Source organism: Pithys albifrons, chromosome 2 (genome assembly GCF_047495875.1).
Source record: "Pithys albifrons albifrons isolate INPA30051 chromosome 2, PitAlb_v1, whole genome shotgun sequence".
NCBI lineage: Eukaryota > Metazoa > Chordata > Aves > Passeriformes > Thamnophilidae > Pithys > Pithys albifrons.
This window is the reverse complement of record NC_092459.1, coordinates 89,235,344-89,306,826: the sequence shown is the minus strand read 5'-3', so window position 1 is coordinate 89,306,826 and position 71,483 is coordinate 89,235,344. Positions and strand designations below refer to the sequence as shown.

General features: G+C 40.6%; 3 protein-coding genes and 1 non-coding gene across 5 annotated transcripts; 2 read left to right on the top strand and 2 right to left on the bottom strand.

Moving 5' to 3' along the window:
- The first annotated feature begins 18,177 nt into the window (after nucleotides 1–18,177).
- RHOQ (ras homolog family member Q) lies at nucleotides 18,178–40,559 on the top strand. Of its 2 annotated transcripts, none has more exons than XM_071577180.1 (5): nucleotides 18,178–18,593; nucleotides 18,731–18,789; nucleotides 33,966–34,063; nucleotides 34,813–34,908; nucleotides 35,627–40,559. In XM_071577180.1, the coding sequence occupies exons 1-5, from the start codon at nucleotides 18,433–18,435 to the stop codon at nucleotides 35,780–35,782; spliced, it is 570 nt and encodes a 189-aa protein (XP_071433281.1). In that variant the 5' UTR covers nucleotides 18,178–18,432; the 3' UTR covers nucleotides 35,783–40,559. The 2 variants fall into 2 exon arrangements, with proteins under 2 accessions (XP_071433281.1, XP_071433272.1); XM_071577171.1 differs by having other exon boundaries at nucleotides 33,899–34,063.
- PIGF (phosphatidylinositol glycan anchor biosynthesis class F) lies at nucleotides 35,964–57,525 on the bottom strand. The gene is made up of 5 exons (XM_071577157.1): nucleotides 57,065–57,525; nucleotides 55,014–55,105; nucleotides 54,053–54,169; nucleotides 47,214–47,322; nucleotides 35,964–36,340 (listed from the first exon to the last, which is right to left on the bottom strand). The coding sequence occupies exons 1-5, from the start codon at nucleotides 57,290–57,292 to the stop codon at nucleotides 36,227–36,229; spliced, it is 660 nt and encodes a 219-aa protein (XP_071433258.1). The 5' UTR covers nucleotides 57,293–57,525; the 3' UTR covers nucleotides 35,964–36,226.
- TRNAQ-CUG (transfer RNA glutamine (anticodon CUG)) lies at nucleotides 56,933–57,005 on the bottom strand. Its single transcript has one exon. It is a non-coding gene; the product is annotated as a tRNA-Gln (tRNA).
- CRIPT (CXXC repeat containing interactor of PDZ3 domain) lies at nucleotides 57,340–63,448 on the top strand. The gene is made up of 5 exons (XM_071577193.1): nucleotides 57,340–57,583; nucleotides 58,602–58,667; nucleotides 59,041–59,095; nucleotides 59,761–59,864; nucleotides 62,974–63,448. Exons 1-5 carry the CDS (start codon nucleotides 57,568–57,570, stop codon nucleotides 63,036–63,038), a joined length of 306 nt encoding a protein of 101 aa, XP_071433294.1. The 5' UTR covers nucleotides 57,340–57,567; the 3' UTR covers nucleotides 63,039–63,448.
- Nucleotides 63,449–71,483: the final 8,035 nt, after the last annotated feature.

The following is a 71,483-nucleotide window of genomic DNA, read 5'->3' as shown; positions in this document are numbered from 1 at the left end:
ATCCTACTGTTGGTTGCCTGAGAGAAGAGACCAATCCCTACAACATCCTTTCAGGTAGTTGTAGAGAAGGTGTGGGAGCTTTCTCTGTGGTGCTTCCCAAGCCTCCCTGTGTCTGCACAGCCTGGCAGAGGGGAAACTCCTTCAGCCCGGGGGTAAATGAGCTTTGGGTGACACCTCTGACCCTCACCAATATTGAGGAATGATGGAGCTGGTCAACAGATTACTTTAAGCAAATACTCTCTTACAATTCAACATTTTACCAGACAACACATTCTCACAGGCCAGGCTAGGTGAGAAATCTGCCAGAGGACTTTAAATCTTTGTGAATTTTTTCATGTGCCAGGAGTTGGATGCAGACCCAGCCCAAACAGTAATAGTGTGTATTCACCACCATGCTTTTTCACATGTTCAGCAAGCAGCGTGTTTGGGTATGGGCAGCAATCCTTTGCTGCCAATGTGGTTTCTGCAGGAAAGGCCTTCCAATAGCTGGGAAGGAATTGGGGCTCACTGAGACACCCAAAAATTCCCGTTTCCACCCAGTATGGGGAGGCAGGGAAGGGACTGTGCAGAGCAGCAGAAGGCTCTACAACACCTGGAAATGCTTTTGTTTTGATTTAAAGAAAATCCAGATATTGATGGCAAAGTACAATTTTATTACTGGTTGGCCACAGCTGGAGACGTACAGGGAGATCACGCTCCAAAGTACGTGTCTACTGTGTACAAAAATCTAGCAATTTTTATACAGGTAGCTTCAAATATTACCTATTATAGACACTGGTTAGGTTTACATATGTTTTCTAACATAAGAATACAGTTTCTGTCCGTGACACGAAGCACAATGGCCCCGAGAGCCACAAGATGGCGCCGCGCGGCACTCCCAAGATGGCCGCGACGGGACGTGGCGGGCGCCCCTGTGGAGCCAGCGGGCTGAGCCTTCTCCTTCGGGGAAGCTGCGGGCTGGAAGTTACAGCCACGAGGGGGTTGGTCTCTTCTCCCAGGCACTCAGCAATAGGACAAGGGAGCACGGGCTCAAGTTCCGCCAGGGGAAATTTAAGTTGGAGATCAGAAAAAAAATTCTTGACAGAGAGAGTAATCAGGCATTGGAATGAGCTGCCCAGAGAGGTGGTGGATTCACCATCCCTGGAGGTTTTTAAACGGAGATTGGACGTGGCACTGAGTGCCATGATCTGGTAAACAGGCTGGAGTTGGACCAAGGGTTGGACTTGATGATCTCGGATGTCTTTTCCAACCCCATCAATTCTATGATTCTATGATTCTCTCCACTGCCTGGCACTGGTTTCAGGTGCCATGGAGGGCAGGCCCTGCACTGGCTGGGACACATGCATTCAGCTGCCCGAGTACATGCCAAAGAACTTGGAGACTCTTGTGTATTGTCAAACAGTAATACCTAACACTCCTGTAACACACAGAGAGACTGCTCTTCTTGTCCTCCAGTTCTCGTTTCCTTTAAGAAGATAAATAATCACCCAAAGGTCTCGAGCCAAATGCTGCCGCAGGTGAGCAGCAAAGCAGGGCAAGGCAGCAGCCATGAGCTGCAGGCCCTTCCTTCTGGCAATGCTCGTGCTCCAGCTGGGACAATCAACACTGTCACTGCTGTGTGTAGCCAGAACGCCTCAAACAGAAGCTTTCATGGAGCTGAAACCCAAACTGAAACCCTGTGTCTCAAAGGCAGAGAAATCCCAGCGTTGTGCTGTCAGCATTAACGAGACTAACAGGGACCTGACCTCTCCAAAGCATCACCACTGCAACTGGTGGATGAGAATAACTTGCCACCTTTCAATCCAAACACAAGACAAACAACATCAGGCTAAAGAAAAGAAGGTTTAGAGACAAGCAGTTGTACAGACAATTCTTTTTTATCTTTTGGACAATGACAAAGCTGTATTGAAAAGTTTCAGGTCTGTAGTCCATGAAGAGATGCAAATTGCAGATGCATTAGTGAGAAAACTCTAAAATATACAAAAATCTCTGCCCTTTTGGAACACTTGCCACTTATGTAACTTGTGATGGGGGTCAGTGCCAAAGCTGGGATTTTAATTTAGGACTTTACCTCTCAGCTGGTCTCAACTTTGGTGACAGCCTTATGATAGAAAATTATTCCCATAGGGCCAATTGCACTTTTGGAAATTACCAAGGTGGGGTTCCACTTCATGGTGAAATGGTGTTCAGCTGTTGAGAAAGCATCATACCATGTGTCCTTCCCAGGATCCTTCTGGGAATTGCATGATCCAAAATCTATGTAAAAAGGAGTGGATGGGCTTAGGACACTCAGCACCCTGGGAAAATCTCCATAAAATTTTATGTTCTGCCTGGCTTTTCCATTCTCCTGTGAAATCACCCTGCCAGAGCAGAGTGGCTTCTGCGGCAGGTATAGGGCAGAGACAACCTCCTTGTGGCTGCAACATCTCTCACAGATCCTTGGAGGACATCTGAGCTTTCAGCAGCTCCACTGTCTTCAAGGTAATCCTGTGATGGATCACAGGGCCAATTTTTCCCTCTGCCATCCCTCCTGCAGGTTTTTCCTTGGGAAGGGATGATCTAAGCCCATGTGATTTGGAATGCAATGTTTTTACCCTAGTAGCAACTGTAGTGCACTTCCCAAGGGGAAATGAAGAGTTTTGCTTCACTGCCACTGTTGAGCAGCTGCTTAACAGTCTGTACAAAGTATATCTCTGTGGTGAAATTCAGGCTTCTCCTTTAAGTAACTTACAAACTAGCCTTCTGCTTATTTAAGCACCAGCACTGCCCTCATCACTGAGGGAGGAGGGGAGAGAGACGAAATATGAGGTCATGTTCTAGTCATGTGATTGCTGCAGCATCTGTCAACTGTGATACAATTACTAAGCCATAACTGTGCATTTATGACATTCAAACCTGCTCAGCAAAGCCTCTCCTCCTTTCTGGTGCCTTTGCCCTTTCTCTACTTAGGGATCATCTTAAAAGTTGCCTAAGCAAACTCACATCACAAATCACAAAGCATACAATTTGGTGTTCCTGTTGTACCGAATATTGCACTGTACCATGACAATCACATTCTAATTAAATCCTTTCCCGGTGAAAAGCTCCAGGGCAGTCTCTTGGGTGGGACTGTTGGGAGTGGCAAGTTTAACCTCTGTGTTTCAGGAAAGCTTTGAGCCTGCTAGGCTGAGCAGGAGTGAATGCTCTCTGCTGCCTGGAGGAGCTGGGGTTTGAGACCTTTTCCCAAACTATCTGCATGATTCTCACCTCAGCTGCAGTGTGGCTGCACAGGCTACGCATTCACTGGAGAAAGTAGTTAGGGATTTTTTTTCAGTGTCTGTTTATGTGGGTTATGTCAGGAGGTGCAGCAGCACACCAGTCTTTTCTCTCTCTCTCTCTCTCTCTCTGCAGCCTGCCTTCTGTATTGCAGTCTCAGAAGCATTGCCAGCACAGTGTGGATACATTCCCATTGTTTACAAGTTTCCATTTTCATTTGGTGAGCCATGGCAGAGAAGACTGCATATAGACTGTGTACTGGGTAAACCCTGAATTATTAGAACCAAAGGTATGTTTAATTGCATAGAGTACAGCAATATCCAGCAATATTGATTGCAAGTGGTAAATCCACTGGAACTGTAAAAGTCCTTGTAGATTAGTAGGATACAGATTAATCACTATATTAACCAAGTGCAGATTTCTTTGGAAAAATATAAGAACATTCATGCTATACAGGAGTTAGCTAACTCAACATCTCATCACCAACAGAGACTGAGGTAGATGCTTAGGGAACATTTCTCTTGCAAGAATGTTTTTTCTTCTAGAACATTGTGGCATTTCTTGGCAAAGTTGAAGAGTTTCCTGAGTCGAAAGTTGTATTTGGATCATCATATTTAATAGCCAAGGGTGGAATCATCCTCCACAAACATTTCCAGTCTTTTTAAAGCACATTTATCCATTTTTGCTGCTACAACTGATGGCTATGAGTCACAACAGTATTAAGTACCAGGTTAAAGCAATTGTTTTCTGATTGTTTAACACATGCTGCCTGGCAATTTCCTTACTTTTCAGTTCATAGCAGTTCACATTTATCTCATATGTTAAGCACCATAAAACTGTTAGTCACATTTGATGAGTTATAAGTTGATGCAGTACTCTCTTCCCACTTAGCAGAGAATTAGAGAGAAAAGTAAGATAGCTATTGATCAGTGGGAAGAAGAACTAAAATCTTTGCTGGCAGCATCTGGTCTGTCTCTGACATTGGTAATGGTGATGTGGGAGTTGAACTGTACTCTATAGCTACCCTACAATACCCATCATATACTCCTAAAGAAATCTGGTAAAGGAGGAATGCAGAACCTCTAAGACTGTTTTAGCTGTTCTTTGGAAAACATGAACAGAGGAGAAAAAATTCTTGAAATATTCCCCTTAAAGCTTTGAATCCCTTCTACTTCTGCAGGCCCATTAGAAGAGGGAAACTAGACACTCAGCTCTAAGCTCCTTTCCATTATTCCCTAGCTTGAAGAAGGACACTTACTCAGGTGGCAGTGAGCAGAATGTTAAGGCAGGCTAAAAATCACAAGATGAACATACTTAAGTATCCTAAGGATGTGTTGGCCAATAATGCATCAGGATGGAAATTGCAATCACTGGGAAATTTATGATCCATGAATAATTTTACAGAGCCTACAAAAATTGGCAGAGACTAGTTGATTAAGGTAATATATTAGGGAGAGATTTCTGTGAATGCTGGCAAGGGAGAAGTTACCTGGACCTTCAATACAATTTGCTAGCAAAATCCTTAGGGACTAATCCAGATCTATATCAATAATAACAAGAGGGAGTCCATCCTTTACATACCCAAATTTGAATCAGCCTCATCCAATGCTTTAGTGTTTTAATTAAAATGTGTGCTATGAATGTGATGTCTGCAACCAACTGGTGACAGAAATTATATCACATCCTTTGGCAGAAAATGGAATCATATCTCTGTAAATACTTGACATATGTGAAAATTCAAGAAAAAATAGAAAAGGTAGAAAAGAAGGGCAGGCTTCATACTCACACTTAGTTAAAGCTGCCTACTAGGGGTCATGTAAAAAGTAGCATGGAGGCCAAAGTCATACCCACAGTATTTAATGAGTTAAGAATTGCTATCCATCCAACTTCTTCTCGCTTTGGACTGTTAAGTGCAGTCCAAGTTGAAGGCTGTGAGTTCTGACTGTGTCAGCTGTAAGTTTGCACCCTGTCCTCTGCTTGTCTCCTTGTTGTTTCTGACTCTCCCCTTTCATTCCACTTCCCTGTAGGAGCTGGGTTTTTCTCCACTGAAATTCCCTGAAGAAGGCAGCATCTCATTGTATATCATAGTGTGATAGAGCCTCCACCTATAGCAGGGTCTCCATGAGATGTGTTACTGTGAATGCCTTCATTTGTATGTGTCATATTTTGCATTTGATAAATAAACTGTGCAATGAGAGAGATTTCCAGATGCAAGAAATTCTCTGAGAGCTTCCTTAATAGAAAAAGCATTTGATGCTTGAAAGAGCATAGTAACAAGTTGGCACTGCATCTAAGCCTTTTATAACAGTTTAATTCACACCCTCTCTCCAAATGTAAATTAATCCAGACTGGGAAATGTTGGAAATCTGAAGCAATGTATGTAATTTGTTACTAACATAAGGGTGGGGAAGGAAGAATAAAGGAAAACATCATGCTCAAACCCTTGTATGAGCATTAAGCCAATGTTTTTAAGCCTTCTAGTCTCAAGGCTAATCGTACTGCTGAGTCCAACAATCAGAAACTGAGTGTCAAGCCTCAAACTTCTGTGACCAGACGTACTGAAAATTGCTCTAGTGTTTGAAAATTCAGCTTTCCACGCTTTCTTCAAAATCAGGAGGGTAAAAGTTTCAGTGGAACCAAACTAAGTTAGAACTTTGGAAATTATTACTCCAGAGGACAGATTTTTGAGGCAAAACAAACCCCTCTCAGATCTTAATAAAAGCAATATGTTAGAAAAATATGATCTTGCAAAAAACAGCTTGCTGTGCATGTAGAGGAAAAACACACACATAAGGACTGAATCACATTTGGAAATGTTTTTTCTCCTTTTGCAAGGATATTCTATAACATGATTGTATTTTTTTAAACAAAATTTTCCCCTCTAATTATGGCTTTTTAAAAACCAGGCCACTTTCCATTAAAAAGTTCCTAGGCATGCCCTAGCAGAGCAAAGGCTGGCATCCTGCAGTCAGTCAGACAGGTGGCAGGGCACTTGTGTAAAAGCTGCCATTAGCATAAGCACTTCTCTGCTGGTTCTGCTTTTTGCACTTACCTCTTTTCCATCCTCTTTTGAAAGGATGGATGTATCAAGCCCCTAACCTGGGAAATGTCTGGGGGTGGGAGCCTGTGGTTGTGTACAGGATGCAAATGAGATGGAAGGTGTTTTAGTTACTGCAGATTACCATTTGAGAAAGTCATGACCCAGCAAACAGGACTGATTCCCTGTGGCTGCAAGAAAAGTAAATTAGTGGAGGTAGCAATAGTTTTGCAGTCCATGTGTTAATGCAGCACCATTGCATTAACAAAACTGACATTGCATTGTATAAAACTGACTTCGACATAACTATGCTACATCCAGCTCTACTGTCAGGAAAGGATTTGAGGTGTTCAGCTTGATTGATGTTGTCTCTAATTTTGGAGTACTCTGTAAGATCGTTCATAATTAAGGTCATTCATAAACACAGCATTGTTACAATCTTGGGGTAACGTGAACTATATGACTTTCCTCTGATGTCTGTGCTACGTGCAGTTGTTTCTGCAAATACTTATGTCCCTGTGTCTGTCTCTCTGGGTTTGTTGTGGTCAGTAAGATATTGGAAATCCACACACAGGAAGCTGTGATATCTTTGTTTCCAGCTAGAGGACAACACAAAGAAGGCAGTTCCCTGTCTCAAAATATTAGGTAGACTTTCCTACTGCCTATTTTTTTTGATAACATGGAGCAGAATGGTGCATAAGGGAACCAGGATTTGTCTGAAGCCAACATACAAATCCAGAACAACTCACTGAGCTTGAAAAATTAAAAATATTTACGACCATTACTCCCAGCATCTTGGCAGTCATTCTAGAGAATCGATGATCATATTACTTATTTCTGGGAGATGAAGGGTGTACAAATTGGAACATGTAAAAAGTTCAGTTTCAGTCAAGGATTTGTGAATTCAAAACCAAGCCCGTTTTGATCTGGGAAGAAACAGCTCTCTGAAAATATTTTGCATGGCTTCAACCACACTTAACCACTGGTTTCCACAGAAGTCTTCCTCAGGAAGAGTACTAGAGTTGTCTGTGCCTGAAAACCTTTTGTTCCTCTCCTGCACTGCTCAACTGCACAAAGGCTATGCAAAATTTATTTCAAAAGCAGGATCGGCTTTGTTTGGATTTGTCCACTGACAAATTCAGACATCACAGGAGCTGGCGCAACTGGGATGACTCATTCCACCACTGAATTCTTTTCAAAATCTATTACTCTAAGCTGAAGTCTACATCAGTTTTATCTTCTCGAGCTCTTGTTATTGCCCAGCATCCACTGCCACTTTCTGATGAGGCTTAAGGGGTGGAAGGAGGAGTGAGTTTGGTAGCATTGTCCTCATGTGTATTCATGACTATTTGAACTGCTCAGGTGTTTTGTCAGCCCTAAGTTGGCATGATAATACCAGTTTTCCAGAAGAAAACGTTTCTTCATGGTACTCTAAAAAATTCATTTTAAGTGCTTGAATTGAACTTTAAAACATTTTTATTTTGCCTTTGCAGTACAGCACTTTCCAGCCATCCTGGAAGGAGAGTTTTCAGGTTATGGAAATGCAAGGTCAAGGAGGTTGCAGTCCTCTGTAAGAGGCAACTGTGGTATATAGTTTACCTCAGAAGATGGAGGGGGTGGGAGTTGTGTATCCCCTGTTTCCACTGACACCAGTGATCCTTCAAGGTCTATCATCCTGTCAACACTATTCTTGTGGCACATCCTATTACAGAACTGTAGAACTGAAAAATTAAGTGATGAGTTCATGGCTGAGTTTTGACAGAACTTGAACTAAGGGATTAGATTATCTGTAGTCCTAGGTCAAAACTTCAGCTTCACTCTATCTTTCACCCATACACAGCTTGGGTCAGAGTTTTAAAAGGTATTCACACACCACACAAAGAGTCCACTCAGGTACTTCTGAAAATCCAGCTGTAAAATGTGACAGTGAGATCCACTGAGTGTTTTGTGATGATAACTATAATATTTTTTCCTCTTTTTTTTTTTTTCCCCCAAAGAGATAGGAGCTGAACTCAGTTGAAAACTGGTGCAGTGTTTGCAGCTTCAAATGGTTACACGTACATTTTAGGAAGTTCATTTCTTTGCACATATCTACTAAAGAAGCCAGTTTATCCTCAGCTCAGTGTTTTCTGACTATCATTAAAAACAGAACCTGTGAGAGCAATGAAGAAAATAGCGAATGGTGGTGAACACCACCACTTGTATAAAAGAGCCACTCAGCAGGGAAATGTTCAATACCAAACTACCACTCCACACATAGAAAAAACCAACCAAACAACAAAACAACTCAGTCTACCAATGCATCTAGTCCTTACTAGAAATTTCAGGACTTCTGTGTCCTTAGAATCACAGACAAACACATTACAAAGATATGTATATATATCTCCCAAACATATTTTAAGAATCAAGGACAGAGTGAATTTCAGGTCTTTAAAGCATCTTTCTGTCTTTCTGACTGACAAAACCCCTTAATTAATGCAGAGTTAGGATTTCCTGAACGTAGTGGGAGCTCTTATAAAATATCAGCTTCAGCAAAATTCAGACTTTTGGAAGCCAGGAAATACAGAGTTTAGGTCAACATTCAGGCAACCTTTACTTTTCCCTCATGGGAGCTGGCAATGGAAAGAGGGAACTGGCAGTATTTGCTGAGCTGATTATTGCAGTGTCAAATAGTGGAAGACTAAGTAAATTATGATAGTAGGGAAGATGGGAGGCCACACCTTCAGATGGGACCTCAGCCCCACAGTGCTCATCACTCCTGAGGGTGGGATGAAAAGAATATACATATAGAGAGATGTATATATATACATACTCCAAGATAACTGCATGCCTCTTTTCATGACTGAGTTCTGTACCTTGAATCAGTGCTGGGCAAGAGAGTCATTTTAGCCTTTGACACTTGTGCAAAGTAAAGTAGGGAAAATATTCTGTGGGCTTAATAATAAATGTGTGACTAAATATTGCTATCTGGTGAGTAGGGGGAAAGATAAAATTTAATTATTGTGGAATTGTTTCTAGGAAATTGGGTCAGAGCATGCATGTAAAAGGAAATGTCACTTTGAATACAGTCCACTTTTCCAAAGAGAAGGTGTGCTTGTGCTATAGTAGTTACATACTGTGTTCTCTGAAAGTCACTCACTGAAAAGGTGAGTTATTTCCATTACAGGAATATTTAGCATTGCTATAAAGGTTTAAGTGAATACTGCTTTATTATCCTCTCTATTTCTTGGAGGTTTGAATTATGCTGAGATCAGTTTCATGGAATCAAGTGATCAGTCTTAACCACAGGTTAGCAAAGCTTTCCAGAAAAGTAGTTTTTAATAAGGACATATTTTTTGTAGATCTTAGAGGCTCTTTAGGTTCTTGTAGTTACTATTGCAACAACAGCACTACTGAAATGAATTAAATGAACAGGACACTGTGGCTCTGAAGCCCTGTTCTCTCTCTTGCTCTATGGAAGGACATTCTCACCACGCACTGAAATCTTTGGCATGTGAAGTTATCAACACTATGTTGAGAGAATCCTCAGAAATTATGGTTCCATAAACACCTAAGAAGAAAGGGGTGGGTCTCTTCTCCCTCCCCTACATTTCCCATCAGGATATACATAACCCTGCATGAGAAAATTTCCAGCACACTCTTTTCTTCCAGCCCTTTTAAACAATCAGCTTTTTAGAAGCTTTTAGCATTTAAGGAACTTCTCATGCTTTACAATGAGCTGCTTACAGCCCATTCTGCCTTGCATATGATAGATTCCCCAAGTCTGGATTTCTGTCCTTGGGTCTCTTTTTGAATCCTCTCCAGCACTCTCCGCATTCCAGATTACATGACAAGCTGTTGAAAAGACAGCCAAAGAAGGACCTATCCTTTCCCTCCCCGTGCAAGGTGGGTTCAGGTCCTAGAGCAGGACTGAGTGGGGGTACTGTGGGGTTACCCACCTCTCCATTCACTTCTCCTGTTCTCCACTCCCATTTCCAGTATCCCATCCACTACCATTCCTTACCTTCACATGATGCTAGACGTATTTCACTAGAAAGCAGATAACTGTCATGGGTTAAAACATGGCTACATTTTTCTATGTAAAACATTTTTAAATGAAGAAAGATGCTTGTTTCAACATTTGGCTTTACCATTGAATCTTACTGGTGTGCAGGAGATTAACTAGTTTAGGGTCTTGCTTCTGTACATCAGGCAGATCAAGAATTGGATTCAAAGAAACTGATGAAAGAAGCCCAGACTTCATGAAAATTCAAACCTGAATACAGACTGCATCAAAGGCTGGGGAAAATCCAGAGGTCAGTTTTGGCACAGATCAATTCGTAATAAGTGAAATTTTAAAAAGTACTTTTTCATGTGTATATATCTAGAGCTGGAAGATTTGTTGATTGGTTAGTTGGTTTTTTTCACAGCGAAAATATTACCAGATTTACCAGAATTGATCAAAAATAAATACTAATAAGAACCGAGAGAAATAAGTTGCATTGGAATTAATGCAGCTTGATAAAGATGAAATTTGGAACACATAGGCCTTGAAATGATGACATCTATCCTAGTAAATTAAACAAAGCCAGGGTATATTGTTGAATGCTAAAACTCAGTTGTCAGCACTGTGACACTCCTAGACCATTTTTGGCAGTAGTTTTGGGTGGAGCAACACTGTGACTCTCCCAGGAAACTCACCAATGCCACACAGGAGTTACCTTTGACAGGACACCACTCCCAACAGGATATGAGACATCAGTGTCATGGGCACGGCCTGGATATGTCTGCTGGTCCCAGTGTCGTGAAATAGTCTCAGTCACAACTTAGTTCAGTTGAAAGGTTATAGCTTTTGGCCTTTTTGTGTCCTCAGAGACTGTTTTAATTTAACCGAAATGAAAAATTGCTAAAGCTTTAATTTTGCCCTCCAGCAGTTACATCTGGGGTAATCACAAGCAGCAACCTGAGACACAACATGGCAGTGATCCTGGTGCCCTCTGAAGTCCACTGTACAGCAAAGTACAAAATGGAAAACCTGTTACCTTGCAGATTAATCATGCAATGCCCTGAAGTTCCAGAAGGCCAGCAAAACTGGAGGATGATTTGTAACATACAAAGATGCTCAATTTTAACTTTCTAGAACTAGATATTTCCGGGGGTTAGTTTTATTTCAAAACACAGAAAGGAGCCAGTATTCCCTCTGCAAATCCTGCCCCATTCATGTAACAATACCTCTTCTGGTCTCTGGCAGTGAGCCAAGGTTTAAGATTTGATTCCATTCCCCTTTTGGTACATCATGGTACATAATAGCCATGCCAGATTATACAGTCTTGAGCAGTGCCATGAGTCAGAGGTGCGTGTTTTTTAGCACCAGGAAAGGGATGTTCTGATGCTATGATTATGTATGAGGCCATAGAGGTGACATCACCTGGTGATGTTACGTGCTTAGTCCTCTCTTCTGTGCCAGGGAATGGTGCTGACTTTAGCAGTACAAAAAGCCTCACCATGATAAAGATTTTATTTCCAACAAAAGGTCTGGTGAACTGCAAGGGATTGTCACCAAGTTGGCCTGAGGAAAAGAATTGCTTCTTCTTGACACCTAGCCCAGTGCCAAACAGCTGAGTAGAAATTTAATTCTGTTCAGGTTTCTTCACTGAATATGAAATAATACCAAAAGGACTCTGATGTGATTTATTTTATATTTTAATACTTATCTTGAAATCCAAGATTTGTCAAAAAACCTGTGAGAGGCAAGTGCCCTAATCTCACCAAGTTTCCAATGGATTCCCTCTGGTGATTTAAATCCTTGGGTAGAAAAATTGAATTTTATGTTGGCTTGAATAAAACACAAGCTTAATTTTAGGCATGGGCCTGGATCTCTGGACTTCTCATATTTGAAATTAAGTGCCCTTTCAGAGATTAATGGAGGCACTTTTGTTCCTTTTCTGTTTGGCTGTTTCTATTTTCTCTTTTTCTTAATATATCTTCTATCCCTATTTTCTATTCATTATTTTCTCATTCTTGCATCTGCCTCCATTTCCTGCAGCCTCCTCCACCCTGCTCTGGCTTTTCTTCTCTTTTTTCCTTCCTTTCTTCCTAAAGAATCTTCTTTTCCAACTGCAGAAAAGTAGTGCTGTATGTAATTTCTTTCTTACTTTCCTAAGAGGGACTGGTAAACAGCATGCTAAAGAGTTTGGCAGCGAGCACTGATTTGGGAGGTATTATAGGGATGGGATAAATAACCCTAGAGAAACCAGGAAAAAGACTAAGTTACATCTTAAGAAATGTATTTGGAGAAAATCAAGCAAATTTACAGCTGTTTCTTAGGACAGAGAAACCCGGGAAGAAAGGCATGTGTCATGATTTGTATTAGCTTGATCCTGTCAGTTTGAACCCTGACTTCAGTCACTTGCTGTCCTTTTTATATGTTACTTGCTCCTTGAATTCCTTCAGGGAATGAACCATAAAATTTGCAGAAGAGAAACTGCTTTCTCCTCTACATTTGAGCAGTTCCTATTCAAATAAAATATTTGCCTTAATTAAGGACACAAGACTATTGTGATACCTTAGGAAAAAATGCTTATAACAGTGCAGTGATACAGCATTGCTGCAAAATCATAGGTACTCTTGGAATGTATATCTAAAAGAACCACATCTCTGAAGTGGACAGTACTTATTAAGTGGTTATACTTGGATCATGATGTTAAATTCTGACTTGTATCAGAAATAGTGTGGCCAGCAGGACTAGGGCAGTGAATCATCCTCTGTACTGGTGCACTGGTGAGGCCACACCTTAAGTCCTGTGTCCAGTTCTGGGCCACTCACTACAAGAAAGATACTGAGATGCTGGAACATGTCCAGAGAAGGGCAACAGAGCTGCTGAAGGGTGTGGAGCACAAGCCTTACGATGATCAGCTGAGGGATCTGGGGTTGCTTAGGCTGGGGAAAAGGAGGCCCAGAGGGTACTCGAATGCTCTCTACAACTACCTGAATGGAAGTTGTAAAGATTGTAAAGAGAGGGGAATGTCCGTGTCCTCACCACAGTAACAAGGGACAGGACAAGAGGAAATAGTCTCAAGTTGCACTAGGGGAGGTTTAGATGGGATATTGGGAAGAATTTCTTTACCCGAAGGCTTGCCAAGCACTGGAACAGACTGCCCAGTGAAGTGGTGGAGCCATCGTTCCCTGAATGTGCTTAAAAAGCACATAGATGTGGCACTTGGGGATGTGGTTTAGTGGTGGATTTGGCAGTTCTAGGTTAACAATTGGTCTCAGTCCTAGAGATCTTCTTCAACCTAAATGATGCTATGATTCTATGTTGTGCTATCTTACCATAATTTAGCATGCCATGAGTATGAGGGAGGACATGTTGTGCAGAGGACAAAATTTCACTTTTATGAGTTTTTTTGAGATTTGTCTTTGTTCTAATTAGGACTGCAATCTGAAAAATTTGAAATCCTTAAAAATCCTTAAAAAACCCCCTAAACTTCTGAAAGAAAACAGAAGCTGATTGAAATGTGTAATGATGGCACTTTTTCATTTATGCTACACTGTATTCTAGCACTATGCTAATTTAAATTGCAACCATAGTGATTGAGAAATTAAAATGTTTTGTCTGCAAAAATAAAAATGGTATGCTTTGAGGCTGCCAGAACATTTTTATGCCTGTCTTAAAACACTTTCATGGAATTGACATGATTTCAAAAAGTATTCTTCTCAAAGGAGCTGCCTTTTTGGAGAAGAGGTTTACACTGATGTATTTTGTTTGACCAACTTTGAAGCTCCTGCACTACATTTATTAAGAGAAAGCACATAGAATAGTGATTCTGACATTTTCCAATGGCTAGTGCAAATTTATTTTTAAAACATTGTATCTCATTTCAGCAATGGGCTCTAGTTTTGGTCCTTGTGCCACTATTTTGCTTTGGTCAACTTCAAACTCCCATCTCATTTACATGCATGCAAAAAGGGGGGAAATGTTAATAAAGGATCCCAAGCTGCAACAGCAGAACAGGATGAGACAGTTCAAGATACCAGTGCAGGAGCTTTCCATGTAGCACATCACACTGGGTGGCTCCCTGAAGAGAACAAGTGATGTTTCCCCTGTTTGCAACATTCATCTCCCATTCTGAGAAGAGAACTGCTACAGGGACAGCAAAGAACCAGTGTGCTCTAACATCCAGAAGACTGCAGTAGATGACCTAAAATGTGTCATCCTGTTTTATGCTGATTTCATATATTGCATGCCTTTGCTTGCAGATATCACCATGTTCTTGAAACACATGAGGAAAGCAGGTAGATAGCAGTGACCCTTTAAATTGAGAGGAAGTTAGTACCAGTGCTCTTGTAAATGATTACAGAATTTTGGGGGGATAGAGTGGAAACTGACATTCAGAGGGAATGGGATCTACACCTCTCGAATTGCCTATCTATTTCTGGAACATTCGAAACATGTTTTGTTTCCTCTGTATTACCTTGGACACAGACACATTCTCTGCATTGCCCATATTCTTGGATAGAGGAGCAAAACTGTAATGATCAGATTCATAAGCTGTAAAAATGGTTTTCTCACCATTTATGACAACAGTAAATCATTCCAACTGAAAACCAGGCTTGTGTTATGTCCACTTGGGTGTACCCTTTGCTGCTTAGGGACAGCTCTGCCCAAGGATGAGAGATTGATTGGTCTGAAAGATGATATGCTGCAAACAGGACATTCAGATGACATCGCCCTTTTCATTGACTTTCCTAAAGACTTAACATTCCTGGTAAGTCTAAAAGGTTTTTAAAGACCCATAAACCATGGCTCCAATCTTCCACAGACAGGGATGCCTAAAAAAATTAATCCTCTGATGGACTTTGTGGGACTAATTTGAGTGTTTTTCATACATTACTTTGAGCTTTGACTGGGACTTGGTATTTTTAAGGGTGTTTCCTCAAATATTGACTACTTCCATTAAGTCATTTTGCCCAATATGGGAAGATGTCCACCTCTATAGTGAGGTGCATGACCACCATCACAACAACCCAGTGACCAAGTGAGGCACTGTGGCTTATCTGGCAGGATGAATAGAAGGATTTCGAGCAGAAAATTGCTGAGGTGTATTCACAACACAGAGTAGCAGCACAGTTGATGAAAATAACTAGATTGTGTAAATGTCAGGGTTAAATTCAGAGGTGTTAATAATGGACATGGTCAGGTCTATCTTTTCAAAAGGTGCTGATTACAAAATTAACACCACTTATTCCTAGTTCTACAGACCAAACAAGTCTTTTGCTGGTTATTCTAAGGCCTGGCTCCATCCCTTTTCTCCTCTATTTTCCCTGCTATTGGTAGCTCAGATGAAGGACTTTGTGATTCTACTTCATGGTCCCACTCCATATTCTCACTTATGAAGTCTGTATACTCCAGAAACTGCTTCCAAAAATGTTTAGCTGCACACTCATCTATGGAGTTTCACTAGACTTGTGTTTTCATAGGCTTCCCACCATTTATTAGACCTTCTCCTCTACACACTTTCCTTCCATTACTGACCTAAATTATTTGGAACAGGCCTTATTTCTAAGGGTAATCTAGTTACATTTCTTCCTCCCAACTGGTGTTCTTCATATGCATATAAAAGTCTTAGAGAAATCCTAAAAAGCAAAATTTTAATTCCTGAAGTGAGAAAATGGACTGTTTAGAACTCATAAGTGATGCTAAAGTATCCATTCAGTGCATAACCTAGAACTAGTCAGAAACTGTCTCTTTTGTGAAAAATTAGATGAACTGTTTATCATTTCCTAACAACTTTATAGCAAAGAATGAGGGGGAAAAATACACTTCAAGTATCACTAAGATGATAAGTGTTTCCTTTTAACATTTCATACTAGTTTATTTTACTACCTTATGAAAGAAGTTAGGGAAAAAATGGCTAGATTCAGTGTCTTAAATAAAAATATTTAAAATAATATTTGTCAAAGGTAGGTAATTATTTTAACACTTTTCATGTTTGTAGTGCTGAAAAATGGAAGCATATCACATAGAAAGATTGTTAATCTACCTGAAAGAAGGATGTGATTCCTGGTAAGGTACCATTGTGCCAATACAGCTGAGCCATGTCAGTTGACACCAAGCAGAGGCTCTAAGCTGCTGAAAGTCAGGAAAAGTTTTGGAAAATAAATCAATTTTGATTAACTTTCAGTGTGTATATTCTCCTCATAGCCCACCCTCCTTATCACACTGTTGTGGGTGCTGGCTGGATAATGATATCTGCAAAGGGTGAATAACAAACACAGTACCTGTGCCGTGGATGAAACCAACAGCCCTACAGCCCTAAGGGTGAGTCCATAGAGCCATATTGCTGTGGGACCCTTGTTAGATTTTACAAGGTCACACTCCTGCAGCTCCATGAGTCTCTGGCTATGCAACCAGCCAGCCTGGAGAGGAGAGAGCTGAGGCCAAGTTTCAGTTTGCCAGTTCCATTTCTTCATTTTCTCTAAATATTTAGTGCAGACTAATTGGCCATCCATTGTCTGAGCGAGATGGAGGACTGGATGAGAATCATTTGGCTGAGATTGTGCAAGTTCAAAATGATGATTACAGGATTTGAGAAGCAACACCAGCAATTAAGCAAGCAGCAGAGTGGAGGAAGTGTACTTCCCATCGATTGTGCAGACAGCAGCCTGGGTTGCTTTTGTCCAGGAATGCAAGTGTTGGATACTCCTAAATGCATACATTGGCAAGTACAGCAAAAAGGAAGCGGATGTTACCTGGGCCACTGAGTACCTGCATGATTTCAAGTCCCTCATGGGTGGCTGGGAACCTCTAGGTAGATCACTGGAAATCAGTTTTCCTGGGCCTGGTGCCAAAACCCATCCTGAAACAGCTGCTCAGGAAGGGCATACCTGCTTATTAGGAAAAGTTGTTCTCTGGGAGACCTGTGCACTGAGTCCTGTGCTGGCTGCTGGTTGACTTTTGGTAAATCCAGTTTTCTTTAATAGCTGCCATTTTCCAAGGGCTGAAGAAATACCTCCTGGAGTAGCTTCTGTCTGCTCATGGGTTTGATGCTCTCTGGGTGAATTGTGAAGAGATTGCAGCAGGGCAGTCTTGGATGTCCTGCTCACCCCCTCTGTGGTCTGAAGGCATGAAAGCTTGATTCACTAAGCTGAAAAACTTGCAAAGTAGTAACTTTTCTATTTTGTCTTGATTTGAAAATGTGTTATTGAGTATTCAGATAAGCTTTGTACAATGTGGGATTTGCATTTATTTTCTCCCTGAAGCATGTCAAATCAAATAGAAATACAAACTATACAACACAGAGGTCTCCTCATGGCTTGCACTGTTGTGTGCTGGTTTTGTTGTAACTGGATAGGACTTATAGCATAAATCTGCAAAAAATACAGACTAGAAAAGGCAGTTTTTCTGCCTGACTGTAAATGTATTTCACATCGTTTGAAACTGTGAAGTTCAATACAGCTTGCTAGGGTGACAACTTGGTGCCACTGAACAGTGGGACTTTTGCCACTGACACCAGTGGGAGCATGATCTCACTCATTTTTCATACAGTACCTACTCTTTCTGGACCTTGTCCTCTGGTCCTTGAGCCTTGCAAACGTGCACTTAAGACTGCTTAAACCACACGCGTTGGTGTTCTTAAATCCATTCCTACTACAGAATTTCAGAACCAAAGACAATAAACTCAGCGCAGAACAAAATCCTTTCATAACCCGTTATTTCCGTACGTCTCGGCTCACTGAGGGGTTAACGCCGGAGGATGCGAGCGGAGTTGCCTTTGTGCGCGCCGGGCGATGGCGGGGGCCGGCACAGCCCCGCGCGGGGCAGGGCAGGGCAGGGCAGGGCAGGGGGTGCCGCGGCTCCCGAGTAACTCTCGGGGCGGGGAGGCGCGGGGTGCTGTGTGCATGCGTGTGCGGGAGCGGGGCCGGGGCGAGCGGCGGCACCGCGCGGCGACCGCAGCCGCGCAGCCCCGCGCAGGGCGCCCTCCCGCTCCGCCCGGCCCCGCTGCCCCTGCGCGGCGGGGGAAGGCGGCTCGGCCGGGCCCGGCGCGGCGGCGGATGGCGGGGGGGCCGCGCCCGGCGGGGGCCGGCGGGGGCGCCCGCTGCGCGGCGGCGGCGGCGGCGATGCCGAGGGGCCCGGCGCGGCGGGGCGCGCCCGCGGGGCCATGAGGGCGGGCTCCGGCCATGGCCCATGGCAGCGCCGCGGTCATGCTGAAGTGCGTCGTGGTGGGGGACGGCGCCGTGGGCAAGACGTGCCTGCTGATGAGCTACGCCAACGACGCCTTCCCCGAGGAGTACGTGCCCACTGTATTCGACCACTACGCAGGTGAGCGGGCGGGGGCCCGGCTGCCGCCCCTGTGCCCCCTTCCTCCTCGCTGCATCCCCCGGCCCGGCCCTGCCGGCGCTCCGGGAGGGGGCTCGGCCGGGTCTGCCCCCTCACCCGCTGTGTTTCTCCCCTCGCAGTCAGCGTTACCGTCGGGGGCAAGCAGTACCTGCTGGGGCTCTACGACACGGCCGGCCAGGTGAGTGCCGAGCGCTGCCCGCGGACCCCCGGCCCCATTTCCCCGCCCGGGGCCATCCCGAAGTTATTCGCAGGGCTGCGGTCCGGGATGGGCGGTTCGGAGGCGAGTTGGCGGCGGGGGCGATTGGTAAAACCCGATTTAAAAGAAAACCATCGACCCAACCCCGATTCCCGAGGGCGGGCAGGGGGAGACGGGCTTTATTTTCCGCGGAGCCGGGGCCGAGGCGCCACGGCATGGCCCGGCGCGGGGACGGGGGATGACCGCTGGGCAGCGCTCGGCACTGGGCATCGCCCCCGGCCAGCCCCCCTGCCCCCGGGGTGCCGACCCTCCCGCCGGCCTTCGGGGGGGAAATGTGCCCCGTTCGGCACACAGGGAACACGCTGCCCCAGCCGCCTCGGGTCGGATAGAGCCAAGCTGCCGCAGCTTGCCTTGTTTGTGCTTTACAGTGCTCAAATAGCTACAAAGAGTTGTTCAAACTAGGGTGAAGAATAATAACGTGTAATGCTCAGCCACTGCCTTTGAGATAACCTGTGTTTCTTTTGCTATCCCAGACAATTCAAATTATTTGGTTTAGATTACAGCTGGTTGTGAAAGGTGCTGTCATGTCAGCATGGCTCTTAAGTAACTTTATGATGGATAAAATGCTGAATGTTTGGAAGGGTCACAGGTGTAGTGGTTTCTAAAGGTCTCCATGATTCAAGTCACCTCTTCATTAGCTTAAGTTGCACGGCACCAGCCACGGGCCGAGCATGGTCTCCGGGGTTAGAGTGCTTCCAGCTTTCTGGGGATGCCTTATTGGAAACAATTTGTCAAGGGCCTGACCCCAGGAGGTGTGGAGCATATATGGAAATGCTGCGTGGGTTTCTGCAAAGCTGTGTATTCCTTATATTAAAACTTCTTCTTGCAGCGTGAGCATGTGCCTTGGTCTCACATGACCTCGGACATGCTTCCTTGTTGTAAAGAGCAACTAGTAAGATAATCTCACTGAACTTGCATAGACTGAAGCTGTATTTTTTAACCATGTTATTTCTATACTTAGCTGAAGAACTGCTGACTGAAATAGTGTATCTTTCTAGATCTGCGTATAGCCTTAAGTAAGGGAATCAGCATTTAACCGGTCTTTTACATCTTAGTTAGGCCTGAAATCAGTAATATAATTAATTCCACAAGAATTGTAGGAAACAGCCCCATTTCCAGAAAGCTGATACTCTAAAGGGTGAGACTCTTCCCACAAAGACTGACTTCATGGCTGTCATCTCACTGACGTAAACACAAACTAGTCAAATTTATGCCAGCTAAGTGCATTTCTTATTACTGTCATAGTCCTGTTTTTCAATAGTAATTGGTTCAAAACACATCTTGTAAAATGTTGCTTAAATAGGTTACAAAATGAGGATCTAGTGCTCAGTCAAAGAAAGCATTTGGTTAATATGCAACTAATTTTCTTTTTTTTTTATGAGCATTGAAAAGTGTGAAAGCAATTCTAGCACAGCATGCACGTAGTTTATTTGGGGATGCCATCTCAAACTACTTGGGCTAGTCTTCTTGCTAGTAATGGGAGTATGTATTGTCAGCTCTGTGTAACCCTAACTAAGGTGGTTTTCTAGTATGCCACTTTGCCTGAATGTGCCGAGTAAAAACCCAGGTGACCCTTGGCCTCTTCAAAAGTTAGTGGGGTAAACTGTCCAGTTTACAACTAACAGCAAATGAAGGTGTTCCTGTTATACTAAAACTTTTCAGTGTGAAGTTGTATATCCAGAGGTATAAACAGTTGAGGTAACCTTTTTCTGCCTGTTTCTGAAAAGCTGAAATTTTCAGTTTGAAATACAGAGCAGTTTTTGAGCTACTTAGGAACAGTTCTTGCTGTCCTGATTCTGAGGAGCATCAGCTCACACAGGGTGTTTTAATGAGGCTACTTCACAGATTTATCTGGTCCTGGTAAAATTCTCTATTTAGTCAGAGCTGTGCTGCTAATAAAATCTTTACCACTATGCCCATTCCACTTCAGCATGTGTGGGGAACTGGTGGACATCTGAGGCTGCCAGTCCAGCAACTTCACTCAGCTGAAAGCTGCTTTATCAGAGAGTGGGCTGACAAGCCTGTCTTACCAAAGCTATGCAATAGCAGAAAGCTTTCTTTAAAGCTTAAATATATATAGTAAAGATCAGAAAAGACATGAGTTGATGATGCCTTCTCTGTGTTGAGGAAACAACATGCTGCATCTGCTTCCTGCCTGCTGCTTGCACAGACTTCTGTGTGGATCAGATTCTTTGCTGCCCAGAGTTGGGATTTCTGTGCCAGCATACATCAGTGCTTTCATTTCTGTCACCCCCAAATTGTTATATTGTAAAATATTGGCCTGATGGTATCGTTTTCTCAAAACTTGGCAGCGTGTGATCACTGTGGTATTGAAGCAGTTCACAGTCTTCAGTATGTTTGCACTCCCAGCTCTGGACAGAGTATAGATACCACCTACAGATCTCAATTCAGGGGGAAGAGGAGTGAGGAGGTAAATGAAGGCTTAGACAGTGACCTACGCCAAATCCATGCAGGAAGTCCATAGCAGACCAAAGGACTTTGTGATTCATAGCTGGTGCACAGCAGGCTCCTCGCCCTGAAATACTGACTTACCAGTGTGTGGGTCTCTTTACTTGCGTGGTTATGTATTTAGCAACTTGTGACAGACTTTGTTTTGGCAGAGGAGTTGCAAGCTTTTGAGTTCATCCAGTTCTCATTTCTGCTTGCTTCTTCATAACATAGACAGGATCACATGTAGTAACTATAATGATGACATGAGGCCTCATATCTTTGTGAGTTTAAAGTAGGTTGAGAATAAATCTATTAAAATCCTACTTTTTCCTAGCTATACATAGCAGGGGAAAATGCCACTAGTGGTTCACAAAGTTCAGTTTATACACAGGCCTTTGGGGGTGTGTGACCTCAAGATGGCTTTTCTCTGGCTGAAAATACGGAGGCTGTGGTTCAGCAGAAAATAGCCAGTACAGCTGCTGGGCAGTGGAGGCTCTCGGAGCCCATTTGGGTTTGCAGCTGTGGAGGCAGCCTCCCATGACAGGGAGGTGGGTGGGAATTTGGTGCCATTCCTCCAGCAATTCCTCCTAGAGGTGGAGTCAGCAGCTCCTTTTAGCCTTGCTGCTTGCACTAAGTGGGCTTAAAGTGGGTCTTGGTTTCCACAGGATGAGATCTGTGGAACCAACCTGCACTGAAGACCTGCATCAATGCACTGAATGAAGTTTAAATGTGAGATGCTTGTAGTATGGATGCTTGTATGCCTTTGGCTTTGTAGTTGTCTGTTTTGCTCCAGGAGACTGTGTGTCAGTACAGTTCTTCGCTGAACAGGGCATGTGGCCAAATCAGTTTGGGAAGAGAACCGTGGCTTCATCAGTTAAGATCACCATGTTGGAGTGTTTTTGAACTGGTGACAACTGATTACCATTTTGATGTTCCATAATACCAGAAGCGATACTGCCAACTCTCATGATATTAACACTTTTGGAGAAATGTCTGTAAGCACTAACAAAGAAGTGTGCAGTGTGTCTCCTTGCCATGACCCACCACTGGGATAGGTGGGAGGACACACAGGAGTTGCCTTCTGGGGATTTCACTCTATATTGAAGGCTGTTGTTTAAAATTGCATTGGAGTCTATCCTCCTGCCAATTCCTTTTGCTGTGGGTTTTTCATTCATAGTGCCCCTTTCATCCAGTATGTGCTGACTACATACAGGTGGAAGTCTTGCTCTGCTGCTGTGTCTTTGCTGCGAAGGATGGTTGGGACCTAGAAGAAGGATGGAGGGGCTGCAGTAGCAGAGCCTGTGCTGCTCCTCTTGCTCTGGGAAGAGGGATGCTGAGGCATAGCTTGGCTGTTTGGTGCAGGTTTGGCACCAAGCCAGCATCTCGGCAGTGCAGAGAGGGGTATGGTGCAGTGCCTCATAATAACATTTATATTGCTCAGCATCACTTACTGTTGTGATACTAGTGTGGCCTCACTGGACACAGCTGAGGAAACTGGGTTCCTGTCTTTTCACTTTTTAATCTCTTCCTTAAAAGCCCTAATATATGGTCTGATACAATGAAGCTCTCGGTGCCTTCTCAACTATCACCACACCAGTACCACAAAACACTCTAAGCACAAGAGCAGAACAATCCACTTCGTGGTACTTCTCAGCTCAGATACCAATGGTCACTCTGGGTTGCAGTCACAGCCACCTTAATTCAGATACACTGATTTTATTGTTGTAACAAAACCCCTGATGTTGAAAGCAATTTTATGTTAAAGTTGGTCAGGCTGCTGAAGTGTGTAAAGCTAACTCACATATTTGAAAGATCTCTGTTAAGGTGATGAATAAAAACAAATGGTTATAACTGTGAATGTGGCTATTAAAACTGATAGTCACCAAACTTGCAGCAGTTGCTATAAATAAATAGTAGTACTCCTTGCTGGCTGTTTGTCTTGGCTTTGGTAGGTAGCCCTGGTCTAGCAGGTACAACTCCAGTATCGGTACTGAGAGGAGAGACAGCTGGTGATCATTTTGTCCGGTCTGTTGTGAAGTAGGAATGTCACCCCTCAGAGCACACTGCTCCTTCAGAGTTGCCCCTACCAGGCAGTTGTAGCACCAAATGCCAGTCTGGAGCAAAGCAGTCTCACACAATGCAAACTCTGCTGTCCTCTACTGCAGAGCTGTAAACACCAAGACCTTTAACATGATTTTGGCAGATCCTGACATGAAATATTAGCAATTAAGATCCTGTCCCCTTTCTGTCCCCTCCTGTGCCTCCCTCTTCCCACATGCATTTTCTCTCGCTCTCTCCCTTTCCATGTCCCAGCCGAGCTAGCAGCTGGCGCTGGGAAGCTGTGAGCTCATGAGCTCACTCCCGGCTGGCGTGCTGGCCTATGAATAGCTCAGCCTCCGCTGAAGCTGCTCTGTGCCTCAGGATGTTGCCAGCCACGTAGCTTTAACAACTGGATGTATGCAGATAAAATAAAAACATGCCTAGATGCTCTCTTTGGAATTTAAGGTTTTCAGTGTAAGAGGAGGTGAAGTGCCTGAGCTTGCAATCTCTCTGTTGAGAGTTCTCTAGACAATGGTTTAAGCAAAGACAGACTTTCCCTTTAAAAGGAAGTGGACTTGTACCTTCAGATTTGCTTTTAAAATGGCCTTGCAACAATAATAATCCCAGTGTGAAGCTTGCATTCAAACGCCTCCTTGTGAGCTGTGACTCACGCTTTGAAAGCATCACAGCTTTCCTAGAAGGATAGGTAAGTACTGCTATCGCCAGATGGGGAGTCTCAGGATGGGAGATGCTGCTCTGAGTTCCCAGAACCATCCACTAGACAGATGTTGGAAACTCAAGAGAGTTATGTTTCATTTTCAGAGTGCCAAAAGCCCCACAGCTTTTCTGAATAGCAACACCTAATTATGTTAAAACCAAATGTAAGGGATGCCTTTGAAAATGGAGATCCAGAATGTCTTTTCCACATTGACAGCAAATTAATGGCAGACCAAAATAAAGAACCCAAAGCAAACCAAGTTTGAGAGGTTCTCTGAAACTTCAATTTTACCTATGTTAAAAGCACATTTTTGTGAAGACTACTGACTTAGACAGACTCTTGCTAAACATTTCTCATGTGGCCAAGTAAAAAGCCCTTTTTCCTGGGTTGAGTCAGTTGATAGCCTTTAGTTTGTGGCAGAGTTCTGGCTGAATTTTACTAATTTATAATTTCTTTGAGGTAGTGGCAGGTTTCAATCCTATCCAAACATCACCAGATGAAAAGCCAACACTGAACCCAAGCAACTGTTACTGCTCTTCCAGCACAATGTTATTGTGTATTCTCTTACTTCCTGACTTCATTTTAAGATGGTGTGTGCATGTGTGCACCTGCACTCGGTTGGGTATCATATAATCTGCAGCTGTACTGCAGGAGGCAGGAGTGATGGAATGGGACAACTGGGCAAGGTGGCATAAGCTGATGGGAGTTTTTCTGATAGAGAATGCATGAGACCTTGGGATTTTTGTCAGTCCATAGTCAGACTTCTCAACTGAAATTTGTTTCCTTTGCAAAGAGCTCTTAATATTTTGGTAAGTAAGAGAAGTATAAAAAAACCCGCATAGTTTTCAGTGATTTCTTAACTCATGATTCAGTTTCCAAAGTACATCTTAAATTTATATTTTGACTAGAGTACTGCCTCCATCACACTGACCTGCAATGTAAAAGGGCTTATAGTGTGTTAGGTTTGATCCAAAGCTCTGTGTTAGCAGGCACCCTGATTGCTGATTTCAATAAGCTTTGTTCCAGTTCCTTTATTGAGAACACATGGACAAAGCAGACATAAAACTCACTTCAGCAATACCAAGGTTTTGTCAGTCCCAGGCATTCAAAGTGATGAGTCAGCTATTCCTATCTGCAGACACTGCTACCTAAAAAAGTCAAGGAAATCAGAATGGTTTTTGCCCTTTGCTGCATATGGGTTTTCTTTAAGCCTTTGGATTTCATGTATCCCAGTTTCCTCTGTATCTGTGGGATACTAGGAATTTATCGTTCATTTAAAGGTGAAAAGGATGTGATTTTTCTTCACAAGACACCAGGAAACAGGGCTTTAAGAAATAACAAAAACACACTGATGCCAAATCCCACAGACATCACTAAAATGGATGCTTTGGGACAGAATCATAGAATCACAGAATGCTAATGGGTTGGAATGGACGTTAAAGATCATCTAGTCCCAACCTCTGCAGGAACACCTCCCACTAGACCAGGTTGCTCAAGGCCTTACCCAACCCAGCTTTTCAGGACTTTTTTTTAAACCTCCAAATCAGCAGATCAATTTGTAACAAAACTGCTCTTCTTTAATGAGAAAAAATTGCAAAATGAGGGTAGAGAAGAGGGAACTGTATCTTTTTACTGCTCTGTTCTGTAGTTTTATAAGCAGTCTGTTGGTTTGGATTGGTGACCAGATTAGTTGCGTTAAGGTGGCTGAATGTTACATGACACTTTCAGCAGTTCTAGTGGTTGTGTCATTTGACATGTTAGCAGCTACTGTCCCCAGTGTGTTTCAGTCCTGCACTCTGCTGCATCCGTGCCATGGCACGTGTGCAGTAATTCTTTGCCATGGCTGGCACTCGCTGGTGTGCACATAAAAATGCAGGTGGCAGCATTATTCTCCAGAGGAAAGGAACATCTGTCAGCATCCTAGGTGAGTGTATTGCTTCAGATGAATAAAACACAGACTGAGAGTGCCTCAGGCAGCTCGTGCTCTAAATTAGACATAGCCATGAATGCTTAAAGACCATCAGTAGGACTTAATGTTGGTTCCATCTTGGTCTGATTTCCAGTTGGGATTCAATGTCGGAGTCAAATAAGGAATGGATGTCAGGTGTGACCTGGGATGCATCTTTAGTTGTGACCAAGAGATAGTCCAGCCACAGGCAATGACATGGCTTACAAATTCCTCACTTGACATGGAAAAACTAGGCAGTTTTTCAACTGCCTTAACATCTTCTGCAGTGAAGTCATCAAGTGTTTTACCACGTTCTTCAATGGAAGCCTTAAGCCCTGACAAACTGGGACTTGATGTAAAATGAGGTGCAGAAGACTCTTAGCAACTTCTGTAATTCCAGAAACTCTTTCACCATAGTGTGTTTATTCAATATGCACATGATGGCACTGGTACTCTGGCACTGGTGCTCTGCTGAGAAATTGTGCGATGGGGAATTAATCTTGAGGAGTCAGTGTGAAGCTGGAGTTTTTTATCTTACAAAGCTGTGGTTCAACTCTGGACTGAAGAATGTGATTTGGGGGTTTATTTGTAAAAAGTGAAAGGGAATAGGACACCTAACTGATCAATCTTTCTTGTCTGATCAGGCTTTATATAGGTAGTAAGTTAAAAGACATGTCTGATATGATATGGATAACCATATTAAACCAACTGTGAGAACAGGTCATATTCTTTGAAAATAAAGTGAAAGAACCCATTTTCCCAAAGAGCAGGTTCTGCAGGTTCAGCTCTCCTGTGTCAGGGTGAATTTTATTTTTTTCCTTTGCCTGTATTTGAAAGAAAGGAGAATCCTGATTGTACAAGGCTGCAGTCACCACAACTGGGGTGAATTCCTTTCCTGGGGAAAATGGAAATCCTCTATGGATGGAGTACTGTTCATAAACTCACTGACAGTGAGAAAGGAACTGGCAGAGGAACACATCACAGCCTCGAGATTTCTCGTGGACAGGGAGTGAAGGGGTTTGTCCATGGCAGTTACTCTGCCACTTCTTAGCTCCATGGTGGGTAAGCAACTGGTTGAAGTAAAGGTGTGTAAGTGAAGCTGTGCTGGCTGATACTGCTCGCAGTCAGCTGAATCCATGTTCTTTTGTTACAGATACTAAAATAATTTGCCTTATGAAGAAAATGCAGGGACTTCCACTTCTAGAAAACTATGAAGAAGTCAGCAAGTTGAAGTTCCTGTGGTGATGGAGAGGAGGGAGGGAGTGTGCTGTTGAGACTGTCTAGGAAAATGGTTTAGCATTACCACATGGCAAGATGTAGGATTTGGACAGTATTGAATTATACATTAAGACTAGGATCAATCTGATCACTTAAAGGCAAATTTTGTGTATAATTAAAGAAATATTCTGCCCTACTTGTCTGTAATGCTCTAAAATCCATCTTACTGGGCACCATCTTCCAGCTACTTATTTCTCTCTATACAGAAAAGTTGTTCAGACATGTAAGCAGTTGCACAGTTCTCAAATATGCCAGAAGGAAGTTTTGTGGGGAAAAAAAAATTGTAATTCACAATTCCTGGGCTTTTTCAATGTATAATTCATATGTCCTTTGAACAGTCCTCCTCACAGGAATTCAGAAATGGATTTAGATCAGCTTACTTCATTTTTAGAATACAATGGAAGAGCACTTACCCTGCATTCTTGCAGCCTTTTCTATAATTTAAAAATAGATGCTGGGCCCAAATCCGCAGCTTTTAGCACTCCCTGGGAAACCTGTGTGAACAAGTCACAACAGGACAATTCTGCTATATGCTCAGAAGCCTGTGAGGAGACAGAGAGTCTGTAGTGCACTTTTTCCCTGCAGCCAGGAAATAATCACTGCATCTCATTTTGCATGGTCAGAAGCCAGTGGCTACAGATGTAGGCAACTACAAAATGAAATGCAGTGATCAGCGTAACAGAGCTTGGGCTGCAGGATTGGACAAGCCGACATTTTATGGCAATGCTGTGTCAGTCCAAATTGCAGCTTTCTGCCAAATGGTCCTGCATTAGTAGTGCCTTGTGAGTGGCAGTGCCAGGAAACCAACATCCTGGGGGACTCTCCACCCTCCTTCCTTGCAAAGGGTTACAGTTACACAGCCCAGACTGAAAAAAAAACGGAGAGTGTTTTTTAGCCAGGGAAGCAATTTGTGCTTGGCATGGGGCAGTACAGGCCACTTCCCTCTCTCTCCTCCCCCACCAAGCATCTCCTAGAATCAGAAACCACAGGGTGATTCAGCAGGGTGAAGTCTCTTTCCTGGTGTGCTTTTGGAGTAGGCAGTTGCTTTTAGAGGCTTTGCCTGGTGCTTATGGCAAAGCTGCAGATCAGCCTTTAATTCCAAACAATTTAGGGGAGATGGCAAGATGTGTCCAGGGGTAACTGAACTGTTACAAAGTCCCTAGGGTCCATGTTATGTACCACAGTCATTAGGGTTAATTTCTTAAGTTTTCCAAAATATTACAGTGGCCTTTTGGAACAGAAACTTATTAAGGGAGAAAAACTGAAAAATGGACAGCTTTGAAATGCACTTCAAATATTAAACTATGGTAATTCATATTGGGAGAGGACTTCTGAATGTTGTTACAAAGCCCAACTATGAAATGGGTTAAAACTTGGACTTCTAGCTGAGATTTTGCTCAGCAAGACTCTGCCTCACTGAGCCTTTCTGAGCAGCAGTAGTGATTACCCTTTGCTGCTTGAAGGTTGGATTCCTCTAGACTCTGCCTGATGCCTATTTTTGGCTTCCCCTCTAAAAACAGATGGTTGGGAGTGAGAACCTCCTCTTATGATTGCTGTTGTAAGCTGTGAAAGCAACAGATGGTTGTTAACACAGAGATCACAAACCCAGAGTTTTTGAGCTCCAGTTTTCCTTCCAGTGGTGCAAGCTTTATTTTGTTCCCTCCCATCCATTTTATCCCCCTTGGAATAGAAAAGAAATAGGTTTATCCTTTTGTTTATGTCAGTATAACTGGAGGTGCATTGTTAAAATTTCGTTTCTTAGCTGCAAAAAAGACATACAGTGATTCACTACTTTGGTTCCATCAGAGTACAAAACACTGAGTGTGGATTAAAACATGACACATCTTGGGCCCCTGCCTCAGTGTTAATGACATATCAGAATTTGGTTTCTCCTATTTGCTTAAAGACACTACCCCCCATATTTGCGAGAAATAAAAATCAAACAGAGAGATCTAACTTAACATCATCTTCACCACCTGTGATGGCAGATCTGAGAGGTGTGAATTTCCTCAAAGGTCTTGGTCAGGGTGTGGGAAGGTATGGACTGCAAAGGTCTAATTGCCTTTCATCTTTCCAAATTGGATAAAGAGCCCTTAATACCATTTCAGATGAGAACACCTGTGGTCTCACATTACTGAAAGAGGGGTAATGACCTCTGTCTCAGTCCCCATCACTTTAACTCGGGCCACGAGGAGGGGGATACCATGAAACAGTGGAACTACAGAGCCTCTAGTACAACAGAATTACTGCATGCCTGCACCTCTCACTTCAGTTTTCTCATAAATATAAGGAAATACTGCTTTTTGTGGAAATAATGCTTTTTGTGGGTCAAGAAGGTTGTTCAGAAATTATTATACTCCACTTTGTTTTAGTTTATTTTTAAAATATATTCCACTGCATGTAAGCTGTGTAGTTCAAAGGCTTTTGGAGTGCTTTGCAAAGACTAATGCATTACTAAGCTAGCAAACCCCTACAGATGGGAAGATGCAAATAGGGGAGAATGATTTGCTCAGGACTACATACTGTGTCAGGGGCAGAGTTAGAAATACAGTTTGTATAGTTTTAGGTGTGTCTCTCAGCTGGTATCCATGGAATTGGGAAAAAGTATTAGTTCAAAATCAAATGTATGACTTGAAATAGGGCACTGCATTCTGCTTTTAGTCTGAGCAAAACCTTGAAATGAAGAATACAATGCTGGAGAATTGAAATACCATTCATCTTTCAGCATACAGAAAGTTTCTCAAGACCTGTTTTTGAACAGGTGAATGTTGGAAATAGATGGATTTTGGACATGTTAGAGCAAATCCACTTCAGCATCCAAAATACAATAAAAATCAGTGATTTGGTATTCAAGTACAAGGAAGCAGAAAATCTGAGGCAGATTATTAGGTACTGTAACACGGGAAAAAGAGACCTAAAGGACAGATTTTAAACAGCTAAGATAAAGGCAATGCTAGACATACCTGCAGAATATCAAAACTGGGGCTAGACATACCTGCAGCGTATCAAAAGTAGGGTGACATGATAATTTAAAAGTATCAATTTCCATTGTACGAATTTCCATTCTGTATTCTTAAAAACAAAACAAAAAGCCAAGTCAAGTCATTAGTTCCTCCATGTCATCTCCTTTTTCGTGTCTGCTGTGTACTGGCAGCTGTCCTGGATTTCCACAGGGATACCAAGTACAATGATGAACAGTCCTGCTGCAGTGCCATGTCTTTTATAGGGATCACAGTCCCACGTAATATTAATTTACTCTACATACTTGTGTCCAATTCCATTTAATTACAGCTCTCGTATTTTCAGCACATTTTTATATCTGTATTCACCTGCTTCAGCAAACAGCAAATAATTTTTGGTTAAAGTTCAGAGTATGCTGGAGAATGAACCATTTTGCTATTATAGCCTGAAGTTTTTGAGACTTACATTGAATATTTTGACCCATAGCGACTTTCTTGCCCACCTTATTCCCATTCTTAAAATATTCCAGTTAAATTCTTTAAATATTTTTAATGCCTAAATATATATGCAGTGTCTCCCTCAATTAGGTTGTCTAATTAGTCTAACTGCCATACAGTGTGGTGTGTACGTGCACTCAAATTGGAATTTATGTTGACTGGCTAGTATAATTAATTTTGCCATTGCATGTAATTTTAGAATAAGCCACATTTATTTCCCTTATGCTAGATTCAGGAAATAAATTATAGTTGAAGTAATATGATTTTCCCAGGCTTCTCTAATATTAAGTCTAAATGAATTGGATATTTCAGATTCTTCTACCCAATGCAGCAGTTACATAGGCCCAATGTATCAGAGCAAGTTTACAGGTTTGATTGCTATTTCTGAGGGGCTGGTGAGAGGCAGAAGGATTCTTTAGGTACAGATGGTCCTCTAGATGCTGATAACATTTAAGGAGGGTCACTCTCAGGACAATCCAGGTCTAACCATGTGGGGGGAGGTTTTGTTAGAACTACCTGCCGTTATTAATATGAACCTAATGATCCGAGCACAGGCAAGGTTTAAAGGAGAGCCTGACAGCACTGACATGTTTCAAGCAGCTGCACTGGTGGGTATAGCCAAAATCACTGATTATTTAAGAAAGCATAAATGCAGTGAAGTCACTGTATCAAATACAACTTATATCTTTGGCTGTGGTACAAGGTGTATTCAATCACATTGTATTTGCTTTTAGTTTAACTTTTAATTACATTGGAGGGATCCACAGCTTGCCCAGTGCAGATGGGACAGGGTATAAATCAAAAGGCACATGAACAGATGCAGGGGCAGGAATAGAGTTCAGATCCAAGATCAGCTTTAAAAAAATGATTAATATTTGCTATGAATAAAGGGTCCATCTGTAATTTGAAATGGATTAACTAAAGAGCTATTTTAAGGTTAATGGACTAACAGTAATTTCTGATGACAGTGAAATGCCTTCTCCATTCCAGCATTTAGTGCAGATACTAGTCTAGTTATTGAACTCCAGATGTGAGATTTTTAGAAAATGTTGTGTAGAGATGGCAGCTCTTTGGTGGTAGGAACAAATGACAAGTTTAAACTAGATTTTTTTCTTTTACCAAAACCTATTCAGTAATACACCCCACCTATGATTTAGTAGAGCTGAATTTGAGACCAACTGACAGATCCTTCTGTGTGTTCTCTTGCATGCAGATTTTGTACTCCAGGGACCAACGTAATTTGCAGTTGGGAAGCTTCTTTTAGGATTTTGGTCTCCACCCCAGAAAACAGAGTGGCAGGATCTATGAGCAGGATCTAACTATATTCAGTAGTAAAATGTAAAATACATGCTTAAAAAAGAATTGAAGAGTTTCAACTTGCTGTGGTGTTCTTGAAGTAATTTCTGCTTTCTATGAGGAACATCCACAGACGTGGAAAAGACAGGGTTACTGTTTTTTCCTTCTGAATCAGGGCAGGAGCCTGACACTAGCAGGGAAAAGGCCTGTTCAATGTTGTAGTTTGACAATGGTGGCAGTTACTGTGGTTGTGACATTGGGAACCTGGGTTAATAACTAAGCATGCTCTAGGTTATTTATATACAAAACTGTTGATAGAGCCTATACTCAAAATGGCATATGAGAATACTGATCACAATTCAGAACACTGTAAAATTGGCACTGAGAAGTACTGGTTAATGGTCACCTCCTTGCTAGTGCAGCACCTCTGCCTGTGCTTCTCATTTCTCCAGTTCCTGGTGAGAACAACAGCCCTCTTCTCATAGCTGTTGACTTCCAAATGGAAAGATGGGCCTGGCAGAAACTGTTCTGAGGAAGTTGTTACGTGTTTTCTGGAGTTCTTGTGACCATGTTTAAAACCTAACAAATCAGTGAAGGACTTTTTTTGAGGGTGTGACTACAGGTTAATAATCTTGTAATGTGACTGTTGCCAAGGAAACAAAAATTTAATTTTCTGGCTTGTTTCAAACGTGGAGTTGAATTACATGTCTGTCTCTCCATTTAATGAATAAATCGCTCCAATATTTGTGAGACTTAATTAAGATGGGGAGCTTACATAGAAAAGAGGGAGGATTCTGCAGCAGCCATCATAAACTGGTGTTTACTGTGGAAGAAAAGGCATAAATCCAGCATTTGTCAATGTCTCTGCAATGCCTGGGCTGAATCTTAGTTATCTGTGCTAAAAGAAACCCCAAAACCTAAGGTAGGAATGGCAAGGCATTGGTTTATTGCCAAAAACCAAAGAAAGCCTTGCAGAGAGAAGATGTGGCATGTTCCCTCCCAGTATTAGGTAAAATATATGGCAAAAATCCACTTTCTCTCTTGCTACAGAGAATTCTGATTTACAGTAGGGGCGATGCTCCTTGGTGCTTGTCTTGCCACAGTATTGTATGCCCTGGCAGTATGACTGGTGGCTTTAAATGCTGTGGCTCTAAATGACCCAAATAATAATCGTTTCACACTAACCCCTCCCCAAACAAAAGGCATTAATACTCCCTTAATAGTCTCTATCCTGAGTTTTTGCTCCTTCTGACCCTTTGCTGGGCTTGCTTATAGAAAGTCCAGTCTAGACAGAAGAGGTCCCTTCTGATCCTACTGCTCTGATCTCTAGTAACAGGACTGTAAATTTTCTAAAAAAGAAAATTCTAAGGAGGGCTTTAAATATCACCTCTACATATGATCCAAAATAGAACATTTAAGTGCATTAAATAGCTTTAATCTAGCCTAGTTTGTATAACCTAGCCTGGATGGCTCTACAGCAGTCATATCTGCTTATTTCTTTACAAATATTAACCTTTGATCTGAAAGTATGTTTGAACCATAAGCCTTCTTTTTAAGTGAAAACTTTTTAAAGGGTAGTATTCTGTATATTCTCATACAGAAGTAAATTTCCATCAGTATTAATACACTTTTCAAAATATTTATATTGACATACAGTTACCCTTGTATGCAGATATTGCTCTAACAGCCACACTAACTAACCTGGAATAATTGTAATAATTCAGAAAGTTTGCCTCAACAACATTGATAAAATATGAATACAGTTTCTGAATATAACTTTTAAAATTAACAAACTACAGGCAAGAATTTAATATTGCAGATAACAGAATTTTTCTTCCTTAGGAAGACTATGATCGCCTGAGACCTTTATCTTACCCTATGACCGATGTCTTCCTTATCTGCTTCTCAGTGGTAAACCCTGCTTCATTTCAAAATGTGAAGGAAGAGTGGGTACCGGAGTTGAAGGAATATGCACCTAATGTTCCCTTTTTACTAGTAGGAACACAGGTATATCTGGTTCTATTCTACTTTATTTAAACTATTAGGATCATCATATGATGCCTTTTCTTCGGGCTGGAAGTTCAGGCCCAACAGTTCAGCAGCACCTCCTTCTGCCTTTGGAGGAACAATCTTTACAGGTGGCAGAGGAACCAAGATCTGTGTAGTTCTCTAATAAGCTACCTCCATTTTGTTAAAAAAACCCCTTGTTATACCCATAGTAAACAAGGTGCCAAGATTGGCTGCATGTTTCCATCTGACTTTCTAAAAAATCATGGGACTTACAGAATAACATTGTCTGCTCATGCCCATGGAATTACTTGGGTCTACAGCTGTTTGTCACATGCAATATTTGCTGAAGCAAAAGAGCAAGGGGAGAAGTGAGACAATTTCCTCTTGCTTCTTGTGAGCATTGGACTGGGCTTCATTTACAAAGTCACCCACATGTTGGTATCATGTTTGGGTTAATCTTTCTGCCACTGCTGGATATACAGTTTGGTATTCCGAGATAATCACATCTAATTAAAGAGCTGAATTACGGCATAAGTGTTTGTTCCTCCTGGATTAAAGGCAGTAGTTCACAGCTTAAATTTAGGGCTTTTGGATCAGGAAGGGTCCATGATCTTAATCATGACATAACTCCCTTTTTATAGACATAATACTCCTTTAAATAATTCTCTTCTATAAAGAGGGTATCACATTGCCTGCTGACTTGTTTAAAGAAAGTATTCCAACATGGCAACAATCTTTCTTGCCAGATTGATCTTCGTGATGACCCAAAAACTCTGGCAAGACTGAATGATATGAAAGAGAAGCCCATATCTGTGGAGCAAGGACAGAAGTTAGCAAAAGAGGTAATCTGGATACTCCTAAATGAAACCAAGTAACAACAAAAAACCCCTACTTCCACTTGACTCTTTTTACCAGTTTGCCCATTTTTCACCAGTCCATGTTTGAAACCTTGTGACTGGCTACCAATTAACAATATTTACTCACGTTGCTGAATAGAGGTAACAACCAGACCTGTGTAATTGCATTTCCCTGTTGTAGTGGTTCTAATTTTCTGCATAGACACTTGGAAAACCCATATAATATAATACAATTAAAATCACAGACTGGTTGAGGTCAGAAGGGTCCTTCCTGCTCAAGCAAAATGTTGGAAGCATCTTTTAAAAATTATTTGAGAGTGTTGTACTAGCATTTTAACTACTGTGTGGATAATCCTTATCAGGACACTTACAGAGTCTTATTTTTGAAACATAAATCAGTTTTGCAATTCTTTCTTGCTGTTTAATTATCAAACATATCTTAGGACTCCACTGCCAATCTAAAGAGCTTATTTGTTTCCTTTATAAACCAGCCCACTTAAATACCCTCCAGACCTTTGGCCAAAAGACAGATCTTGTTTTCTCCTACAGAGGGATGCACATAAGTTATGCAGGTTTTACTAGATTGCAGCCCAACACTGTAATGTCACCATGGGAGCAGGGGGGAGGGCGGGAAGCAGAAGGGCACAGATGTAACTGAACAGCTGAGATGTACTGCTATTGAAGTAACTTATTTTCTTGACAGATAGGAGCCTACTGCTATGTGGAGTGTTCAGCTTTAACACAGAAAGGACTGAAGACCGTTTTTGATGAAGCTATTATAGCCATTCTAACTCCAAAGAAACACACAGTGAAGAAGAGAATAGGCTCAAGATGCATAAACTGCTGTTTGATCACGTGAGACACATTTGACAATGGCCAGGCTTACTGTGAAATTCTACTGATTTTAAATACAATGCATTAAGTACATAGCAAACTTGTTACAGGTTTGAAAGCTAAACCTATCATTCTGCCTTCTACAACCAGTGAAATCCAGAGGGAAAAAAATCAAGTCAACAAACTTGTAATAAGAAGCCACCACATCTGTTACAAATATTTTATTCAGACTGGAAGGTACAGTCTCTCAGGGTTACATAGTCTAGAGGAAGCAAAAACTGCACCATGCTGAAACGGCATCTATGTGATTTTATTGAGTGAAGATGCTTGGCCTGAAATATTCTAACTGAATTTGGACAGTCTTCTGCTTTGACTATATATATATCTATATATATCTTAAAAAACCCCAACTTTTGCACAGTCTGTATGGAATCTGCACAAAGAAATACCTTTTCTCTCTTTGCTCCAGTTATCTGCTTTTGTATGTAAGCTGCTTCCGGTTCCAGTGTATCCACAGAGGTGCAATAATCAGACCAGCCACATAGCCAAAGGTAGCTCCGAGGGAACAGGAAATGGGCCATACCTGAGGGGAGAACACAAGGTAAAAGCAGACACTGGTGAAAATGTCTGTGGTTTTTTGTACTTGGTGAGCACAAAATCTAGGTACTGAAAGGTAGTAGTCTTATTCTACTTTAAAGCTTGATGTGCTTTCCTAAAAATGCCAAAAGCGTAACAATCATCTTCATGAACACTAAATGCTGTTGTACAGTTTTTAATTAATATGCATTAAAATGTAAGAAGGCTTCTGGCTCTTGCAGACTTAGTTTGATAGTCCCAAAACTATGTGAAAACTATGAGAAAAAAAACCCTTAGAAGTATTTATATCTCCTGAAGTGTTCAGCTAACCTAACTTCCTGTTCTGCTGCATACATTTGGAAACCTACATCTCTCCTGGTGTTTGGAACTTTCAGAGGTGTGTATAACAAACTAGTATTCAAATAAGGCCAGAGACTGAGATGGATACAGGTTTGTTGGCTTTTTTTTTTCTTGAAAAGTAGATGAAGGGATGAATTTCCCTCTGGCTACAAATTTGGAAACTGAGCATCCTGCACCCAGTTCAGCAAATATGTAGTAAGCTGGTTATGTTAAAGAAAGTGTTAATTATAAGCCCTATTCTCTAGTATAAGAACAGGGAGCTGACTCAGTAAAGCTGACTCAGTTTCACAAATCATCTTGCACTGAGGCAGAGTAGTAACGAAATTCTCACCCTACCTTTTCTCTTTTTAATCGGTATTTGCAAGGAGTAGTGGCCAAACCAAGACTTAACCAGTCTGTCCTCAGATCTAGTTTGTATTACCAGTCCATTACATAGTGCGTCTGATGAAAGTCTCAACTAAGTAGGTGATCAAAAATATTTATTGTAGAATAAATGAATTTTCACCCCTCTTCAAAATTCTTCTTTGTATACTTCTTTTTTGCAAGGACAGTTTTGCAGTTCCTGCTGTACAGTGCATATTCCTGAAGCAAGAACAGACTGGACTCTCCCATTCTTTTATTTTTTTTAAATTAAGGGGGATATTTCCCCCTTCTGTAGTACTTGAGACTGAGAAATGCACTAGACATTAGAGAAAATATCCCAGTATGAGTCCAGTCTTCTTTTCTACTTCACTTTGACTTGCAATTCATGCATATCAAATGAACTTACTCCTAACAGTGCTGGTTCCTCCTTTCATTCATTTTCCTAGCTCTGATTTTTCTCTTTATTATCACTTAAAAGAATATATTTATTCACCACCTTTGATCATGGGAATTTTAACTATGAATAAGAGTAATGTATTTTGTCCTCTGCTCTTTCATCTTCAATCTCCTCAGCTGTTTCATCTTCACATTCCTTAGCACTTACAGTTTTTTATGTTATTTGGAGGTCTTAAGGAGTGTAGCAAAGATGACTATTAAACAAGGTGCCTTAGGTACTCTTTATTGACCTTGTTTCATTCTTCCATTTTCAGACATTCTGTCTCTGCTACTTGTTTTTGTTGATGAGTATTTTGGCTGTTGCCTCTCAAACCAAAGATTTGCTTGTTTTCATTCATTTAACAGTGGTATTGTGTATTGTAGATCATCTATAAAAAGCCTTGAGATGCTTTGGCATGGTAAGATACTATGTATATTTGAAACTCACATCAGTTTGTGGCCTTGGCTAAACTTACACTTCAGGTGGATCTTTTCAACTTTGAAATGAAATGTAATTATTTCTAGCATTTTGCATATTACACACATTTTAAGGACAAAACAATGAACTCCCTGCAACCCCAGCTGCTCACTCAGTAACATTCAGTTGGAACCCAAGTCATCCTTTCTTATCCTCTGATAAAGTCAAATACGATTCTAATATCCACAAAACTATGGACAGAGGCTTCTTAACTTGGTGGTCTTTTTACATCAAATTCTCTGAGTGATCAATGATCCTTAATTAAATTTTTACCTACATTAGGTGAATCTGTAGTTGCCTATTTGCTTTTCAGAAGTATAGGTAGATGACAGACTCTGAATTGACCATGTTCCCTTAATTAGAAAGTCCATATCCCTGTTGACCCACTGCCCCTGTGTATTTTGGTATTTTGTGTACGGTGGGCTATTATTGGTATGAATAAAAGGACCTCTGATGATTGTTGTAACTTCTTTTACCTGACTGAACTGCAACTTGGGACATGCTTTTTTAATAGTTATGTAATTTTTAGTGGTAGTTATGCCTCTTGTCTTTCTCCTAAAACATTCAATTTTTGCTTTGCTTTTTGAAAATCATTGTTACCTTACAGAAGTTTCAGGCTGTCTCACTTAAGAGGTGAGTCTCTGACCTCTGAATCCTCACCAATTGCAGGTGGCAAAGATAGGGGACAAAGAGAAGAAAGCATAAAACACTCCCTCTCCCTGTCTTAAGAATAAGACAGAAAAGAAACACCACCTCGTCCCTTCTAGTGACATAGATCAGAAGGGTACCAGGCCAGGTACTGGTGCTGCTCAGATGGCCCAAAGTAGTTCTGAAGGCAGTTTGATTGGCCTTTTGAATTAAAAGCCTGGACTTAAGAGCATTGCTGTCCTTATGCTATTTTCTCTAGCCCTAGAGACAGGGCAAAACCCCCTAACATACAGGTAATAACACCAGTTTTGCACCTTTTGTTCTTGACTGCTGGCCTTTAGGCTATACACAGCCTTTAGGTAGGCACCCATGGGTATATCTAAGGCAGCAAGTTATCAAAGACAGATTAAGATATGGCTCTTTAAGATATGGTTCCTGAGCACATCAGCTGCACTAAAATAACAGCCCTTGCATATGCTTTTTGTCTGCCTATGAAAGTGGGTTGCTTTTTTCCATGAAAATGGGTTGCTTTATTTTGTGTTAGCTGCTGGCCTCGTTTTTTGAGACCCAATCCCTTTTCACTGGACCTTTTTAAATGACTTTGACTTACTTGATCGGTCTGCTTTTGCCCTGTCTTTCATATTACCTCAAACTTGGTTTAAATTCTCTGACTTGATATGAACTGCCTGTAAGTGATAAAAATCTAAGCAGCCAATACCCATCTGCATGTTCCAAGAGATTCCATTCCGATTGTTTAAAGTCTGCAACTTGTAATACATCCCCTGGGAACTTTTCAGCTCAGTTTCTCCCACTTCATGCTCCCTTCTGCCTTGAGGAAGCTGACATACCCTACCCCAGTACTGATGTCATGCCTAGGCTGGGTCAGCAGCAGAGGAGTAAGATGTTAGGCAACATGGCCTAGCTGCACTTTTTTTAGGGAGGAAGGCTGATCTGGAGAGAAGAGTGTGGGGAGTGCAGGAGACAGGACAGAAGATTTTGGATGAAACTGTCATGAAATGTCTTGTCTGTCCCAGCAGCTGGGAAGCATCATCTCCCATTCTCACAGCCTAATACAAGAAAATTCAGTTTACATATCAAATGCATGATGAAAAGGGCAATTTTAACAACCTGTATATGATTACTAGGAATCTGAACAGCAGCTTAGCAAACCCAAATCTTAACACGAACAAAAAATGCATTTTAAGGGGCAAAGCATGAGCCAGTGCTTAATGCAAAATGATTCTCACTTCTGCTATTTGCTTAAATTTTCTTTTTGCCTTTTCATCTGGCAACAGTGTTAGGATGGCACAGGGATTCCTTTGGGCTAGCTAAATAGACACTGCAGAACTGCAAGGTTTTTAGTATATATTAGAACTCATTCTGAGAGTAAGGACTCAAAATAGGAATTGCCAACCTTTCAGGACACAAACGAGCTAATTTCCTCAGCACTCTTTAGAACACCTAAGATGATGATGTGAGAATGCTTGGCATATTGCATCGAAAGCAGAGCACATTGCAGGATCCCAGAAAGATACCCAGCTCTGTGGTACTATGCATGTAGCTAGTTAAACCAGAATTCTGACTGCATGACAGTTTTGTCATCTACTGCAAGCCTGTAAATGGCATCCCATGCAAAGGGAATTACACAGACATTGGTAAGGACATAAAGGCCAGATTCTTATAGACCAGAGGAACAACACCCTATTAAAGTTTTTAAAGATACTATAAAGTAAGCAGCTGACTGCTGGAACTTTCATTATACAAATGCAAATACAGTGGGGCAATCTACTGTACTTACTTTAGAGTGCTTTTCTCATATTCCTAAACTCAATTTTTTTGTATGCTTACTGTTTCAGAGGACCCATTTCTGACTGTCATTTAGAAGGCTATGTATAATTTTTGTTTCATTTTAAAACTGAATAAATGAGCACAATTACTTTCCCTTCCTGTTTCTAACATGCCTTAAATTCCTGATTGTTTAATACATGCCTTTAATCTATTTTGGTTGCATGCACATGTTAACTAAAAGTGTCTTATCACATTGTACAGAATGTGTGTGTTGACAAGCACACACTGAGAAGAAAGTGTGAGCTTTTTTTTCAGGCTGGCATTTGTTACTAGAAGTTAGTTTTGTGGATTTGTGTTCTAAAGTTATAGCAAGCATAACTGCCTTTGATCTCACCATTAAAGTTTACATTGAGAAAAACACATTATTGAATAAACAATGATAACCACACTAAGTGGAACAAGCTTCTACCTCTGTTTAAAACAACTCCTTCTCACATGAAGCAACTTCTTTTACAACACAACTTTGCCAGTAGGTAGTACATCCAAAAGGAAATAAAAGGAGGAAGCTCTCTGAGCTGTGTTGAGAAGAACCAAAGTAGTGTGAAAGTTTATAGTACTATTTCAGCTTACTTGAGTAAACACCAAGAACTGTACCCAAGGTTCTCCAGATTAATTTTCAGGGCACAAATGTCTGAGAGGTATCTAAGGTTAATCTTTAAAGTCATATTGGCTGAACTACATGTCAGTCAGTCAACTCTAGTGAGTTATATCAGCACTACCTATTATGTTTGGAATATCCAGTATAAAGTGGGAATACAGCACTTTTGCTCTACCCAATGATAACACTGTAGGCAGAATATTGTTTCAAAGTCACTTTTTATCATTAGTAACAGGTACTACAGATCAAAATTAAGCTACAAAACCCAGATGATGGGTGGGCATGCACACAACAAACCCAGAGATGGGTTTTAAAAGTCTAATATCAAAACATGCCATAAACCCATGAATGTTCAAAATCCAGTTGCTGTCAGTGACGAATGCTGTGTCTGGAATATTATTTCCACCACATATAAAGTGTGCTGATAAAGTTTTGGTCTAATTATACCATCTTGTTCTGCAACTAAATTACCTCAGGCTGAGTAGAGAAAGGATGTGTCTAGTAACACCTAAATCGCCCCCTTCTGTTCAGTGGGGATGTGCTTTAAGGTTCCAGTTCTCAGGTGACACAGGAATCCAGGATCCTGATCACATGTGGTTATTAAAAGTACCCCATCAACTTGAAGTAGGCAATCTGAACAAACTGAACAACTGTAACAAGGGAAGTTATCTTCAACTTCTTTGCTAGAACTGCCTTTACTAACTGTAACACCTACGCACCCACTGTGCACCTGAGGACTGGAGGCAATTAGAGAGAGATGTACAACTCTCTAAAACTTTTGAACGTTATTAGAATAGCCTTACCTAAATGATTGCAATTAGGTGTTGCAAACTATTTTAAAACTTGTTTAAAAAACCCTGGCAAAATTATTCTCCCAATTTTACTGAAACATGTCTGGCACAGAAATCTTGAAAAGTTGTTCTGTTTTTATTTAATACAGGAATGTAACTACTGTAGGGACTGACTTGCATTCCTGTAAGGCAATTACCTTTACCTTTGTCTGAGATAGGCTGAATTCTGCAGATCTATACCCAGGAATGACCATAGACTAGGCCTCCCTGAGCAACTGCTTTGGAGTTGCAAAATAAATTTTTCTTAAAAGTAGCAGAAGAGCAATGTGTATGGCCAGATTATGCTAAAAAGTTGCCTTAAGATCAACAACAGAATAATAAAAACCAATGAATCATCAGGATATCAAATGACTTTGAGCAATACATTTTATACTTCTAACAGAAATGCTTTATATATTTTTCATGTTCATTCTGAAACATTATTTAGATGACTGGTGTTATTTTATTTCCAAAACAATATTCTGTTCCTAATAAGTAATATTTACTTAGCATAAAATTGTTGCATGCTAAAAAAATGCATTTTACATTTTTATTTTTAAATATAGACAGGCCCACTAATCTGCATATCCCCTGTATGCATTATTTTTCAAACATAAGCATGGAAAAATAAAATGAAGATTTTCTGAGACATCTGTATTTATCTCGGTTTTGTTGCATGTCACAAGAGGTATGCATAAAAAACCAATGCATTTTATTTGGTTTATGAGTAACTCAGCATGAAGTAGCATTTGGGTTTTAGCCATTAGCACATGAATTGCAACTCTTAGTATGAAATTCATCATCAGGTTTACGCCACAGAACTCTGAAGTACTTTGAAGTAAAAAGAAATTCTAGCAAAAGACACAGAAGACACTGACATCTGATTTTCTGATCAGGTAAGATACAGGTAACAGTATGACAGACTTCTCAGCTTCTACTGGTAACTCCTGAACCATGACATAAAGGAATCACTACCACATAATTTTTCAGTTTTTCTGTTAGGATTACAGGAAAAGATGCTAGTCCCAATACAGACTGGCAAGGACAGAGAAATAGATTAGCAAAAAATGAACTTATTGTTGTTTTTTCTTTGAAGGACACAAAGTGACAGCAGAAGAACTGCCATATATATCAGTGTGGCAATTTGGACAATAGGTGCCTTACAGCACAGTGCAGTCAGCTTTATTTAATACTCTACTGAAATTCCCATATACTCAGTACTCCCTTCAGCCTCTTGTTTGCTTTGGGTGAGTGACTACAGGCCATTTTCAAGGGAAGCCATTTCTGTGAACAAAACACACTTCTCATACTCCACTTTCTGCATCAAGACTATGTCAATTTAAAAGTTGACTGCAGACACCCTCAAACTCTCTACAGTTTAAAATGTAGACACTAGATTTGATCAAGTGCTAAATCCTGATTAAGTGGAAAAATATTCCAATTCAAGACACAGCGCTTCACTTTTTGTGTGAACTTCGTGTTATATAACATTGTTCTAACAGAGCTAAATCAATAGCAATAGCACTTTTCATCCCAAACTCGCAGCACATTTCTGTACCTGCTGGCTATTACATGGTTTTCACAACTTGACATTTCAGGGCTACAAACAGAACCCAAGGGCAGCAGCAGCAACCCTTTGGTTTGCTTTATCGTGTGGTATTTCTCAATTATTGCTGATCCATCCAGTTCTTGTAGTACCAATTTCACCTTGTCTACAACACTCCTCCAATAGTAAATTGTCTGAAGCTAAAGGTACAAATGCAGCTTCCATTCCAAATGTTTCCATCAGATGTTGTTACACCACACATATTAACCATAACCAACACAAACATCAGAGTCAGATTTTGCAATAAGCAGGCTTAATGGCGTTAGCACTGCTCTCTAAAATAATACCACTTTAGTCTCACTCATGTAATAAGATTTAAACCACATTTTCTGCTTTAGAGCAGAAACATTTCCACTACAAATTAAAAAAAAAAAGCTTACAACACAAACTCTAAAATACAAAAAGGAAAACAATCACTAATGAAACCTGTTCTTATCTCAAAACCTGGTCTTGAGTCCAAAGACTACACTGCTCCATTTGAGTCCCTTTTTGGATAGGACAAGGGAAAATCCAAAATTGTAATCCTCAAGCTCTCTGCTTTTAGGCTAATACAACAAACAGCTGATGTCAGAAGCATGACAGCTTAATACTTTATTTGTTTAGATGCCTTAGAAGTAATTTGGTTTTGAATGGGTTCTGATTACTTTTAAGCCTACATTAAGATCTACGTGATTTTTTTCTGACCTTGCTTGGGACTTAATCTGTTGGTGTTCCATTCAGCACTCCAGATTAAGATTCTATCAGTCCTTGTGTTTTGGAGGGACTTTAAAAAATCTATTTAAATAATAACTACTTCCTGCAACAGTATCATGCACAGGTATTTTTCTGTTCGGTAAGTCAGATGTTAGATCACTCAGGGGATGGGGAATCTGCACAAAAGATTTTCTTCCCAAACTAAACAGATCTACAACAACAGCAAAGTCCTTTATGAGGACCACTTTTCTTTCCACTCTCTTAGCTGAAGACAGCAGAGAAAGCACATCTCCTCTTTCACTGAAAGAATTTACTGTGAATTTCTGTAAACACCTGACATCAGGTAGCAAAAGCAACAGTCTTGCAACAAGGGGCTTTGTTGCTACTGGCAAGTGAACTTCTGAAGAACAGAAATGGCTCTTGGCTCTGTAGAGTTCTGAGACAGCAAAGCAGCTACTACATTCAATTCCTGGGTTATTGAAGCCATACTATGCAGTGGGGTAGAAAGACAAAAAATACCAGCTGTTACATGAAGTTCAGTGTTTCCCCAGAGAAAGTGATTCATAGTGTATCTCAGCCTGGCTGAACTGTGTGAGCTGGGAAGGAGTGTTCCATGAGCAAGGAATGGCCATATTTCCTGGACAACAGGCCTGGCTAGGACACATCCCTTCCTTCTGTGCCTTGGTGACCAATATTTAAGAGATCCACCTTCACAAAAATATTAAATTATCAGTAGGTAATTGAAAACTTCTGCGAGATGTGAACAGGATCTCTAACAAGCTACTTTCAAGAGGTTCATTGAAGATCCTTGAAGATCTGTTACCATTTTGGTGCTTCACTGTGTCACTTTGCTGAGACAATTGGACTTTTAAAAACTACATCACATTTTAATAACAACTTCTTTCATCTTCCCTAATAAAGCAGATCTTAAAAAACTAGCACTTAAAACTGCAGTTTTCAAGGATTGCTGGAGTGGTAACGTGCAGAACTGATAATCAGCAAACTTCTGTCTGCTCTTGAACTGCTCATATGATGATTAAAGTAATGATCAAGCATGTCAGACCCAAAATGGAACAAAAGATTTCTTCCCCCACCCCACTATTTAAAACTCTGCAGGTTATAAATATTGAGAAGTGAGGACGGGGTAAAAGGGAAAGAACACAGCAATAAATGCTCTAGATCTAGGCAAAAGAAAATTGTTTTGATGTAGGACTTGAGAGCTGGAAAATCTCCTCTGCTAACTTCAGTATCAAGAGTACATCAGAAATGAAGGTGGACGTGGTGAAGGAAAAGGGAAATGCAGACACAGTTTCTGCTGCTGTTTGAAGTCTCTGGGGAGCATTCATGCCCAGAAACAGCTAGTGACAAGTCTGGGTATCTGAGGTTTCTGCAGATGCTTTGCTGTTCTGAGGAGTCAGACAGTATCTTTGTATCTTTTTACATATCTTAAGTATAGATTAAGAGCTAAACTTTCATCAGTCATGTTTGGCTTTCAATGATTTGGAAGAGTTTTCAAACAGAAAAAGCTGCCAGACCGTTACCAAACTTGTCTGTCCTACTATGGGAAGACGGGGGAACAGACAGAAAGTAAAAAACTAACTGCACCTAAAATATCTGTCTTCAGCTATTAATGCCTTTGTTTCGTTAGTCAGAGCCCCCTGACTTAACAACTAAGTTTTTCTTGTATCATTAGTGCATAAAAGGTGAAATTTTTTATATACAGCATCTTAGCAAAGTCTGAGATTCTGGGAAAAAAATAAAACCTGCCAGATGTGATATGCTATTTTAAAATCCTAGGTGAGCAAGGAAAAAGTGCTTGCCTCTCATCAGAACAGGAAAGTGAATAAGACTTCGCAAGAAGATACGGCATTGCATTTCAATGGATCCCTTGATTTTTGGATTACATTCATGTCTGTCAACAATTAACCAGTGCCAACACATACCTATTTTGGACTGATGGCAAAACATCTTGCAGAGTAAACCCAAGTGCTTTCAGGGAAGAAAACCTCATATTTCTACTTAAAGTATTAACCTACCCCTCTACTATTTCTGAAATAGAAATTTTAATGTCTACTTAGACTACTGCAATGAAAGGCTGGTGGGCATAAAAGCAGGCTGTTAACTACTTATGAAGGACAGATTTCCATTGCAGCTGTAAGCCACAACATCCCTACAACGTCACAGAGGAAAGTGTGCTGCCTGTTGCAGTGATTTCTGAAAGAAACCTTCGAAACCATCTGCTTAAGAAGAGGCCTGGTAGATACTACTAAGCTAACAGTGTGTGAGTTTCATAAGCAGAAGAAAAATATCCACTGAGGACATGTAGGAAGAAGTGTTACTAGTTCCAACATTTTATGGCAATTGCAGACCTATATATAATTGAATCATTTCTCCATGCCAAAAAACCAAAGAAAATAGCACAAACATTTGAATTTATAAAGATAGAATCTGTAATGCCATCTTCACAGTTTTTCTTGTGTAACTACAACACTAAGGTTTGCTTTCCTTTGAAATCAGAATTGTTCAGTACAGTGCTTTGGCCATGCCTTTTCCACAAATCAATCCAAATCCATTTAAAATACTGTGTTAAGTGCTTTTATGGAAGACAGAGGGGAGCTAAAACACTAGGAAAGTATCTTTCCTTCCCAACCCCTAAACAATACAATCTACCAGACTGAAGACAAACTTGGAGCCATCTTCATCATTCCACATTTCTCCTCCTGCTTACCTACCTGCTTCTGATCAAAATCCTTAGAGATCTATTTCATGATAAAATTTGCATGCAACAGACACTCATAAATCTGTAAGAAACCTATTAAGAGGTTAAAATATTGCATTTTACTTCCTTGCACTGTAAGCACAAATGCTTCCAATGACTTTTACAATGTTTGGCATAACTCTATAGGAACAGCTTATGAGGAAGTCCAATATACCTGTAAAGCTTCAGAGCAATTTTGTGTAGTGTGCAAATCCAGAAAAAGACTAATTTTTTATGTTTATTGTAAGGGTGTACATACTAACCTGCCAAGGCCGGTCCCAGTCAAGAGGAATAGGAAATGCTCCAAACCAAGCTCCAAGGATACTGCACACCGACGTGATCTGTAGGCTGCTTTCCCAGATGGACATAGCTCTGTAAAAACAGTTTTCAACAGCAGCTGAGGTTACCAAGTCAGAATGTTAGATCTAATTTCTCGCAAGATTTTTGAGACTATAAACAGATATAAAAAATTTATATATTTGATAAAATAGCATGCAGGATGCTTCTAAGACACACAAACTATATGTGAATTTAAGTTGCGTATTTTTAGCTGTAATTACAGTCTTTCTACACCACACATTCAGGAGATTTTTTTTTTCCTTCTTGAGATGTTTACTGCAAAAGCTAATCTATTTTGTCAGAAATACTCCTGTTGAGCTGAAAACACTGCTTGGCTCAGCAAATAAACATATCTCAATGATACTGTGTGCATTGCAGGGAGAGGCAGAAACGAAAGGGCAGCGTGGGATTGTATGGAAAAGCAAAACAGTCCCAAAGTACTCTGTGTTATTAGTTGATGACTACAACAATTTGAAATTTAAAATGGAAGTCCATTATGAGAATATTCCAAAGGAAATTTCCATCAGCTAAAAAGAAACACTGCAAAATAGGTGTAATCTGCACAGTGAAGCCCTTCAGCAACAGTGCATCCAGTATCAGGTACACTGGCAGCAAGATAAATCTATTGCACACCAAAGAGCTCTTGGATTCCCAGTCATGGCACATATCATATTATGAGATGTTAAATGACTTTAGTTCTTGGTTTATAGCCTTCTACCACTACTGACTTTTGGAAAAGTTGGATTTCTGCTTAATAGAGATGAACACTTACTGTCATCAGTCTACCAAGTGATTGCTTTGCTGTGCTCAACCTGGGAACATTTGAGTGCTTGGTGACAGTTAAGAAACAAGAGCAACAGAAGTTCATAGACTTATAGAATCATAGAATTGATTTTGTTGGAAAAGGCCTCCAAGATCATCAAGTCCAATCCTTGGTCCAACTCCAGTCCATTTACCAGATCATGGCACTCGGTGCCATGTCCAATCTCAGTTTAAAAACCTCCAGGGATAGTGAATCCACCACCTCTCTGGGCAGGCCATTCCAATGCCTGATTACTCTCTCTGGAAAGAATTTTTTTCTGAACTCCAACTTAAATTTCCCCTGGCAGAGCTTGAGCCCGTGCCCCCTTGTCCTATTGCTGAGTGCCTGGGAGAAGAGACCAACCCCCATCTGGCTAGAACTTCCCTTCAGGTAGTTATAGACAGTGATGAGGTCATAGAACACAACAGGGCACAGTTTTGAGACAGGCTGAAATCCCTGCTCCAAATCTGTATGGTAGGTGATCTGGATCATAAATTTGCTACCTCTCAGATTATAAATACACACCTGGCTTTAGCTAATAGATGAAAGAAGATGTACATTTTTGTGGCTCAAAAACTCGATTGATAATAAACTCTGAATTTTGCATGTGCTGTTTAGGTTGCATGATATGAACACCTTGTTTTGAAGATTCTTAAATTTCTTTTTAATCCTGAGTACACCTAAGTCACCGCTGCATTTGCTATTGACCAAACAGCTCACACATGTAAAACAAACATTTTTCATTGTTTGCAAAATAAAGGTCTAACAGACCATAATACTGAGAGTGCAAGGTTGACATTTTGAGCAGAACTGTTTTTTCTAAAACACACCCCTTTAACTTAAACCACTCCAGTTCACAATTCTACCAGCCTGAGATTTTTTTTTCTTGAAGTGAAAGGTCCTGATGTAACTGTAAAATTGCTTAGGAGTCTGCACATAGAATATTCTTGTGAATTATTTTCAAAAGCTGAATAATTGAGCAGATAGCTATTAGGCAGAATGGGGAAGAGAATATTCACTACAAACTATAAGGAGCAAAAGAGCCAGCAGAACATACCGAGGGCTGACTGAGGTACGTTTATACCACACAAGACAACTTATGTGTGTAGCAGATTAACCAGATACTGCTGTACCATATGGAGAAACCAGACTGAGTCCAAAAGCAAAACAACAGAATTAGCAAGGCACAGTGCCCAAGTGGAAAACAGCCACTGGTGGTTTGGCAACTATTGCAGCTGCTAATTGAACCACTCTGCAGCATGGATGGACACTGGCTACTCCGAGACAACCTGACCCATCCTCCAGAATTATCCTGAAGGGACAGGGCTTTAATTACTCCCTTTTCTTTACGGAATGACACCTATTGGGATTTTTGCAGGTATTCTTTAACCCGCTACATAAACCTCGCATTTGTGTGAGGCTAACAACTGCAGCAATGTTTATACACTTTGCACTTTACAGGTTTATTTTTTAACTATAAATAAACTAAGATATTGCTGCAGGCAAAACTAGCAGTATTTAAGATAATAAAAAAAACAGTAGTGGCAGAAAGGTGTTTTGAAGCCTAAAGTAACTATTCAACCCCTTTAAATAATACAATACATTAAGTGCAGCTTTCATGAATGTTTGAATTAAGAGGTTAGCTAACATAATTTACTAAGATGTCACGACGTCCAACTTTACACTGACACAGTTCTTATATTCCCTTACACTAAGACAGTTCCTGCATAGACAGGATATCAAAAATAGCGTGGCCAGGAGGAACAGGGCAGTGATCCTTCCCCTGTACTCTGTGTTGGTGAGGCCACACCTTGAGTACTGTGTTCAGTTCTGGGCCCCTCAGTTCAGGAAAGATATTGAGGTGCTGGAGCGAGTCCAGAGAAGAGCAACAAGGCTGGTGAAGGGACTGGAGCACAAGTCCTGTGGGGAGAGGCTGAGGGAGCTGGGGTTGTTTAGCCTGGAGAAGAGGAGGCTCAGAGGTGACCTCATCACTGTCTAGAACTACCTGAAGGGAAGTTCTAGCCAGATGGGGGTTGGTCTCTTCTCCAAGGCACTCAGCAATAGGACAAGGGGGCACGGGCTCAAGCTCTGCCTGGGGAAATTTAAGTTGGAGTTCAGAAAAAAATTCTTTCCAGAGAGAGTAATCAGGCATTGGAATGGCCTGCCCAGAGAGGTGGTGGATTCACCATCCCTGGAGGTTTTTAAACTGAGATTGGCCGTGGCACTGAGTGCCATGATCTGGTAAATGGACTGGAGTTGGACCAAGGGTTGGACTTGATGATCTTGGAGGTCTTTTCCAACCCAATTGATTCTATGATTCTATGATTTGGAATTCTTGGCTGCACCATGACTAAAATTCTAAGTATCCCCTGATGTGTGATGATGCCTACCTTTGCAAAGGATATTTCAAGTCTGTAAGAGTAGTAATTCACAAACAAAGTGATAAAACAGGTGTAATGAAAACTGGAAGGAGCCCTAAAGTCATGGGTTTATAGTATTTTTTGGCGCTCTCCAAACAAAATTCATTTCCTACCCAGGTGACATCTTCTAATTGCTATTATACCAGAAATTTCAACAAAATTTCTCAGACAAGTGATTTGAAATAAACAGTCTGCAAAAGGAGCAAAAAAAAAAGCAGCAATTGAAAGCCTATAAACTTTCTGTAGCTTTTACTTCCCTCTAACTGGTTACAGCAGCACATGATAGTATATGATCAGTGTCGTGACACTGACATCAGTCACAATACTAGATGCCAGAGTAAGGAGTCCAGAGATGCTGCAATGGCCCACCCCTTCCCAAATGCAGAATTAGAGAAAAGAGCCCTATTTACAGCCTAGTAAGTATGGAAGATTTCATGATGCAGAATACACAATTTACTTTTCTCACATATTTTATGTGCACACAGACCATAAATACGAGGGTAAGAATAAATTGCTCTAATTTCTTAAAATGAAAGAGGCAAAAAAAAAATCTATTTTGTCCATTTTTGGACAATTCCAAAGTGTATTGAAAACATGGACTGTATGCAATTTTCTGTCTGAGCTACAACCATAGTTTCATGTATACAAAAAAAACCCCTACCCAAGCAACACTTCCCCTCCACCTCACCAACAACCCAAACTTTTATACCACAAGTAATAAACCTGATAAACCTGCAGTGTCACAGATTACAGGTTATCATGTGTCAGCATATGTAATCCATCTCCTAGAGACAACAGCACTTAAAAGACTGATCTTGTAACCTTACTGGAAGTGATTTTGGTAGTAGTGACTCACAATCAAGTACTACAAGTAGAAACAGAAAAAGCTAAGCATCCCTGTATAAAAAAAGAAACCCTTTGCAAGATTACCCCTAAAATATTTAAATTGGACTGACTCAGTTGCACTGTAGCCATTACGATGCAACAGGTTGCATACAAGGAACTTGAATTTAACTTAATGAGTAGTCTGTGACAAGACATCAGGAGCATCAGTATTTTCACACTAGACCACATAAAACATAGCACAAAGCCACCCAGAGCACCAACTAGGTAATTAGTATGTGTTACTTATTTACACTGGATATATCAAGATAAGCTTTCTATTTACACATCTTTTTCTGTCTTTCTGCAAAGACAATAGCAGAAGCACATTTTAATCTTATAAATATTGCACAGGCAAATAAGAGTAACAAAACTAAATGCCAGTGGTTCCTTAAGTTTAAATTGCATTCAGGTATTTTTAAAGCACATTCCTTTTTTATACTAAGCTATTGGGATCCCCTTGTCCCGAGTAAGGGGGCAGCACAAACAACAGTCAGAAGAGCTCAGGCACAGCAGGCATCAGAAGGCTTGATCAGAAGGCTTACAAGACTTTATTCAAGATAGTTTCACAGTTTCCTCATAGCTCATACATCATAGTAGTAGTAGTTCCTATTAGTTGTAGTTCTATTCTCAGTGACATCCACACCTTTTATATCCTCTCACATCCAACATGTCATGACATCATTGGCTAGCCCATTCACCTCACATTCACCAAAGCATCTCACTGGCTACAAGACCCCCCACACACTACAGGTAGCTCTCTTCTCTTTAAGGGAGAACTCTAAACTGCTTTCCTTAAAGGATGTACTCACAGTCACCCCTACACTAAGCTATACGCTTAATCAGTCTTTCAAGTTTGTTCTTTTAGTGCAATTCAATTCCTAAGCTCTACTTTCAAGGCAAGCAGCTGTTGATCTTACCTAACCATCCTTTTCCTCCATTTAACCAGTTCCTCCTCATTCCATGTGGTTAAGTTAGAGACAGCCTTTTAATACATCACATCTACACTCATCTCATGCCTAGATGCAGCAAGTTCCAACTCATTCGTGAGCTCAAATGAAAAAACAGAGGATTCCTTTTAAAAGAGCAGCTTGCTACAATCCATAAAAAAACTTGCTACAATATTTCTTCGTAGTCTATTTTCATTCAAAAGCTAATGCAAACAAACATCATTAATTACAGACATTTTACTCAGTTAATGTGACATGGCTCACTAGTAAAAAGTACATACAAGTCATCACAGTGAAAATGGCAAAGCAAGACAATTGTTTCCAATGCAATACTTGTACTGGACAATACTTAATATCTGGACTAGGAAAGAAAGAAATTGACAGGCATTCAAAATCTAACCTGGCACAAAGACAGACTGATGTTGTCAAACATCTGTTGCTTCAATTCAACTATTATTTCCGCTGCAAATCAAAGATGACTAAGAGAACCAACAGTGATGTGTTTTAGCTAAACAACTCCATGCTTTTGTTACAGTTTATTCAACCCAACCACTGAGAATAAACAAGAACAAATGACTTGAATTAGGACTCAAGAAATTTTTCAGGAAGCTGTGAACTGAGATAAACCGAAAGTCAATACCTGAAAGTACTGTGAAAAGTCTAGTTTAGTCCTTGTCTGTAAACCAAAAATAACTCCATAGGTCATCAGTGTAATACAACTTTTCCCTTTCCTTTGAGATAAGACTTCATCCTTATGAACTATTAAAAGAGAATTAATACTAACATCTTATAAATCTCAAGCATATGTGGAGCCTCTTTATGTTTCAGTGTCCCAGTCTTTCAACAATCCTATTATTTATTGAATGAAAAAAGGCAGAAGAGATGGAATACTTCTGAAAAATACATTATCCTTGATACATGCTAATGCCATGGCTATCACTGAGATGAAAATGTGGTTAAAAGGCTTTTTACTTGAAATATACTCTTGAAAAAATTAATGCTTGAAAACTCTGACACTGAAAAAGCCCCCTTTGAAGTTTGAAAAGAGCATGAGTAAAGATTACATACTTTAGACCACTGTAAATTATGTATAATTTTCACCATTATATTAAAGTTTAAAACAGTGTTTGTTTTGGCTCCTATTTCTACTTTAAAAGCTGTTTTTATAAAGGTACTATTGGATTCTGTGCAAGATTCTTCCTGTACAGCTCAGTGTCGGGTCTCTTTTTTATTTGACAACCTTCATAAAGTACTGCACAATGTTATTACTCCAGTAAAATGTGTGTTGGACACTTTATTTCATTCAAACACATATAAAGTGAGATTTAGTGTCTGGACACCAAAAACCAAAACCTATTTTTCCAAATCAGAGTCTTCAAAATAGATAATAATTTTCTTCATCAGAAAAGCTTTCATAAGCCCGTAATTACAAACATGAAAAATGCCCATCATTCAAGTTTTCTTTTCTTTACAGAATATTCCATTATATATAGACCCTGAGATCAGTTCAGCTGGTTGGAGCATGATGCTAATAACACCAAGGTTGCGGGTTCAATCCCTGTCAGGGCTGTTCACTTCAGAGTTGGACTTGATGATCCTTGTGGGTCCCTTTTAACTCAGACTATTCTGTAACATTTCTGTGAATTGTTTACACCAATTCAGTCCTTTTCTATTGGGGTTAAAATCAGAAATTTAAGATTAGCACTTACCCATTCTTACTAAACACCCGTATCCATGCTTGTATGTTTGGTCCCAGAATACACAAGCACTGTAGAGTAGTAAAGGTAGACAGGAGAACTGCAAACAAAAACGTCTCAGTCACTGACCTACAAAGAAAGAATATTACAAAATTAAGTGAGGTAAGTTACTAGCTTTCTAAGAGTCCCCAAACCTCTAAGTCAACTTGTGAAAGCACATGTGCTTTGTTAACTTCATGTAGAAAAATAAAATATTTTCTTCTTACTCTGTAGAATAGTAAAGAAAATTGAAAAGAGTTCTGCTGTTATCTCAAGAGTGAAATGCAGGGATTACTGTAAGTGCCTGATACCTGCAACATGTTTAAAACACCACAGATGTACCTGATATATATCAATAGTTCTAAATTGAAGTATACTTGAAATTTACTTCATTATTCCATTTATTTTTCTAGTTTGATGTTGTGAAAGTAACCATGAAACGAAACTACATGATGCTATTATTGTTCAGTAACTTAGTGTACCTCTCAAAAATCAGATCGCTTCATGTCCTTTTTCGTAAACTTTCCTAAAAGCTAAAACACTAATATCAAAAGGATGAAAGACATGCGAGATGCATGGTTTAGAATCTTAAAGGAAAAACACTAAATAAAACTCCAAAAAATGTATGTGCCTGTATGTTTAATGTAAATATTAAAGTAAAAGGAGCTGTTTGTAACTCTCTTAAACAAGACATCTCCAAACAAAAATTCCAAGAGCCAGGTTCTAAAACAACAATCAAACAAAGAAAAAACCCAGCAACAAAACCAATTAAACCATCCAGCAAAATAAAACAAGCAGCCACCCTTGTTCCCCCAAACAGGAGGTTATCCCTTAACTTCCAGTGTACCATAAAACAAGCAAGTACTTATACCAATATCTGCAAGGAGAACTGCCCGTTAGAATGTTTAGAGAAAGAGAGGGTCTTCTGACTTACTCAATGAGAGGTGCTCCATAAAGAACAATTATCGCATGAAATAGTATGCAAGACATGAAAAAGTATATACAGCATTTTAGAAATCTGGATATCTAAAAAAGAGCAATAAAATATCAGAATAATGTTTCAAAAGAGAACATAAGTAACATACACAGTCTATGTCTTAACAACAGCACAGTACACTAAATGCTTCTTTAATTTCAGCAACAATACAGTACAATAGCATGGCATATTTCAAAACAGTTTTCCATGTGTTTAAATAATGAACTTTTTTCATGCACCCTGCTAGAACAAGGCAAACATACAAAATATACAGCCAGAAATGACAAGATAAACAGAAGTAATTTTATTGGTTAATTTTACATCTGTTTTACATCTGACTGTCACATTCATTCATTAAAAGGCAACTCTCACAGAAAGTGAAAAAATACTTAAAAGCAAGAAACTATGCAATATAAAAAGATATGCAACATACAGAATCAAAATTACATTAAATAAAAACCACTACATTGTGGCATGCTGGCATCTTAAATTCTACACTACATACTAGCATCTTAAATTCCACATATATTTGAGAAATATCCAGACTTTCTATAAATCTGCAAAACACGTAACTTTCTGTAACCTTAAACAACAGTTCCTGGGTACTCATTATATAGAGGCATACATGCTTGATAAATAGTTCTGATTAGATGTGTTCTGATCAGTTCACCAATGCAGTTCAATAATTTCCCTTTAACCCTTTTTCTCTATACTTATTCCTTATGCTAGGCTAGGATGAAACCTCACCTAGAACATGAAGCATGTTTCATTTTTAAATCACAGATGGTTACAATATGTGTTTTCCATAATGGTTTTGTGCATTTCACATCCTCCTCAGTCAGCAAAGCTACACAGAAGCTTCTGGGATGTTTGCTTAAGTGTTTAAGACTCTCATCAGAGCACTACACCTCGTCTGACTCAGCAAGTCAGGAGTGCCAGACTCTGCACCCAAACTCGGGTGTATTCCCACACTCCTGAGCAAGTTGTGTGCTGTTCCAAATCCACGCTGTTCCAACCTGTCTCACTGAGATCCATCCCTGTCCTGCTCCCTGTTGCAAACTATCATTACAAAAACCGTCTCCCAAATGTAGATTTTCATCATTCAAGGAAATGTAGCCATTTTAGTGCTTTTCCATGTAACCTTTTTAAATTGGGCAACTTTGTTTAAATTGTAATGAGTTAGTGTCTCTTTTACGTCTCAGATTCTACAAAGTATTTTCTCGTCCTTTAAAGTTACTACAAACTTACAACACACACGAGAAGGGTGTGATGACACTTTCGTATATCCACTAATCAAGATTAACAAGGCCTGGACTAGGAAAGGAGTTCTGTGCAGGTTCAGTTTTGCCAGTTTTTGCCTCCAGGCAAATTGTTGGGGCTACAAACAACAATGCACTGACAGGAAAAGGGAAAGCACATAATCACTCACCCAAACAGATGATGTACAGAGAAAGTTTAACGCCAGTAAAAATACTGAAAAACTCGTTTCAAAAAGTGCTACACTCAGCTCATTCATGGGAAATGAGAATTCACCACCCAAGTGTCTTCTTTCTGTTTTACTGGATAATTTCAATGAATTTGCTTCCCCTCTGTTATGTATGACCAGTCTTCAAAAACGAAGCTTTGGGCAGGGCTCTCCCCACATGGGTGTGCCCTTCCAGCCTGCACAGTGGATTTTTTAGGTGAGGCACAGCGTGCGCAGAACTGGCCCCACTGTTTAAGTCCTGAGGTCCACCTGCCACGGCCGAGCGAGCTTGGACAGTGACAGTGAAGTCCTCGGGACTGTCACAGCACCCGGTACTGACCGGGGCTGACCCTGTTGAGCATCCGAGATGTGACGGGATGGGATGGCAGGGAGGCATTGAACTGCCAGGGGACGGTCCCACTGAGACTCGAACTCAGGTCCTTGGGATTCAGAGTCCAGAGTGCTCTCCATTACACCACGGGACCGCCCCTCCCCTCCGGTAGCAATTTAAGAAAAAAAACAAAACAACAAGCAAGCAACTTACCTTGTAAGCAAACGAACTTCTCTTAGGAGACTGACTTGGATTAAGGACTAAGTGCAAGACTACATTAATGGTACCGACACACACAGAACACACACAGAGCCACGTGAGGTGCGTTCCCAGGACGGAGAATCCCTCTAGGAAGGCGGCGGGAAGCCCGGCGGAGAGGATAACAGAGCCGGCACACAGGATGTTGGCAGCCAGGAGCCTCCTGCCCTCCGCCTCCCTCATGGCGCTCCCGCAGCGCCCGCCCGGCCCCGCCCGTCAGGGCAGCATCGCCCCTGGGCGGCACACAGGCCTGGCCCGGCGCTGAAAGCGATTGTCTGGGGGCAGAAGAACGTCAGGCACTTAAAAAATGAAAATCAGAGGCTGCGTCTGTGAGCGGTAGCGCGGACCGTGCCGCTCCCGCCAGGCACCGCGGGCCCGCCCGGCAGCGGAAGGCGCCGGGACCCGACGCCAGATCCGGGGCGGTGTCGGAAGCGGCGGCTTGTTGTGGTGGGGCCACCATGGTGTGCGAGAAGTGTGAGTGAGGGGCTCGGGGGGGACTGGGGGTGCGGAGGGCCCTGCCCTACCCTGCCTGGCCCGGCCCGGCCCGGCCCGATCCTGCCCTGCCCTGCCCTTCCCCGCCCTTCCCCTTCCTTCCCCTTCCCTATCCCCCTCCCTATCCCCCTCCCCTTCCCCTCCTCTCTCTTCCCGTCCCCTTCCCCAGCCCCTTCCTTATTCCCTTCCCCGTCCCCTTCCCCGTCCTCTTCCCTCCCCGGCCCGGCCCGCGGGCTCCCGGGCGTCCCCCGAGCGGAGCAGCAGCTGCGGGGCTCGGGTTGCTCAGGGCGGCGGGTCCGGGAAGGTTCCTGTGTGAGCTGTCCTTGCTCCATGGGCAGTGCATGTGGCGCGCGTTAGTGCAGCACAGGTTAAATGGGCCTGGTCTGTATCGGGAATTGTGTGGGCGGCAGAAGCAGGGAGGTGACTGTCTCCCTGTACGCGGCTGGTGAGGCCACACCTCGGGTCCGGTGTTCTGCTCTGGGCCCCTCAGTTCGGGAAGGGCACTGAGGTCCTGGAGCAGGTCCAGAGAAGGGCAGTGGAGCTGGTGAAGGGACTGGAGCACAAGTCCTGTAAGGAGCAGCTGAGGGAGCTGGGGTTGTTTATCCTGAAGAAGAGGAAGCTCATGGGAGACCTTATCACTCTCTATGACTACTTATGAAAGGAAGTTGTAGCCAGGTGAGGGTCAGCCTCCAGGTAACAAGCGACAGTACGAGAGTACATAGTCTTAAACTATGCCAGGGGAGACTTAGGTTGGACATTAGGGGGAATTTCTTCACAGGAAAGGTGATTAGAGACTGGAATGGCCTGCCCAGAGAAGTGTTGGAGTCACCGTGCCTGGAGGTGTTCAAGGGATGACAGAATGTGGCACTCAGTGCCATGGTCTGGTTGACAGGGTGGTGTTAGTCATAGGCTAGACTCAATGATCTCAGTTCTGTCTTTTCTGACCTAATAGATTCTGTGTTTCTAAATTTTTTTTCCTTTCTATTGTTTCCTTATGTAGGTGAGAAGAAGCTTGGTACGGTGATCACTCCTGACACATGGAAAGATGGTGCAAGAAACACTACAGGTAATTCTGGGGAGGTTTAACACTTGTCAGGCACCTGAGCTATTTTATCATGTTAAGGTTAAAACATTACGTTACTAATCAGATTAAATCTCAAATCACATTGTTTTCCTCCCATGCTGATTCAGTGCACTGGGACTGTAATTACCCAGAACTATTCAGTATTGAACTTGTGTGTTTGTTTCTGTATGGAATGACAGTATACAGAGTATTTAAACAGAGTATAGAGTGTTCTGTTGTACTGTCTCCTAGTGCTATGCTGTGTGTTTTATCTCTGTGCCTTTATTTGCATATGAGTAAAAGTTGTAAACTAAGCTTTTTATATTATGCTTGGAACTGGGAAATTTATTAATTTATGTTTTTATTCTTTCTGTAGAAAGCGGTGGCCGCAAATTAAATGAAAACAAGGCTTTGACCTCAAAGAAGGCAAGGTTAGTATTTAGTACTGATTTTGGCTAAAAGCGTCAGTTAACAAACTAACTGAGTCTTGTTTCCTGCCTGTCTGGGCAACTACTCAAAACTTGTCCAAAAAAACACTTAAAACAACCCTAATTGTGGGGATTATGATATTTGATTATTTGGTAAAAATGTGTCCGTATGTATTTTATGGATGCTTTCTGCTCAGTCATAGCGTGTGGACAAGCATTTTACTGCAGTTCTCAGTGGAATTGCTGGGATTTGATATTTTGTATGTGAGAAGCTGGGGAGGCTTGTGTTTGTGCTAAGATGGCTGTTATAATCTCTTGAGTATTTCCTTAGGGTCTGATGGACTTTCTGTTATATGAGGAGGCAAGATGCTGCTAGAAGGTGTTAAAGCTCTAAATCTTGTAGTATGTTAATAAAAACACCCATTTTTAGTTTGGCTTTTGTTAAATTTTTCTCTGTGATGAAAGAAGTCTTTCTTACTGGGAAAAGTGGGAGCTTTTCTGCATAGTTCATGCAGCCTGTTAGAAATAATCCTTGTATAACCATTTTCTGAATTACAGGTTTTGCTGGAGTTTCTGACTGTGTCCTCTGGCTTAGACTTCCTAGGATGAGGCAGAAGAAATACTTCATTTCAAGATGTATAAATAAAATACTTTTCCATTTTTTGCAGGTTTGATCCTTATGGAAAGAACAAGTTTGCAATATGTCGGATTTGTAAGAGTTCTGTCCATCAGCCAGGGTCTCACTATTGTCAAGGATGTGCCTATAAAAAAGGTGAGTTTCATTGAGGACCAAAGTATCCCAGTTTGGTTAGAAACTAGGGAGGAACTGCAACACTGAAATTTGTCTTGCCTTACAAAGAGAAGGCTAAGATGAGATTTAATTGCTGTCTTCAGCTACTAATAGGAAGGCACAGAGAACACAAAGTCAGACTCTTGTGAGGTGCACAGTACTAGAATGAAAAACAATCCACGCAGGTTAGAATGTGGAAAATCCTAGTTACATACAAGGGAACCAATTTTTCAGTGTGAGAGTGATCAAATATTGTAGTAACAGGCACCACCAGAGGTTATGGAATCTCTCCAGGAGGTATTCAGAGGCTTGAAAAGCCTTGAGCCAGCCTCATCCAAGTGGGCTGTGTCTTGAGTGGGGCAGGACTAAAGACTGCTGGAGATTCCTTTCGGCTTGTATCGCTCCATGATTCTGCTGCTTCGAGGATGTTTCCGGTATCTAAAACAGCAGATTGGAAAAATAACTCTAAGCTTAGTCTTGGCAATTGCATAGGAAATTGTCATCTGGCAAGTTTGATTTTTCTTAGGTTATAAAAAAATACATTTTGTAAAACTTATTTGCTTGCTGCAGTCCCGTTTTTGCTCCTTTCTCCCCTTTCTCTTTTTCCAGTAACTAAATCTACAACTCTAAACGGTGTTCTCAAACCACCCCTCCAAACAACAAACAAACCCAAAACCCCAAACAGAAACTACCCAGACCAAAACACAAACACCCCACACTGATCCGCCTCCAAAAAACCCTCCCAATAAACAATCAACTTTTAATCTTCGTAAAGCAATAGGCTAGTTTAACAAAAGCAGAATACCTGGGGAATTAAAGACAAAGAATAAAAAAATTGCTTTTGCAACTCAATTTAGAAAGTGTCTCTGAAGACAAATCATACTTATGTGACAAATCATTGTGTGCCTTCATGTATTCTTTTGCTTTCAGTGGCTTAACATACTGCATGGAAAGATTCATTACTCTAAAATCAGGTTCTGGCCTAATTGTGAACGTATTTGATGCACTGTAAGTCAAGCTTGGCTTAAAGTGAAACTAAAATATGAAAATGAAGAATAGAATCACCATTCCTAGAGCAAGATATTGCACTGTGCAGTACATAATATAGAAAATCTTTCTGTACTTATGACTTGTGTGTGAAATTCTGCTTGTAACTGGAAGCTTTTTATCTCCCATACTCATAATAAGATTTAAGTGCTGTTAAAGACTGTTCAAAAATTGCCAAGGCAAAAAATGTTATTTCAAGTAAATTTGATGGAGAGCCTTAAAATTATAAAACTTTTATTAATCTTGTGATTTTGAGTAGGTAAGCAAAAGGGTTTAAATAGGTCATTCCTGGATGGGAAAAAAGCATCATGAACTCAGTTACTTGATTTAATATCAGTAATATCAAGGAATCCATATAGCACACAGACATGACATGAACTAATTATTAGATGCAGAGCTACAGCTAACCTTTAGTAAGTTTTGTTTATGAAATTAATTGTTCAGTAAATGTGTGCTGTGTCACTGAGTCAGTGGTTTAGCAGCCTGCTGTAGGAGGGTTGCCTTTTCTAGAGCTCGATGCTCACCAGATGGCTGCCTGAATCCCATATGGTAGAACCTTGTGCTCTTCCTTAAATTTCTGGCTGGTTTGGGCAGGCTTCAAGATTTCAGCTTTGTCTGCTTGTGTATCCTTCCAGGTTCAATCTGTCTTCATAAAATTCAGAGCACTTCAAGTGATTTAGGTTCTAGCTCTGACCATCAAAGATGTAGGTGTGGCAGGTTTCTTGAAGCAAATGCAGTCATAGGGCTTAGTGCTTCTGCTGTTGCATATCTCTGACATTGAGAGGCAATCTAACAGAATCACAGAATCACCGAATCGATAGGGTTGGAAAAGACCTCTGAGATCATCAAGACCAACTCTTGGGCCAACTCCAGTCCATTTACCAGATCATGGCACTCAGTGCCATGGCCAATCTCAGTTTAAAAACCTCCAGGGATGGGGAATCCACCACCTCTCTGGGCAGGCCATTCCAATGCCTCATTACTCTCTCTGGAAAGAATTTTTTTCTGATACCCAACTTAAATTTCCCCTGGCACAGCTTGAGCCTGTGCCCCCTTGTCCTATTGCTGAGTGCCTGGGAGAGCGAGGTTAATTACTTCTCAGTTAAGACCTGAAGTGAACATTTTGAGGGCTGGATTTTGCTCTCCAAAGTAAATCATGGGGCATGTTTCCTGCTGTTCCCTTTCCCAGTGTACTGCTAGATGTGTGTGCAGTCATGATGTCCATATCTGAAAGCACACGATTTGTAGAGTAACAGGAGCTGTTGTCTCTTGACATTTTTTGTCTGTTGATGAATGGTTGTGTAAAATGAGATGTGGCCCTACCCGACAAAAGGTTTAGCACCTTTCTGCTTTGGAGGAACAGGGGAACATTGAGGCAACCCACACCTCTGCCAAACTTGTGTACTTGTCTTTCCACTTGACATTCTTTGCGTTTAAAACAAAGTCTTTTCAGACATCAGTGGTCATGTTCACTTCAGCTCTCAAGTATTCTTCGTATCCATTGTTTTTTCACTCTTACTCTATAAATACCTTAATTTTATGAAAACCTGTTCTTCTCAGCTTTCTCAGTTGTCTGAAGCTCCCCATCTGTTAATCCGCAATTTAGCAGTCACTTTGTTGGTGACTGTATTTTCTTAGCCCTGCTACTTTCTGTCCATCTCAGGTCTTGGTTTGGCTACAGGACTTAAAAGAATTAACATTACACCATTTTTACCTGTTTGTCAGATGAGAGACTTTCCTGGCTGTCTTCCAGTATTCTGCAAATTACAGAAGCTTTGGGCAGTGTTGTGAATCATAATGCTCTCAAAATAGAGCTTATTTTCTGAAGTGGCAGTATTACACATATGCTGCAAATATTAGTATGTATTAGAAGTCATAATATTACTTTTAAATTTGGAATATCTGTTGAGAAAATGCACAGATTGTCAATGAGAGCATTTGAACAATTTTTTTCAAATTATCTTTACAAAAATAGAGCAGCTATGTTTTTGAAGAAAGACTTTAATGATCTTAAAATAATTTACACACCTTTATGTGCTTGTAGGCATCTGCTCAATGTGTGGCAAGAAGGTGTTGGATACGAAGAACTACAAGCAAACTTCTGTCTAATTGTATTGAGTCATCTTTTTATGAACTTCTGTGTCTTTGTACAGTAATTTTTCTCTGAAATAATTTGTGAATATTACTTTCTGGAAGGTAATTCAGTTATTCGGAATGAGATGAGAGGTAAAGACAGACTGATTGTTTGCCTAAAAATGTACATAGTATTTGTAGCACTTGTTTTAGCATCTTGTTTTAGCACTAATGCTAACCAAGATTGAAAGGTTTGCAGCAACTGATACAGTTTGAAGGGAATGAGAAGATCCTAAGGGATAGGTTGAAACTATCATAACACAGATCTTTGAGATTAACACTTCTATTCTTTTGGCCTATCACGAGTCTTCTGCTTGTTTCATAGTTATATTTTATAGATGTATAAAATACGAGCTTGTATCACCTCATTAAAATATTTTCATGTAGTTCTATGCCTGTAACTATTTATAATTACTCTCAGCCCAAACTGTTACGTCCCTGCTCTTCAGATCTTAATGCAACTGTCGAATTTTTTTTCTGCCTACAGTACGGTTGGTTAAATCTCAAATTGTTGAACTACTGAAATCCATTGTATTTCCCTGCCAGTTCATTCTTTAACATTGTTGTGACTTAGCCCCAACCAGCAACCAAGCCCATGGAGCCTTTGACTCTCTCCCAGACCAGTAGGGTTAAGGAGAGTGTCAAAGGGTAAAACTTAGAAAAACTTATCGGTTAAAGACAGTTTAACAGGGGAAGCAAAAGCCAGGCACACAAGCAAAGCAAAACAAGGAATTGATTCACCGCTTCCCATGGGCAGGCAGGAGTTCAGCCATCTTGAAGGAAGCAGGGCTCCATCATGTGTAATGGTTACTTGAGAAGACAAAACACTGTCACTTCAAAAGTTCCCTCCTTCCTCCTTCCCCACACTTTATATGCTGAGTATGATGTCATATGGTCTGGAATATCCCTTTGATCAAGTGGGGTCACCTGTCCTGGCTGTGTCTCCTCCCAGCTTCCCATGCACCCCCAGTGTCCTTGCCAGTGTGTCACTACAAAGAGCAGGAAAGGCCTGGGCTCTGTGTCAGCCCTGCCCAGCAATAACAAAAACATCTGTATGTTATCCACCCTCTGTTCAGCACAGGTCCAAAGCAGCCCCACAGCAGCCACTGTGAGGAAAATTAACTGTTCTCAATCTGAAACCAGCACTGGCTGATCAGCTATTCCCTCATTAGCCTCCAAGGAGGCTTTACATATGGTATCTGGTGGCCCAAGGCAATAAAATAATGAGCATCAACTTCTAAATGTCTCAGTCTCATGATTTCCTAATTTGATCTGGCTTTAAATACCTCGTTTGAAATGGGCTCTTGAATTCTGTGATGTAATTGCTTATATACATGTCAAATTTGAAAGCTCAGAGCAGGCTGCCTTCTCTCTGCACTGGTTTGATACAAGGCTTGAAGTGAGTGTCTCTGAATGTGAGAGGCTGCCTGCAGCTCTGCAGTTCTTTTGTCCTTTGCTTAGTTTCTACATAAGAAAACAGTTTTTGTTATGGAGCAAAATAAGTGTTCAATTTGCATGCATTTTAAGGGAAAAGAATGGTACTCTTTAATTCATGGTGCAGTTTTTACTAGATATATTTAAGTGTTTACTCCTCCCAGCAACCTCATCTTGGCAGCCTCCTGCTTTTGCAACTTACTTTCAACTCTAACAGAAAAACTATCTATGGAAATTTCCCTATGAATATGTTTTAAGTTTCCTTTTGTTCTCATATCTATTACTTAGAAAACTGCATGACTACTGGAAACTGAAAAATTGCTGTTCTTTCTATGGGACAAAAAGAAGAATACTGTGCATATATTTACACTCTTTGCTTCTGCCACCCTGTAATTGCACTGGAAGTAGCCCTCTAAAGGGGATTGTTTGACATTTCCTGTCACCCTTAATTATGCATTTTTGAGCACTTATCACCAACATTTCTTGTTCCAAGTGTGTTAACTTCCTGTGGTTGCTAAAGAGGTCATTATTTTCAGCATTTTATATTTGCTAAGAAGCATTGTCAGGATAATAGAATTGGCTGAGTCTCCCCAAAGAAGAGAGGAATGCTGCTGCTTTTTTGAAAAGCTTCACCTATTGCAACAACGGAATGGAGGTACACAGATTACCCAGCTGGTGATATCTTGGTGCTGGCTACTTGCTTCCAAACACATCAAGGAATTCCAAAATGTGCATCTATCTCTGTGGCACATCCTTTGTGGGGGTGAAAAAATGTCTGTAATTGGCTTTAAGTTTTGCAGCAAGTGCTTGAGAGGAGTGTGTGACAATCTCAGGTGGCAGATTCTCTGATACTCTCTGAATTCTTCACCCTTTATGGGTGTGTGCTCTAAGATTGATTGATTTTTGCTATTCTGTGAATAAAACTTCTTTTCTTGTTTTCCTGAAACTGGCCATTATCTCTGTTTCAAAAGCATGACATTGTAGTCCTTGATTATGTGGTCTGAATTGAATGTTTATTGCACTCTCAATACTGGCACTGAATGAACTCTTACTTCATTTTGTAACTGATTTAAGAACAACAGAGATTTAAATAATATGATGCTTTGTTCGTAACTATTTTGTAAATCAAGCTTTTATGCACCTGTATCCTATTACTGGTCAGCTGCTTCTGCCTGTTAGAATGTATTTTTGTTGTAAAAGGAGGATGGGTTTTGTTTTGTTGGGCTTTTTTAAATGTTGACTACAAAGAGTGTTTTATTTTTCTAGGGATTTGTACATGCTCAGGATCTTGCATCTATGGCTCTAAATCTTCTTAGTCTTGTGAGAGTTTCAGTTCCTGAGATCTAGAAAATTTGCTGATGTAACCATCAACTTTCAGAAAAATTCATTTTCAAAGCACTGTTCTGGAGTCTCATTGCTTTAAATTTAGTTTGAAAGCCATCTCCTGAACCTCTGACATGTACCACAGTTCAAGGAGTCTTGGCAAAGAAGCGCTTAAAGGTAGCTTTTAAATTTATATACACTGTCCGTATAATTGAATTGTCATATAAAAGCATATTGTTGATCTAAAAGTGTTTTGTAAGCATAGGATGCCTTTCCTGAAACATTATGCAGTGAAAAACAAAAGAAAATTGGTAATGGAAAGTTGCCAGTTTTGTTTAATGTACTGAGAAGAACACAGTAATATTCCCAGATGATCAGCCTGTCCTCTAAATCACAGGTTACATAAGAGGTTTATGCTGCCAAATTTAGTAGGATTAGAATTTTCCTTGGTACTGCTGAATTCCTGTGCTGTCCTTTCTGCTCCTGCATATTCGTTGGCCAGAGCTATTACTGAGCTAAGCATAAGCAACATTTTGGTGCAGATTATTGAAAGAAAAGAACAGATTAGCTACATAAATGTTGCTGTGCCTGTAGCAGCCAATCAGATGAAAATTGAGCAGGAACTGTTGAAGGGTCCTTGTTGCGTCAGTATTCTCACATTCTTCCCCATGTTGTTTTGATTGTTTTAATCCTGCTCTTCCTGCTGCAGAAGCTGGAGTCAGGAGCATCCAAGGACAGGCATGTGGCAATACTGTTCAAAGCATTAGGACTGTTTTAATTGTTTACTTGTAGAAATATGGTGGGTTTTTTTCCCCTCTTAGGTTTATTCTATTCCTTCATTATCAGAAGAATGGCAAGAAAGACTTTGTTTTATACACAGGGATGTCACTGACCACTTTGCATTCAATTCAGTTCTCCTGTTGACAAGGAATGCTTCCTTTGCCCACTCAAGGGCAACAGGAACAGCTGTGTTGAAGGAACCTGGAAGAATTTGAAATCCTGCCAAGAAACTGAAGAAAGAGCTGAGTGAAGTATTCTCTATGTGGGTATTGGTAGTAAAGATTACTTTGTTACATGGTTCACAAAGACACTACTCACACTTCTTTTTGCCTTGAATTTGAATGATCATTTGTTTTTAATTTAGCCATTCATTTGGGATAAATAGCAAGTAGATTTTTCAGGCACTGCTGAACTGGTGACCGAAGAACTACCTAATTAAGCAGACATTTTCAGACAGGCTTTCTAGTAGAAAACTTCTCCAAGTTACTCCTTCTTTCTGTCTCTCTCTCTGCACTGAAAGATGCAGACTGAACTTAGCAATGTTAGTGACTCACTAAGCATAAGCATTTCCAGCAAGTGCACTTGCTATATGCTCATCTGCCAAGTGCCATTGGGAAAACAAATGTTGAGGACAGTTTTTCTTGCCTGATCATGTTATGATGGTTAAATTCCAATATTGTTAACTGTTTCAGGTCACATGCAAACAGCACTCATAGTTGGAGTTTTCTCCTGACTAATGAGTATCATCACATGCATCTTAACTATATCATAATCAGCTCAGTCCATCCAGGAAATCGTTACTTGCTGTGAATTTTCTGTTGCTCCTTTTGCTGCCATAGAAGGTAAAGATTTTAAGTTGATACAGCTCCCAGATTGTGTCATGGACATTTACTGCTCTGGTATGTTTACTACTGTTCAGTAACACAGCAGTGCAAATATGTGTGACAAAAGGCATGGCTCTCAGGGAGCTGGCATCTAGCCCAGTCCAATTGTCATCTTTTATTGATTAAAATATTTAAATGCTAATTGGATTAAGCACAGATTTTACTCTCTCGTCTTAAAGCTCTGCCTTTCTATGGGAGGCTTTTGAAAATGTGGTGACATGAGATTTCAGTGAGGAATAGCTTTCATTTTATGCCTTCCAAAAGCATTTTTTCTTAAAGGGTGGGAAGCAAAAGTGATATAAGGGAACAGTTATTCTACTGATTTTCGGATTTGTTTGGTTTGATTTGTTTGTTATTAGGGTTTCAAAGAAATCTTTGAAAGATCAGGTATATTTTCTGTATGCAGTGTCGTTGCCTGAAGTTGAAGGTAGCCTGAGGCTGGATGTCAGGCATTCACTCCGTGTGTCATCCTGCAGTGCTGTTGTGGAGGCTCTGGGCAGAGAAGCTCCATGTGCCCATCCTGGTGATGAGAAAAAAGGTATCTGCTAGTGAGAGCAGCAGAATTCAGGCTCTAGGAGTCAAAAAGTTTAATGTCTGTGGCTGATTCTAAAACATTAGAAATAGTGAACTGTGTGAGTGAATCTTTCAAGCTTCTAGGAAAACTTTGTAGAGAACAGCAAATGCAATTTATTTCTTAAGTTTCTGCTGATAATATTTGCGCCCTTTTTTTTTTTCTGTTCCTATTGTAACTAACTCTCTGCACCTGGCTAACATATAAGCATGTGTTATGGGGAGCTTTGGGTGGGTGCAGCATTCATAGTTACACTTGAGATAAAAATGGACAACCAGGTATTATACATGAAGGAAAAAATGCCAGCTTTTAAAGACTGTCACATACATTCATTATAAAAGAGAAAACTTAAAAAATTATTTATCTTAGCTAAATTAAAAACAAATGATCATTCAAGTATTAAGGATATAAACCAGTTTGCAATCTCCATGCTTTTTTAATCTATAAAATATATCTGAAGATTGTGCTGTGTTTTGGTTTGGTTTGGGGTTTTTTTGAGAAACAACTGGGGGCCAAGGATAATTTTTTTAAAAGTTAATTTAAGCAAATATATAAAAGTTTCAAATCCTTTCCATTATGAGACTATGCATGGCAAGATCAGGAAGATTGTTTGGAGGTGAATATATAGGTTAGCCAGGTTCTGACAAGTGTGCTAGCTGTGACATCCGAGTCTATAAACACTGCTCTACCATATGTTCTGGCTTTATTCCTGCCTTTATCTTCATAATGCTAAAATCAATGCTTGGACTGAGAGAGGAAATGGTAGGACTAGAACAGTAGAAGTGTGTGGAGCACAAGTGCACACTTGTGCCATTAAGCACTCGCTAAGCATTAGTTTTCCCTTATAGTCCCACACAAGGCATATAAATAGAAACCATTTGGCTGATTTGTCCAAGGCTGCTGAGAAAGTTGGTGTCAGACTGGAGTTAGAACTCAGTGAAAAAAGCTGTAGATTGCTAGATGTCTTGTCTCTGTGTCTTTTGTGTGTGCAGTACTTTTGATAATTGTGTAACCAGGGCAGGCTAAGACAGGGGTTTGACACAAGAATCGCTTTAATGAACTTAGTTTGAAAAATAAATAGCGTATAGTTTTCATATGGGATTTTTGCTCCTTCAGGTCCATTCAAACAGTTTTCCGTAACAGTTTTTGTTCAGTTTCATCACCAGTACTTAATACTTTGGGCTATACAGCTATTTGACTTGTCTAAACTCTTTCTCTGTATAATTGGTCAGCTTTCAACGTAAGTTAAAATTAGGCATGAAATTTGATATTTATTGAATATTTCATACATAAAACTATCAGTTGAATTTACTGTTATTTGGGCACCTATGGGTTGTGATATATTATCCCAATTATGCCAAATATTAAGGCATGTCTAGATTGTTGCAGGGAGTTTTCTCAAAAAGATGGGTCAACACTATTACAGTGCACTGAAGAATAACTGTATCTGAAAGTACATTTTCATGTGGAAAATGTTATGTTTATAAAACTGGTCAAACTAAGAATGCAGAATTAAAAATGGGTGTTCAAATAAATCAATACTCTGCTAGGAATAAAACATTTATAGAAAGTAAGATTTTGAATCAAATTCAGGTCAACAGTCAGATTTTGTCACTCTTCTTGATGTAGTATAGTATTTTTTTCTCCAAATATCACTCCTCATTTGGTTTAGAAATGCAAATATCTAAAGGTAGTTAGGGGACCTAATTCCCATTGAATATTTCATTGAGAGTGGGTGCTCACATCAGGCTGTGTAATAAGGGACTGCACAGGATGATTAAGGTACAAAATATGTCATATCAGAACAACATTTTTTATATACATCACTATGTGGTTTACCATTACTGCAGGTTTATTTCCAATAAATCTTTAATAAAAATTCAGCTTGCCACTGGTGGGTAAATACTGATACAGTATCAGCTGATCCTTGGACATAAGGATCTGGAAAGAGATTGGTCTCAGAGATCTTAAGAAACAGCATTGTATTACCTTGTTAGTTGTGTATTCCCTTCAGAAAGGGGCAAATGGGACTTCTGAGCTGGAATTTCTAGCTATTGTTAATGGAATTACCTTCACTGGAGGAGTGAGACAGCCTGTGAACTGATGACCAAACCTTTTCCATATATCGAAACAGGGTGCTAGTGCAGTACTGATACACACTGCATGGTATATCAATGCATGGTGCAGTATAACATTCAACGCTTTTCCAATTTGTCTTAGAAAATTGCTTTAGGTTAAGGAAAATGATTAAAAATATTTTTCAGGGCTAAACAAATAGGGCTTTTCCTCTTCTTTGGATCCTGCAGAAGGCCCTGTAACATCTCAATGTATTAGAAAGTCCTGATTTCAGGATGTAGAAGCATTTGTGTGGAGGAAGGGGGTAGTTCTGGAGGTGAATGGCTCTCCACAACCACATATCTGTATTTCATTGTAGTCCACCTTAACCAAATTTCTGCTAGTGACTTTAGGTATGGACACAATTGCTTCACTGTTCTTCTAGTGGGCCATGAATTCCAAAGGGCAGCTTATCAGGCAGCTGTTTCTGAAGCATTGTGGCATGTTCATCTTGCTCATGCCAGCTGGGAATTTTAGCTTGCACCCTAATTCTGCCAGCCAGAAAGGAAGATACAGGACACTGAAGAAGCAGATGACATCAATCTTGTATCTTCTGCCTGTTCATAGGCTGTCTGGGGAGACCTGGGTTTTTTTCGGTTTGGTTTGGTTTTTTTTGTTTGTTTGGTTTGGATTTTTTATTTTATTTTTTTTATTAAGGCATCTTTTAGAAAGTAACCCCTAGAATCTTTTGAAATGGGGCAGAATCCTCAGGAGCAAGGTATAGGGGTAGGAATCCTCAAAGTTGTCTGGTCATCCAGCACTTACTGCAATCTGGGTAATGCCAGTGTGTGTTTGGGAATATGTAGATAAGTTTGTTTCCTGTAGTAGTTGGGATAAGTAGTTGTTAGTAGTTGGGATAAGTTGTTTTGGTTTTGATTTCTTGTATGGGAATGAATAGGTAATTTTAGATTCTGAGTAGTAGAGTGTTACAGTGGGATTATTCTGCAAACAGTGAGAGAATATCTTGTCTGGTTTTTATTGAGTAGTTATAAATTAAATACTTCTATTCTTTAGCAATAATTTTAGGAGACTACAAGGTGCTAACAAGATGTGAGAACAAAGCTGTGAAATAGCTGTTTCTTTGATACATTTTCTCCAAACATAGCACAAACACCACATATGGTAACCAGTGTCTGACAATTGTTTTTACTGCTAGTGCTGTGATAAGGAATCTGTTTCCATTGGATCAGCATGTGAAAATTCTTCCTTGGATTTTGCATCATCTTATTAAGACTGCAAAAATAATCATAGCACTATTAAGGGTGGAAAAGACCTCAAAGACCATCAAGTCCAACTTTTGACCAAATACCACTA

Bases quoted from the DNA above. Each gene is read 5' to 3' on its own strand.
- RHOQ (XM_071577171.1), top strand. From the start codon at position 18,452: ATGGCCCATGGCAGCGCCGCGGTCATGCTGAAGTGCGTCGTGGTGGGG. The intron at 18,790-33,898 runs GTGAGTGCCGAG...TTTCTTCCTTAG, and splicing joins TCTACGACACGGCCGGCCAG to GAAGACTATGATCGCCTGAG. The intron at 34,909-35,626 runs GTAATCTGGATA...TTTTCTTGACAG, and splicing joins GACAGAAGTTAGCAAAAGAG to ATAGGAGCCTACTGCTATGT.
- PIGF (XM_071577157.1), bottom strand. From the start codon at position 57,292: ATGAGGGAGGCGGAGGGCAGGAGGCTCCTGGCTGCCAACATCCTGTGT. The intron at 55,106-57,064 runs GTAAGTTGCTTG...GCTCTTTTTTAG, and splicing joins GAAGTTCGTTTGCTTACAAG to ATATCCAGATTTCTAAAATG. The intron at 47,323-54,052 runs GTAAGTGCTAAT...CTGTTTTTACAG, and splicing joins CGGGTGTTTAGTAAGAATGG to AGCTATGTCCATCTGGGAAA.
- CRIPT (XM_071577193.1), top strand. The intron at 58,668-59,040 runs GTAATTCTGGGG...TTCTTTCTGTAG, and splicing joins TGGTGCAAGAAACACTACAG to AAAGCGGTGGCCGCAAATTA. The intron at 59,096-59,760 runs GTTAGTATTTAG...CATTTTTTGCAG, and splicing joins TTGACCTCAAAGAAGGCAAG to GTTTGATCCTTATGGAAAGA.